This window comes from Rosa chinensis, chromosome 1 (genome assembly GCF_002994745.2).
Source record: "Rosa chinensis cultivar Old Blush chromosome 1, RchiOBHm-V2, whole genome shotgun sequence".
Taxonomy (NCBI): domain Eukaryota; kingdom Viridiplantae; phylum Streptophyta; class Magnoliopsida; order Rosales; family Rosaceae; genus Rosa; species Rosa chinensis.
In genome coordinates this window covers 52,788,749-52,860,395 of record NC_037088.1, presented here as the reverse complement: position 1 = coordinate 52,860,395, position 71,647 = coordinate 52,788,749, and the positions used below count along the sequence as shown (strand labels likewise).

The following is a 71,647-nucleotide window of genomic DNA, read 5'->3' as shown; positions in this document are numbered from 1 at the left end:
GCTGCTCATTGCTATATAAGTTGAGAAGACTCAGAACTCAGAAGAGTACCTATAATTCTATAAATCGAAGACTAGTGGCAGGAAGAGTCGAAGACTGGGGTGGTTCGTTCGACGGCAGTAGGTGGAGGCTAGAGAGGTTGGAATATGAGACTATGAGAGGTAAGAGGCGGAGAAAAGTTAGAAGACTCAGACGAGGTCAATCGATTTGGGTGTTGTATAACTGATTAGGGATTTAGGGCTTACCAATTTACTGCAGTCATGTCTATGCTATTAGTATAGACTTCGGAATATAACCTATAAGTGGAAGCCACGTATACAAGCTCGGGTCCGGGACAGGACCGAATCGGCAAGTATAGTACTGGGACTGAACTGGCAAGTATAGTTCAATTCTCAACTCAAGGACTGGGACCGAACCGGCAAGTTTAGTACTGAGACCGAACCGGACCAAAAACACTACATTTCAGTCTACAACCCGACCGGTCCGGGTCGGTTCTGTTCGGTTTTCCGGGTTTTCGGTCATTTATGCCCAGCCCTAGTTTCCTATCAATTTCGTTTTTAGATCTCCATTTCATAGTCAAAGTCCTTAATTTGTCTTTTGTTGAAATATTTATCTGGTTTGATTATGCACTTTTGCTTGATCATTTTCTTCTTTTATGAGTTTAGTTCGTTTTTCTTTTCAATTTTTTTTAAAAAATAATTCGATCTCAATCTTGTTCATATTATTGTCTATGGTTTTGGTTTACATCCAGCCCATAGTTTGCAAAAGATATTTCCCCAACCAAAGAAGTGAAATTGAACAAAGATAAAAAAAAAAAAAAAAGGTGCGGCTATTGTCACCCTACTATTTTCTTAATTCATCATACAAACATTTGAATTATTGAAAGACTATATTACCTAAGTGCAAAATGACTAATAAGTACACTAATTTTCTAAAATCCAAATATATAAGAAAGACTAAAAACATAACCAATTAATTAAAGTAATTAAATAAGGCTACTTAATTTCTCATTGGATAACATTAATCTTCATTTTCTCTACCAAAATCTGAATTTATTACTTTTTTTTTTGTCCCTCCTTATCTGTTATTGTTATTCAATTCACAAAATAAAATGGTAGTTGTAAATACCAAACCATTAGTATTAACTTCATCAAAATCTTTGCAATACCCTTGTGAACACCAAAATAAAAATTTAAAACACAAAAAAATAAATAAAAAATCACTCTCTTCTTCATTGCTCATAGTTAGGCCTCATCATTTGGTGTAGATACCTCTACTAGTAAGGCTATTTTCTATGTCACCAAGTATAAGCAACACCCTCTTACGGGGGCTTCCAAGCCGTGGTGGGACCCAACCGCGACATGCATCCGTAGCCCGATGTTCAAGCTATGCCACGTTAGTCGGAAGCGGCCAATACCTCGCCGGGAAGCCACCTTCCCGGCCTTGCCAAGTTGCCTCTATAATAGGCCTTTCTACACTAGAATAGTGGTTTTAGCATTCCACATTGGAAAACATGTAAAGGAAGGAGCCTCCCTCCCCTATAAAAGGAGACTCCTTCCCACTTACTCAACATCCCATTACATCTCATGTAATCCGCTTGGGCCGCAAGGCCCAACACACTAGTTAAGTTTTCAAGTGGACGTAGTTTCCTGCTAAGGCGGGAGACGAACCACTATACATCTTGTGTCACACACACACACACACACTCTCTCTCTCTCTCTATCTCTTTCTTTTACGTTAATTAGAGTCTTCAGTTTCTAACATTAATATTGGTGTCGTTTGTGGGAAGCCAACACAAAGGCTTCGTCACCTACCACGAACTTTGACCCGTAAGTGTCGAGTCAACGCTCGTTCAACATCAAATCAGGGTTGGTCAACGACCATTGGGACCGGTCAACGCTCATCATGGCTGGTCAACGCTCATCGGGGCAGGTCAACACCCATATGGGCCGGTCAAGGTTTGGTCAACGCTGATAAGGTTGGTCAACTCCAACTAAAAAAAAAAAACATTTTTTCTTTGGCAACCTATGCTCTGTCAACTTGGCATGTTGCTCTAGTATCAACACTCTATCCTTAGCGGCAATACATACAAATTCCATCATTGGCGGCAACTCACTCAGCGGTAATCCCATCTTTGGCGGACGTAGCGGCAACAAAAAAAAAAAAAAAAAAAATTTGCCCATTTACTCTGGACACCCAGCACCGCTAGGCTTCACTCCGCCAAAGATCTCATTGCACCTAGTGGTATCTTGCTAAGAGTCAATTTCAAGGATAGTCAGCGGAAGGCCAAGCCCACGGCGCTAGCCCATAGTCCGCTAGCCTAGGTATGAATAGAGCATCAACTTTAATCCAATTTGAGTTTCAAATTTCTATACTGTACACCGCCGACTACTTCCTACCCATACTCAACGCTAATAACGGGCTCAACGAGGTCATCAACTCAGCAGCACCGCTAGTAGGCAGTGGGCGTCCGCCAGAGGATTTGTCCGCTAAGAGGACACTGCCACACACACACTCCGCCAACCGCCGAGCTCTGAGTTGCGCACAACCAAGTCTTGGACAGTCAAGTTTCATCTTGTTCATACTGGATGACGGCCGACAAACTCCGCTACAAGACTCGTTACCATCAACCAAACTTGACGTCGTCACCGAACTTGTCGGAGTTGCATCCTCCAATTGAACTTAATTCGTTCGCCACGATCAACTAAAAGCAACAGCAGGCTTCAGCAGCAAATTCCAGCGGCAAACTCTATCTCCAGCGGCAAACTCTATCTTCAACGGCAAAAAGCCTCAGTGGCAATCACTGGTACCAGCGGCTACCTTCAGCGGTAAACACTAGTGCCAACGGTAAATCTTTAGCGGCAAATGCTAGTGCCAGCAGCAAACTTCAGCTGCAAAACCTTCCATCAAACATGATCTTGCTCATCCTTCTTCCAGCACCAAGTCCCTATGACGCAGGACTGGCTTCAGTAGCAGTACAGCGCTCGACGGATGCACACCAAGAAATTTTGGCGGGCAAACCTTCGCCGTCTAAAGGTCCGCTCCGCTGGACAAACCTCAGTCTTCAATCATGGTTTCGAGCTCCAACGGCGGTCAAAGCTTCCAATTCATAAACACATACGCACATAGCCTTCAATGATTGCTGGGTCCTATTTTGGGAAGGCTCTTGGGATGAATTGGAGCTAGAAATCTGCAGAAACAGAATTTACAACCATGCCATAATTACTATGGACACCCACAACTGAATAACCTCACAGCCTTTCTGGGCATCCCAACTATCCAAGAGCAGCTCATCACAGCGACCCTTCTCTTGGACCTATAGCACCTCGAAGAGAAAGCTAAGTCCTCTTCTTTTTCATATGCAGTTGAGTTATATATGTTCTGGAGTCGAACATACACGCTATTGCTACACATTCATACTTTGTGTCCAAAGGATAGCTTGACACCAGCACACACCACGTGCCTTCTTGTCAAATAACATCACTAAATTGTTATTGCCTCATATCAAGAGCATGACGTGTGGCTCATTAGCCATACTACTGACGTTAGCCCACTGATACGTACACTACTAGCAAAATAACAACACACACGGATTTACTGTAGTTAAAAGCCACAGATATCCGTGTGAAATAGAAATACTAACAAAAATATGTGTGAAATGAGCATAATCGGGCCTACAATAATTTATACAATAACAATATCAACGGAAATCCGTGTGCATAAACAATAGTCACAGATATCTATGTAAAAACTAAAACATTTTCACACGGATATCTATGTGAAAATCAATTCACACTGATTTCTGTACATATTATAAATTAGTTTATTTCGAAATCAATAATTTTTTATGTTATGTGAATTATGGAGGGACGGATTTTCGTTACAATAAGTATTTGATACAGATTTCTGTGTGAAATGAGTAACACACAAATATCTGTGTGAAATGTTGACACAGATATCCGTGTGAAAAGAGCATAATTAGGCTCACAGTAATTTATACAATAACAATATCGACGGAAATCCGTATGAATAAACAGCAGTAACAGATGTCTGTGTAAACGGTAAAATATTTTTACAAGGATATCTGTGTGAAGATCAATTCACACTGATTTCTGTAGATATTAGAAATTAGTTTATTTCAAAATAATTAATTTTTTTTGTTATGTGAATTACGGAGGGACAGATTTCCGTTACATGCAATAGGTATTTGATACAGATTTATGTGTGAAATTAGTAATACACACGGATTTCCGTGTGAAAATATTGACACAAATATCTGTGTGAAAAGAACAATTGGCTACAGAATTCCATGAGAAAAAACAACAGTAACAGATGTCTGTGTAAAAACTAACATTTTCACACGGATATCCGTGTGCAAAGAATAATTAGCTACAAAATTCTGTGTGAAAAAGTACATAAGGTTGACCACTTATTTGGTATCGAAATAACGGCGGATTGAGTTAATTTTTTTACACAATACCTATTATTAATACACTATAAATAGATGGGTAATGTCAAATTTATTGATTTTCAATTTTTATTTTTTGGTTCCCACAAATTTCTTATATGTCTACTAATGTGGTATAACTAGTTTATTAGTTGTAATGAAAAGTATACCTTCCATGAGCAGCAATGTGGAGGAAATTGACTTTATCAAAATCAACCGTTGGATGTTGTCATGATTAGAATAAATAGTTATGGACAAAATTTCAGCTATTTTTGTTATCGTTTAGGTCTCGATCTACTAGATCAACCATGAACCCTAAATACCACATAAAACTAATATGCTCATAACCGCTCATTCGCAACTTATTTTTTCGATCTGTCAGCTCTCATACTCTCATGAATATGAGGTATACCAAATAATGTAAAAATGTTGCAAAGTTTATCTCCTCGTAGTTTAACTCCCCTTAGGGAAGTATAGGTGTATATAAGGTTAACCACTTTATTTGATATTGAAATAATGGCGGATTGAGTTAATTTTTTTACACCATACCTATTGATACGCTATAAATAGATGGGTAATGTCAAATTTATCAATTTTCAATTTTTATTTTTTGGATTGCACAAAATTCTTATATGTCTACTAATGTGGTATAACTAGTTTATTAGTTATAATGAAAAGTATACCTTTCATAAGAAACAATGCGTAGGAAATAGACTTTATCAAAATCGACCGTAGGATGTTATCATGATAAGAATAAATGGTTGTGTTCAAAATTTCAGCTATTTTCGTCTTCGTTTGGGTTTCGATCTAGTAGGTCAACCCTAAACCTTAAATACTACATAAAACTAATATGCTCATAACCGCTCACTCGTAATTTTTTTTTTTATCTGTAAACTCTCATGCTCTCATGGGTAGAAGCTATATCAACTAATGTAAAAATTTCAGAAATTTTATCTCCTCAAGGGTCGGCTCGCCTTAGGGAAGTAGAAGCGTTTAAAGGGTTGACCGGTTTTTGATACAGACATCTGTGTGCAATGAGTAACACACCAATATTTGTGTGAAATGTTAACACGGAAATCCGTGTGAAAAGAAACATTAGCTACAAAATTCTGTGTGAAAAACTCTATTAGCTACAGAATTCCGTGACAATAAGTTTTTAGTACAAAATTCTCTGTGAAATGAGCAACACAAGAATATCTGTGTGAAAAGAAAATTTAACTACTAAATTCCGTGTGAAAAAAATAGAATAGAGATAGAATTCCGTGTAAACAATAGTTAACATGACAGTTATATATTACCGAGATAAATACACACGGATATCAGTGATAAATATATATGTATCTCACAAGGATTTTCGTGGTAAATTTTTCCCGCTCACTTTTTTGGAACAAATTCAATTTCCCTCCCCTAGTAGTACCCTAGTAGTACTACACACGGATTTCCGTGAATTACTGAGGTACATACACACGGATATCAGTAGCAAAGGTAAATGCATTTCACACAAATTTCCGTGGAAATTCCGCTTATAACCAGTAAATTGATCCAAATCTGAAGCATATCGATCCATGTCCTTCTCCCCCACCCCTAAAGCGTATCGATGTCCTTCTCCCCCAAATCGATTCAGCCTTATCAGAGGTCTGGAAGCGGTCGTAGGCAACAACAATTTGATATCTCCCCCAATTTCGAAGCGGTGTCTCCGCCCATTACTCCCTATCTCTATCATTCAATTCAATCTCAGTCCATCGCAGCCACTTGTGTGACCTGATTCGAATCGAGCGCTATAATTTTGAAGTTCCACTCACGGTAAAGGAGCTTTAGTGAATCAAGTTTGTGGCGTCGAGTTGATTGTGGGGTTTGCGACTTCTGGGTAAGTGAGCAAACCAAGTGGGGTTTGCGCCATTTCGATTGTGAATTAAGAGCTCATATAGGACTTTATCGTTTTGGCTTTCAAAGTGAGTTCATTGCTGAATGTTATATAAGGAGGTCCTATATGTCGGGTTTCACTGGGAGTGCTGGAACTGCTGTCGTCACAAAGGCCATGTTTGGTTGACTGGAAAGGAAAGGAATCACTTTCCTTTCCTTTGGGAAAGCGTTTCCCGAGGGGGGGGGGGAGGGAACCAAATTCCTCCACTTTTTCCTTTCCTTTGGGAAAGTGTTTCCCTTCCTTGGCTGTCCCCAAACGCAGGAAAAGAAAGTATTTCCTTTCCCAATGCCCACTTTCCGGGAAACAAACATGGCCAAAGGATAAAGCAGCTCTTTGGCCTATGAATACTCGTATTACTTGTGTAAGGACTGTGACTGCAGAACTCTTGATCATAGGTACGTCCTATGAATGAATGTTACTATAACTTGCATGCCTAAATTTGTTGGATAATTACTGTTAGACATATAGGACAAGGGAATTTTGTCATAATCTAATAGCTAAACTTTTATTTGAATTATCATTTGGCTTAAATGTTCAATACATTTTTTGGTGTCTATTTGCAGTTCCACACTAATTGTTACAGGGGTTTGAATCTCTAAGCAGATCTATCTCTCCAACTCTCAATTCCTCTCTAGGTATATTCAATTCTCAAAACCCTCATCTTCCATATATACGTTCAATTCACTTCATGCCACTCTCTATTTCCCTAAGCGTATGAAATGCATCTCAGTTTTGTTTTCTGAACCTAAAAAAATCACAAGCTTCACTTTAAAATCCATGATTGTAGTATGTGCTGGGTTGGTTTTGTCTTAGGTTCGTCTGGGAAGAAGCATTAGATTGGTGATAAAGTTATTTGAGTTTCTATTTGCATCTTAGATTTCATTTGCTGTTTGTGATTGAGAGTTTCAAGCTCTGCTTTGTGTTTGGGATTAATGGTCTTTATCTCTCTAGAGCCTGGCCTAGAGATAATCAACACCTTGTACAATGTTAACTACATTTTTGTTTGTTTTCTGTAGTCAGGTTTGTCAAGATGTTTACTTCAAGGAAGAAGATTCATAAGGATAAGGATGCCGAGCCAATTGAGTTTGATGAGTCGGTTGCATAACTAAGCTATATTGCTTTCCTTACCATTGGATGCTGGACCTGTGATAGCCAGTGAAAGATTGGAAATTGATGATCAAATTAAGGTATTAACAATGCTTTTGTGGCATTAATGCTTATATGAAACTTATGGGTGCAAAAGTTTTAGATTTTATACGTGAAGATTCCCATCTAATCTTTCTTTTCCAAAGTACAAATCTACCACATGAATACCTCATTTGCTTGGAAGATTTCTAAGGCTGCCTCACCAGACGCCAAATTATATGTTGACATGTCTACATTTACATTGTACAATCGCTGTTCTGCTTCATAGTTTAGTTGATCTATCCAAGTCCAATCAATATTTCCAGTTATTGATCTGTTGCTTCAGTTACAAATCATTTAACTAACCTGCTTCTTATTATGCAGGATCCAAGCAGATGACATCTTTTTTTCGAAAGGGTGCATTAGTATTCCCCTGTGGAGGGTCCACATCACTTGAGGTGCTACTGCATTTGACAGAAATCTGATACTGTCTAGTATTACTGCTGGGATAGGATCATGGCATACGGTAGTGCCTTATGTTGTTTTCTGAACCATATCTACTGCTGGGATAGGACCAAATGACACAGCTTGCATCAGTCCACGCACAATACAGTAGACCTGTGATACCAACCTCAGCCATCAATGATGGGTATCGACCCGAAATGCCTCAAACTGTTCCAGATTCGCTGCTGAACTGAAATGGTTGGTTTCACTTACCATTAGCTGGTTTGATGGTTATGTTTGTCTACTTTGAGTTAGTCCTCAAAGCATTTTGATGGAAATTATTCTTGGACAAGGATTATGTTGTTAAAGGGGGGAAATCTTAGTGATATTCCACCTTCAATAACAATGTATGCTAGAAAGCAGCCTTTTTTTTTTGTAATCCAAGAATTCACTTTGGTATGAAATGTATTTTGCTAGGAATGTAAATAACATCTTGCTATGAATGCAAAGTTTAATATTTTCGATTGAGTTGTGGATTTGTTCACTTTATTGTAAATATTTGAAGTATATTTATTGTAGATAAATAAAATTATTATTATGTTCAGGTTGCAAGTTAATTAGCAGAAATAATTTTTTTTAAATGCTGTCAATCTTACACACTGAAATCAGTGCGAGTTAGAGCATAGGGATTACCTACGGAAATCCGTGTCAATAGGTTATAGGTTTTGACACAGAAATCAGTATGAATTGTATTTCACACAGAAATCAGTGTAAAATACAGTTTACATATTTGGCACAGAAATCCGTGTGAAATAGAGTTGTTCACACGGATTCCCATCCATTCCGGTAATTTATATTTATGGAATTATAGTGGGGCCCATTTAACCTTTTCACACGGACAACATAATCCGTGTGAGATGAGCATTACCCCCCCTCCAAACCGCACGGTAACACCAATCTGTGTGTGTACTGTGTGTAAAAGCTATCACACACTGAAATCCGTGTGAGAAAGTCTTATTACTCACAGATTAAAATCTGTGGGTAATTGTTGTTTTTCTAGTAGTGGTATATGCATGTCTAATATACAAAGGTCTTTACATTCATTTCCCCCAGGCCATTACATCTAAGGCACTAGAATACACTTGCCAGGTTCAATTTAATGTGACACACGTGAACAATGTAATACACTTGTTTGCTTATGTACACTTACGGCATAAGGCTAGCCAATTTAAATGTGATCTATATGCATGGGCTACTACAGCACACATATACTTAATTGATAGGTCTATGCTTCATAGCACTTCAGTTATTTACTTCCCCCAAACACATTCATACTTGCAATTAAGCATCAATAGCTTTGTTACACGTATATGTCTCATAGTCATGCACTTTCTTAAGACTCCTCATATCATGCAAAGCTCAGTATGCCATGTCCAGAGTTAATTAATTCTTACTTTTGGCCTCACATAAGTCAAGCGAAATACAAATTTACACTCGCTCATGCTTGTGAGACTTGAGCATCTAGGTCTTAGTTAATGTCATGAAGTCATTACATGCTATACTTCAACACATTTACATGAAATCTCCACTACATACATGTAGTCAGCAAAATCATATGATTAAGTTACTAATCATTTACTTTATCTTATCTTAAGGAGACATAATCACCGATCACCTCTCCCATTAGAGAAATCATCATCCTTCTACTAAGGAACTTCACCGGAGCAATGGAGCTTCATGTTTGGACAACTCCAACATGATTTGGGTACTTACAATGATTCCAATTCAAACCCACTCCAATCAGCATCAGATAAGTAAAATGCTATATCTCAATACACACTCATACAATTAGAGCTATTGACATGCCTTTACATGGTTTTACTACTTCTAAGCATGCCTATAATATATCACAATTGGTATGCATGCATTTACATGCTACTATGAGTTTAGGCATGAAGCTTGTGACACTTATGACTTAATTAAACATGCTCGGATAAACACTTGCAACGGTTACGACTAGCTTGGGTATCGAGCATGGCCACGACTTGCTTGGGCCACGCCCCGCATGGTCGCACAACGCCTATCCGCTCAACTACTCCCAACTTACTCGAACACAACCTAAATCGCTCAAACACATCTAACATGCTTTAGTTAAGCTCTAGGTTCACAATGCTTCATAGCTTTCACCGGAAGCTACTCCCAAAAATTTTATATGGAGACCCATCACACTTGCCACTATCTATTGTGCATGTTACATGGTCATAAGATCCATATATTATTACTTGCTATACCTATTTGTCATTGTTCATACAATTACAAACTTTACATATACTCTATATGTAAGCATATGGTCTAGCCTCCGGGCACCATACTTTGTCAAAATCTCCCTACGGGAAAGAGATCTAAACGGGTCTAGACTCCACGAGTCTATGGTCTACGACCAACCGCCATGCGGTAAGACAACGCCTCATAATAACAATGACAGCTACGCGGTGTTGTAGTCAAGATTTTCTCCTCGGGGAAAGAGTAAAGGGACCGGTTAACCCGTGATGCTTGGGTATCAAAGATTAGGCTCGCTACCTAACACCCACTGCTTATATGCAGTTCCCGTCATCAAACAATTTTCCGACCCCACGGAGGTCTATAGCCAGGAGTTGGGACTCCTTGGAAAGCCTAGCAGGGGCCCACCCAAAAAGGCATAAGCGCTCGCTCCGACCAATTCTAGATGGACGACGTACTCGCACTAATTATGCTCGCAATACGGCACAAAGCTACGCTTTGGTATCAACCCCGCAAGAAAACCCTCCTTGGCGGGGGACTTCGCGGACTTGTACATATAGCCCAGCATAATTAGCAACATTTACGCCTCAGGGCGTCACATTCGAGCTTTCCGCTCACGAGCTCTAACGCTCATGGCTCAGCGGCACCGTCGAGTTTTAACGCTCACGCCTTCGCGGCACCCCTGAGCTTCCAGCTCATGAGCTCTAATGCTCATACCTTCGCTGCAACCTCGAGATTCCGCTCACGCCTTAGCGGTAACCCCGAGCTTCCTCTCACGCCTTCGCGGCACCCTCGAGCTTACGCTTATGCCTTCACGCCACCCCCTAGCTTTCACGCTCTTGCCTTCCTGACAATCCCGAGATTGACACTCATGTCTCCTCGACATGGTACACATTAATGGAACATTAAATTCTTCTACCATTTGTCATTTGCAACAAATCGAATTCTTTTCGCGTTCCATTAATACGAGCGACAACCAAACAAACACAAGCGTGCGCGTATTCATCTTTCATGAATTACAAACGCTTGACTCCATGGCACTCATGCAACTTGCACCGAGCATAACCTCGTCAACTCGGCTCATTTGTTTTCTTGCGAAACACCATGGGCATCATATGCAATTCATATGCTTATTCATGATATGGTCACACAACCATACGCGTTCTCGAGTTTATACACTATAATCGATCGTACATGGCGCCATTCACATGTATACATCAATATGTATCATGCACCTCGTACATTCATATATGCTAATGCATATCAATGCAACTCACATACGTTGCTCAATACAACAAGCATTCTTCATATGCGTGTTTTTGTCTTTGTTGTGCAGGTTAACGAGTCCATTCTTGCTTAAAAGAGTTCGGGGACTTGTAGGGGGTCCATGCCGCCCAGTTGCTTATGCTTCATGACTTCATGATTATAACTCCCTAACCAAGAAGCTCCTCTTACTTGGGGACTTCGGGGACTTGTAGATACCTCTACTAGTAAGGCTATTTTCTATGTCACCAAGTATAAACAACACCCTCTTAGGGGGGCCCACAAGCCATGGTAGGACCCAACCGCGACATGCATCCCGTAGCCTGATGTTCAAGCTACGCCACGGTAGTCGGAAGCGGCCAATACCTCGCCGGGAAGTCACCTTCCCGGCCTTGCCAAGTTGCCTCCATAATAGGCCTTTCTACACTAGAATAGTGGTTTTAGCATCCCACATTGGAAAACATGTAAAGGAAGGAGCCTCCCTCCCCTATAAAAGGAGACTCCTTCCCACTTACTCAACATCCCATTACATCTCATGTAATCCTCTTGGGTTGCAAGGCCCAACACACTAGTTAAGCTTTCAAGTGGACGTAGTTTCCCGCTAAGACAGAAGACGAACCACTATACATCTCGTGTCACACACATACACTCTCTCTCTCTCGCTCTCTCTCACTCTCTCTTTCTTTTACGTTAATTAGAGCCTTCGGTTTCTAACATTAACATTTAGCCTGCGGATCAAATGGGCCGATGGAGGCCTGCAAGCCCGATGGGTAAAAGCCCGGCCCAGCCTGCATAAAAGTCCAGCCCGGTGGGTAGAGGACCAGACTTGGTTTAGGGGTTTCAAACCCAGCTCGGCCCTCTAAAGGCCCACAAAAGCCCGCCAAGCCTGTAAATTAATATATTATATAAAGTTATAAATATATTAATATATAGGCTAAATATTGATTACTACCCTGTAGTTTGGCTCCAAAATCAATTCAGTCCATAAATTTCTAATTTCATCAAGAACACCCCTGCATTTTCAATTTTGATCTAATAGGTCCAATCTGTTAGTCTTCCGTTAATTGAGTCATTTAATTTGTTGATGTGGTTCATATATGACCTATGTTTTTTGATGTGGTGAGGTGGCATGCATAGTCAGATTAAGAGTGGGTCCCACTATTACAAATTTATGAAATAAAAATGGGGGAGGATTCAGTGCACCGACGTGCACTTGCACCGACATAAATGGATGGTTAGATTATATTAAATACACACTTAGGTTATTAATAAAATTATTAATTATAAATATCAAGGGTTGAGATTATCTTATAAGTGTTAGATCATTTGCACCGTCGGTGCATAGAATAATTTCCAAATAAGAAGTTTTTCAACAAATAATCCGACTATAACTAGAACCCACAGTAGGAGATTAACGGATTGGATCTATTAGATCAAAATTGAAAGTTCAGGGGTGTTTTTGATGAAATTAGAAGTCCATGGACTGAATTGATTTTAGACCTAAACTATAGGGTAGTAATCAATATTTAGCCTGTCACAACCCAACATTGAGTCATGACTAAAGTGGTGGTTAAAAACTGAAATCAGAGTAAAGCATTTTGTTTTTTTGTTTTTTTTTTAAGTAAGAACAATTATGTGAACAGAAAAGAAACAAAAACAAACTGGAAGTTTTTAAACTCTAACTGAAAAGCATGTTTAAAATCCTTCACTGATCGAGACTTTTAACAAAGTTCTTCTCGTAAAGCCTTTCTAAAATCTGAGCGAAAAGTAATTCCTTTTATAAGCTCAAAAGAGCAACTTGCTTTCAAAGTTTTCCACTCCAAAAGAATGCTCCAAGTTAACACTTCAGTCATTTACAACATATGTACATTGCAAAAACAAAAAGAATAATATTCTGGAATGATGAACATCCAGTACCAGGGAGCAATCATTTAAACAAGGAAAGCAAGGTCCAGCACACACTTCACAAGCAAAACAAAGCTCCAAACATTGTCTGCTCAAGACAATTCTGGTATCTCACTAACAGTCATGGACTCCTTTCCTGAAAACCACAACAAGAATATAGGGAATGAGCTTCACAAGCTCAGTAGGTACGACAAAAGATTAGTATAGCAGAGATTCTAATTTAGAATGCACTTAGAAAGTGAGAAGCAAATGGAATTAAACATTAAAAGTTGCTGCTGAAAATCTTTGGAATGAAAACAATGATACAATTGATATAAGTTATGACACAAGGCTCACCTTTATAACAAAGACACAAATCAGCTTAACTCAATTCAATAAACAACTGAACCAGAAGAAAAGAGTAAACATAAAGGCAAAACTTTCCTGATAAACATTCAAATATATTGGAAAAGTAAAACTTGTCTTAAATCCAACTAAAAAGTCAACAAGACCATAAAGCCTTTTTACTTTAGTTACGATGTTCAAAACTCAGAAACCATTTTTTTTCTCTTTCCTTGGCTGTAGCTTTCAGCAACAATGGTTTGAAACTCTTAACTCAAATCCCAACGAAATCCTTGAAAATCCATCTTTTTCCGGTTAGAGCCCATTGCTCGCATTAAGGCCACCGAGCACACCCCATACAAGCAGATCCTGATCAGATTTTGGGTCTTTCACCCTAAGGAGGCACAATCCCTACTTAATTTTTCTCGGGCCTAACCAAATCAAACAATTTAAAACCAAATCTGGTCTTTCTAGGAAATATTTTGTTTCTCCAAATGAAACTGAACAATCAAAGGAATTCCGATAAGAACTTAAAATCTCATTTCTTTTCCAAACTTCCAAAGAGTTCTGCTAAGTGCTAAGATCATGTTTATAACTTAACCCTAAGATAAAATGAGAGAATAGTCAAAGAATGGAACTTTGTTTCTGAGTAATCTCATAAATGGAAAGTAGTCTCAAAACTTAATAGCAAGGCTGCACGTGATGTAGATAACAATACGTGATTTTGAATAAAGCCACCAGTAAATCACTTTGACTCAAAATGAACTAGCTAAAATAATAATCCAATACTTAGACGTAAGTAAAAACAGAATCAGGTTTTCTTTGAAAAAAAAAAGTATATCAAGGAGTTCATTAGGAACACCATTGAAGGATGATCGCATGGTAAAACATAGGCTCAAGAACAGCTGTAAAAAGGTTCTTTTAAAATCGTAAATCCAACTAGTTTGAGGCATATTGGTAGCGAAGTAGGCTTTTGATATGGAAAGGATGCACGAATTCTTTGTACAGTTTTGAAAGAAAGTAAAATACAGTTCCTGTGCAAAACTGAACACGTTTTCTTTTCCAAACGAAATGAAAAAAACTTGAATTCAGTCTAATACATCAATCTTTGAGAAAATCCCTTGCTTGTTGTAAATATAATTGAAATAACAAATCCCTTTTTCAGACAATACTCTCAGTTACAAGAGAAGGTGGTTAAGCATAAAAGTATAGACAAAACTCTAAAGGGAAATTTCTGTTTGGATTAATCAGATTATAAGTATATGGAAATTCAAAGTGCCTTTGTGTGAAAATTAGTAAAGAAGGAGTTGATTCAGAAACTTAGTAAACAAACATTTGTTAACAATCAACTTTTAATAGGTACTCTTGGACCTGCAGCAACTATATGTATCAATCCTTAGCTGCATAGCATTATAAGAAGAGAACAACACCATAATATAGTTCTTGTGTGAACTTTGAAGAATTCGAGCAATTATAGCACAAAAGCTAGTTCCATGTTGACGTCCAAAAGCCAAGAATGTAGATAAAAAAAAGGAAAAGCACAACTGCTCCTTCATTCAAATCAGTGACTATTCAACATGAGAAAATTGGGAGAGAGAGAGAGAGAGAGAGAGAGAGAGAGAGAGAGAGAGAGAGAGAGAGAGACATGTTTCCAAATATCATTGTCAAAACTTTTGCTCAAAGCCTATTTCAGATAAAACTAAAAGAACAGGGGTAATGATCATTAATTCATGCCAAAACAAAAAATCAAAGCTGCATGAAGGGAAAGCATTCCCTATCAAACAAGATTTTCGCTTACAAATCAATTTATACCCAAAACAATAATCTCATAACAATTCGTAAATAAAACATTCTAAAGCAATCACACTCACTACGTACACACCAGATTAGAAACTAAGCTTTAAGAAAGTTTTGTCTTCCCTACCTCAAGACTTAGTTCAGCAGCTAACAAAACCACAATCCACTGCTACAAGTGGCAACCCAAAATCAAATGCTAACACCCACCCTATAATCAGCAATTCCAACCACCTAAACCAAATTTTCGACAAAATTATACCCAAATTCAAAGAAAGGCTGAAACAGAATGAATGGGTTTTAGAAGATAGAAAATTTGACTTACTGGAGATAGCTGCAAGTAACTAAGGAATTTCAATTAGAGGTCAGTGGGTTCACCGCAATCTCTTTGAAGCTATTGCAAAAGTGCAGATTTGTTTTGACCTTTGGGTGAGTGAATGGATGTCTATCTTTGAGGTACAAGGCAAAAGAAGCGGTGGAAGAAGTAGGAATGACGTTATGGTTGAGGAAAAAGAAAAGCATAGGAATAACGAGTGAATAGCACATGGTGTTTATCTAGATTATGACTAGATACGTCTATACCCAAACAGATATATTTTTTTAAAAACAAAATAAATTAAATAACCACCTACTAAGACCTAACAAAAAAACAAAAACCAATCTCAAAACTATAACTGGTAGTCCATAATCTAATCAAAGCCAAATCCTAGTCAAAGAGCGAAACACACAAAAGAGAAGGACGAAAGAAACAATTCGATAACATATCCTATTTAAAATTTAGGTCGTCACATAGCCCTATATATATATATATATATATATATATATATATATACAGATCCTATCCAGAGCGGAGCTCCGCTTTGAAAATTTACGTGTGAAGTTCGAGTTTTGGGTCACTTTTCGGTCGCATATCCACATCTCGACCGTTCAGTTTTTAGGTACCAGTGTATAGATCGTCTCTGCAAATTTTCAACCAAAATGATGATCGTTAAGGCATTGATAATTGCCTTAAAGCTAGTACGGTTCAGGTTGACAGATTCAGTCCATCCATTGGTTTAAGCGAGTTAGATACCTTAACGATCATCAATTTGGCTGAAAATTTGCAGAGATGATCTATACACCAGTACCTAAAAACTGAACGGTCGAGATGTGGATATGAGACCGAAAAGTGACCCAAAACTCGAACTTCACACGTTAATTTCAAAGCGGAGCTCCGCTCTGGATAGGATCTGTATATATATATATATATATATATGGAGGCCGGTTATTTGCTTCTTATATATAATACACCTACTTATCAATGTATATATTATATTACCCCATGCTGGATTGAGTTGCTGACATGCATGGACATGATCTTGTTGGCTAATTAAACAATGGAGACCGGTTATACATTATTGATCGTAAGGTTGCACGTATATATATGATTTTCATATTAGTATGGTCGTATATATATGGGAGCTGAAATTTGCACTCCCATTTTTACATTCTGCACTCCCTTTGCTTTTTCTAATGCTTTTCATCAATTCACAATATTTATATTCCAAAACTACCACCCCTCTCTCTCCATCCACAAAATCATTCTGCATCTATGGCCCTGCACAGATATGAAAATATCATGGATGGAATCTTTGATCAACAACCTGCACAACACTTTAATTTGATCATTTCCTCCCCAACTGGTCATACAAGAAAGATGGTGATATAACTCCATCCAAAATGAATTAAACCACTGCATTGAAATCCAACCCTAAATTATCCTCACACCATTAAATTAGAAGAATCAATCTGTTCAATAACATATATATATATATATATATATATATATATATATATCTCCAATTTCTTTGAATTACAATGGAATTCTCTATAAACAAGGTGAATTATCTTTTTCTCTATAAACAAAGAAACGAAAATGGATAGGTAGTCTCCCAATCTCTCTAGCGCCAACCCTTGATCTTCGAAATGCAAGCCCCGATCACCGCCGACGCCAGAACATGAAATGAATGGAGAGGATGTGCCAAGCCTTGGAATCAGAGATGTTGAGGCAGTGAGGCCGGGTTGAGTCGAGTGGGCTAGTTGCCCTTCAAACTCATGGCATATGGCAGACTGCAATTGGGTATGATCCCTATGCACCCACCAAAGTGGAAAGTAGAACTCTTCTCAGTTGAATTTGCCAAACTCTGATCCAGATGATGAGAATCCATATGCTATCATCCAGGGCCTCCTTGCCCTTGCCCATATAACCGGGTCCAATGCAGATGAGGCTCGTGGGGCGTGCAAAAGGTGTGGCCGTATTGGGCATCTCAGCTTCAAGTGCGGGAATTTTCTAAGTGTTAAGGAAGACAAGGAGAAAGACATAGAAGCTATTCAGGCTAATATTGCTTTCTGAGTTACGTCAGTTGAGGGGGAAGTTGGGTAAGAGGATTGGGAAAATTGTGGTTGAGACTGACAGTGAGGAGGAAGATGAAGACAGTGAGACTTCGGATTCAAACTATAGTTCAGAATTGAAGCGGTGATGGCTGAGTCAAGTGGGCTAGCAGGAGGGAGAGAGTTCTAGTTTCTGGCAGTGAAAGGAAGAGGATAGGACAAATAAGTATAAGGGTGATTTTGTAAAAGCAGCACAAGGGGAGTGCAGAATGTAAAAGTGGGAGTGTAAATTTCAGCTCGCTATATATTACTATCCATTTCCTACCGTGCAACAACAATTTAACATTCTTGCTACTGCATAGCAAAACAATTCTTTATCAATTTTTCTTTATTAAACTTTGAGAATAGCAATAACATACAATTACAGTCCTCTGTGAATACAGAGTAAGCTACTAATACATTCTTGAAAGAACAAAAAAATAAAAATAAAAGTGAATAAGAAAAAATAGTATCTTTAAAGATTTCTTGGCAAATAAAGCCCCGCCTGGCCCAGAAAAAATGAGGGTTACCTGGCCCTGCGCGAAAAATCCGCAAGGCCCGCTTTATATGGACGGGTTTGGATCTTGCGATTTATAATAAAGTCCGGCTGGGGCCGGCCAGTTATTATTGAAAAATGTAGCTAGTAAGGCTCGACCTGGTCCAAGCCCGCTATGATGGGCCCGGCCCGACCCGTTGACAAGGTCTATTCATAGTTGTTAACTTACTAATCTTTTGACATGATTGAAATAGACGAACATTGAAACTGAAAGAGAAAGAAAAAAAAAAGGACGTAAATCAGATTATGATTTTAAACTTTTATTTTTTATAGTAAAATGAGGTCAGTCCTTTATTGAAATTGAAAGCTTACAACGAAACGATGCTAAAAAGCATTAAGAAAGAAAGAAACAGTACGAAAGAAAAAAGATGCCAACATTGCATCAGAAATACAATAATTGAAAATGCAAGAGCAACTATGTTGAAACGCATTGCTGATTTTACACTACGAATTGCAGCCGTGTAGTGATTGAGTAGTTGGTGGTTTGACTACCCATGCAACTCCAACACACAAATTGACAAAATTCAATTTGGCACAGGAATGAGGGCACTCTCCCACCTAAAGATCGAAGCCGGTCAATGGTGTCAGAACATGGCCATGTTGGCAGACGATCTTTCACGAACAGGTGCCATAAATTTGGGTTTCGGATCCATTCTAGCATTTGACCAACAGCCCAACAAAGATGGTGAGTCACAGTCCAAATCCAAAACCCACATGGATCCCAGATTCGGATCCTGTTGCAGATTCCACCTGGATCCCAGATCCTGATCCAGATGCACAGCTGGCTCCGGGTTAGAAACAACCGACTCCCATTCGATTCCCATCACCAGGAACATCGCCGGCTCAATCCCACATTGATCGCTCCCCCACGATGTAGAGACCAAGATGAACAGTGAACCACTAGACCTGTCAGCCAGTCACGGTGAACAACAGCCAGAACACCACCACTGTAACATGCATCCCCCCCCCAACAACATCCTCCTTCACCGGATCTATGTCAGCAGCCATCTGCACCGACAATCCACAACATCTCCATTGCCCAGACTTCGGAAGCCAGGAATTGACAATCGCTACTAAAGTCCTCTGCCCGAGCAATTAAAACAAACACCCCACCACCGCCACTACAGAAAGCGACGAGAATAGAGAGAAATAGGCTGAAATCCTTGAGAGACTCCATGAAGATGGAGTAGGTACAGGAGCGGTGAACCCGAAGGAATGCCGAAATCCAAACCCTAGCAGAGCTAGGTCATAACGGTTTAGGATTTTGGTAATGTAACTAAATCATTATGATTTTAAACTTTAATTTATTTTAATTTTATTATTGGTATAAATTAAATGAGAGATTTTCGTTAAATTTTTTTTTTTAATTGAATATGTCATATAAGGATATTTGTGGAAAAAGAAATGAGATAGGTAAGTAGATTTAATACTGAAATTAAAATGTAGGGTGTAATGAGCAAGTTCAGTGAACAAAGAAAATAATAGGGTGACAACAGCCGCACCCTACAAAAAAATGGGAATGGATTTCAGATTGGATGCTAGAGATATAGAAAGAGATAAAGAAAGATTTATCGAACGAAGATTAAAAATGGAAATGGATTTCATAATGGATGCTGGAGAAATAGAAAGAGCTAAAGAAAGATTTGAGAGAAAGGGAAGATAAGTGTGGAGAAGTTTGACCTAGATGAATCCAGAAAGAAAAAAACCACAACCCAGTTTCTTAAAAAATGAAAAATTAATTAAGAAAAAAGAAATGCAAAATACATTAAACATCCTACAAAGTCAAAGTGAAATATAGAAACAAAAAAAATGTGAGAATTTTTTTTTTTTTTAACCAAACATTAATTTCATTCAACTCAAGCCAGAATGACATGGATACATACCTTCCCTTGCCATACTAAGGACAAGTTTAGGATGTGGTATACTAGCACCACTCATTAGACAACCAGTGCTCACTTATTCAAAAGCGAGCTTAATTAAGAACTATGAAAGCTTAACACATAGTAATTAGGCATAGAAAGAAAATAACAAAAACTAAATTTTCTCCTTGCACTTAACAGTTGGGCTAGGAGGTTTGGAAAGATAAGCAAAACAAGTCTCTTGCGCATCCTCAATCTTCTTGGACTTTAGGGGATTTTTATTCCTTGACCCCAGAGGCCTTCCTCTTTTCTTCTTTGTCTCTGAGCTCTTTGGCAACACATCTTTAGGGACCAGAATAATGTTTCCAGGCGCTTCAATCATACCTAGGGATCTGGCAGAGAACTTATGTCACGCCCCTGATTTTATACACAATAAATCGATATATAACCCCATAATTATATATGCGTGAAATGTTCAGCCATCAATACAAAATACTTAGAAACTTATTCCCTTTTAATGCAAGTACATATTGATGCCCTGAACCCACAAATTCTATATTGACTCGCCCCATAGAGTCACACAACACATGAGTTTACGAATTAAATTGTCAACAACAAAATAAAACGTAAATGCTCCTCAGAGTAACTATACAACGGAAGTCCTTATCAACGGTAAAGTCACAAAGATGGCTTCCTACCGTAAAGCTGCAAAGCGCCACCTCAGCTTCAGCCACGATTTCTCTGACCTGCAGGATTAACCCCTACACCATTCCATTGAATAGTGCACCGGGTTTCCACACAACAAAACCCGGTAAGCTTATGAAGCTCGTATGAGTAACTCAAAACCAATTACACGAATTTACGGGATAAAAGCCCGCACAACTCATGTCAACACGAGGAAAACCTTTCGACTCGAGGATAAGGAAAACATACCATGCTTCCCAAAACAATACTCTTCCCCAAAAAGGAAAACACAGAAGCCACACCGTGACAAAATCATATAAATCGTTAACATCACAATTCAAATCTGATTAATTGATCCAACCTGGATAAAACACACACGCACATCAATCATACCTATCGTTAACCTAACAAATAGCATATGATTCTTAGTCCAACCTGGACAAAATACATACCCAGGAGTCATAAGTAACCTACTTAGATCCATGAGGTACCATGGCAGACATACTAGCGCTCTAGCTTATCGTAACCACTCGCCCGGCTAACTGCGTGATTCCTTATTTCTTACCTTGGTCATTATCAGCGACCTGTCACCATCTGTGACATATGATCTTCAGACCCCATCCAATCTCGAAATCAACCATTGGTCACCATCTGCGACCTATCACCATCTGTGACATATGATCTTCAGACCCCATCTGGTCTCAGATCAACCATTAGTCACCATCTGTGACATATATAATATAATTCACAAGTCCTCCCAGGACAATTAAAAGAAAGAATCCCCGAAACTCTCTTTTAAAGAAACACGTACTCATGAGCATCAGATAGCTCCCCACTAACCCCATGATGTACCAACAACAAATCAGTCCAACCTAGACACACAACACATCAACACAGATTCACCACGAAGCCACTAATACATGAATACGTATGTATATATATATGTACACACATAGTCATTCACTCAGAAATGCAACCAATACATGAATACATATGTATATATATATACCCCATAATATATATATGTACACACATACTCATTCACTCAGAAATGCAACCAATACATGAATACATATGTATATATATATACCCCATAATATATATATGTACACACATACTCATTCACTCAGAAATGCAACCATACATCTATGGTAACTAGACTCATAACACAGATAAATCATTGGTTACCATCTGCAACCTATCACCGTCTGTGACTCTTGGTTTTCATACCCCGTCTGGTCTTAGAACCAACAGTTGGTCACCATCTGCGACCCATGCTTTTCAAACCCCATCTGGTCTCAAGTCAACGTTAAGTAAGTCACATCTGACCTAAAAGCGTTACGACCATCTAGTTCCGGCTTTCCCCATCCCTGCTCACCATCTGTGACCCTTGGTACAAAGACCAATACATTTAAAATGAGTCACGCTTGACTCCAAAATGTAACATCAACTCAATGCTTTTCAAACAATAGAAAACATCTTTTTCCACAATATTGTTTCTATGAAAAGTCCAATTCAACAATAATATGAACCCATCATGCATATTATTCATCACACATCATCCACAAGAATATATATATATTTCACGTAAATATATATATACGTAGTCATTCGCTCAGGAATGCCTACTAATACCAACTATAGTTTGCAGTTAAATAATTAACGCCAAAACAATAATGGTAATTCCGTTCATAATGAACCTTGTGAGATTACTCACCTCGAAACTCCCGCTGCGTCTTCAATACAGAACAAGACAGCCAATCCACAAAATAGCCGTCCGAGGAGTACTACGTCACGTACCTAAGGAATTACAGCTCTCATTCAGTCAACGAATCACAAGGGATAACGTTCGAAACCCTAAATCGAACCAAAATTCCCAAGGTGACGCCAAATGAGGCGAAACCACATCCGAGACCTCCCAAAGTCCTCGGAATACGTCCACGATCGATGTGACCAAACCACAAGTCGATCGGACGCTCAAATCCTCAAGGATCGAATAAATCGATCGGTATGAAACTGCAAAAATCATAACAATTCCATACGAACTCCAAAATTTGCATATTATATATCGAAACGCTCGTATCAACGAGTAGAACATATATAATACCAAAACCAATTCCTTAAGTGGCCGGAACACCGCCGGAACGCCACCACAGACGGTGGTGCACCGCCGCCGGCCAAAAACACATTATTTCACAAAACTCCCAACATCAAAAAGCTTCATCTAAGCATGCTTGTGAATTCTCATAACTGGATCGAAGTCAGAAAACAAGCCTAAGGGATCGAAAACTACCTCACAAGCCGTGAACAGTGATCCAATCCGAGTTGATCGAAGTTTCACGTGAATCGATCCAAACAACCACCAAGGATCGATCGGCGATGCAGTTCTGAGCTCAACCAAGAAAACTGGAAGCCTTGCCGACGTCGGAATAAGGATCGCCGGCCGGGTCCGATTTCTTCAATCTGGGTCGACTTGCAGCGCCGCCGTGGATGAGAATCGTCGATAGAGACCACCACAGAGACGACCGGAGCAAGGAGGCGAATCGTTCTGGGTTGGTTTCACCGGAAGAGGTCGCCGGAGCTGCGAGTTCCGACCGGGTCGGAATGCCGGGTTTGGGTCGGGTCAGTCGAAGAATTTCGACTCTGAGGGCGCGGACGAGAGAGAAGAGAGAGAGGAAAATTATTTCCGGAAACGGAAATGAGGAAATGAATATATTTTTTTCTGATTTTTCCTATAAATACCAAAATGGAAACTTCTTTCCATAGTCATAACTTCCTCATACGAACTCCGATTTCCGCGTTCCACATATCCACGAACTCGTATCGACGCGCTCTACAACTTTCGTGAAGGAAGTTTTTAGAGAATCTCAACGTATCAAAAGTCAACCTTGAAACCCCCCTAATTCCACACTTTACGAATAAAAATTCGTCCAAAACACTTCCGCTCCGTCCACGAGCCACGAAAACGTCCGATACCCACAATTTAAATTCCGGAAAATCCTCGGAAAGTAAATACGAATTTCTGGGGCATCACATTCTACCCCCCTTAAAGAAATTTCGTCCCGAAATTTAAACGTACCACTCCCACAGTACGTATAAATCATCCCCACATCCAATTCTCATTCCTCAACAACCTGTTCTCACCTCGCTGTACAATATCCTAGCTCAATAATGGATACAGGTACCCTACCTAATATCACAACACTAGGAATCTTTACCACACCGCTCGGTGGCAACCCAATCATTTCATGGATCTCATCCTCGTACACTATCCAACAAAGACTCTGTGACTGCAGCACTACACACAGATCACACAAGAGTCCAGAATCCTGTTATCACAACAGTATCTGCATCATATCATCAATAATGCAAACCTTGCATTACAAGAATTGAAAATGAAACCTTCATTTCAACTCACCTCGAACCTATGCATCACAACTTAATAAGTGTCTACCCAACCTGGGAACACAAAATCAAGCTAAGGTCTGGCCCCACCTGACCCGCACACACATCATCACCTGTCATTGTAATTACAATCAAAGTGGTATAGACCTTCTACTACCACAACAATGAAGGATGCATCACATCACATGCCACACTCAAAAGTCTAGCTATAGACAACAGACAAAACTCAACACAACACAACACATGGAAAGAAGTACACAACTATCACACATTATTCTAGCACACAAGCAGAATTAGATAAGGTACTTTCTTATCCGCACACACATCAGCTTGAGGAAACCATGCAACCATGATTCCATCTAGCACTCCATAACCTTTCCATCTAAAGGAAAACATAAATCACCGCTGTGACAATGTTCTATTTGCTAACTTAACCATCAAGAAGCAAATCAAGTCTCATCTAGACAATAAAGGAAGAATACTCTCGGAATTCTCCTATAATTACATACTTATGAGTCTCCAGCAACCTCGACCGTTACTCCCATAAACTATCCTGGCAGACAGACAAGAACTCTGACTGACATCGTAACCATTCGTCCGGCCAAGGACGTGATTACCTATTTCCTGCCTTGATCACCGTCTGCGATCAGTCACCGTCTATGACTCAATATATCACCATCTGTGATCAGTCACCATCTGTGATTCAATATATCACCATCTGTGATCAGTCACCTTCTGTGACTCAATATATATCACCATCTGTGATCAGTCACCTTCTGTGACTCAATATATATCACCATCTGTGATCAGTCACCATCTGTGACTCAATATATATCACCATCTGTGATCAGTCACCATCTGTGACTCAATATCGATCACCATCTGTGATCAGTCACCATCTGTGACTCAATATCGATCACCATCTGTGATCAGTCACCGTCTGTGACTCAATATCGATCACCATCTGTGATCAGTCACCATCTGTGACTCAATATATCACCATCTGTGATCAGTCACCGTCTGTGACTCAATATCGATCACCATCTGTGATCAGTCACCATCTGTGACTCAATATATCACCATCTGTGATCAGTCACCATCTGTGATTCAATATCGATCACCATCTGTGATCAGTCACCATCTGTGACTCAATATCGATCACCATCTGTGATCAGTCACCATCTGTGACTCAATATCGATCACCATCTGTGATCAGTCACCGTCTGTGACTCAATATCGATCACCATCTGTGATCAGTCACCATCTGTGACTCAATATATCACCATCTGTGATCAGTCACCATCTGTGACTCAATATCGATCACCATCTGTGATCAGTCACCATCTGTGACTCAATATCGATCACCATCTGTGATCAGTCACCATCTGTGACTCAATATATCACCATCTGTGATCAGTCACCTCAACCTAGACACGATATACACATAGCTCACACCTACGGCCATCAATTCCATAATCTTCCATATCGTGCCTACATAAGTCAACTGGTGACTACAGCCTCATGTTTAGATTCTCAACTAGCGTTCCATTACACAAATTAAGCCAACAATCAATCAAATCAAGAAGAAAACAAGGCGATCACAATTTAAAACAAGCAAAACAATTCATAGTAACCCCTGCATATAATTTAGTTCAGGAGGTCACATTAAGTCAAACAACATGACTACAACAATCTAATAACTAAGCTCGCACGAAAGGATACAGTTTTCCCCGAAAACAATCCTTATCACCCCACCAGAGTTCAATCCAGAGGTTCCCATTCCTCCAATGACTGCAACTCAAAGAACCAACACCTAGGTTCACAACTTCACTAACAGAGCAAACCAATGCTCTGACGATTCTACATTCTAACCCACAACCAACACTCCTACATACCCAATGATTATATCAATACTGAAGAGCATCAGATGGGGATCCGCTGCAGACGGGCCATCACTCGGATAGTACTGATTATCACCAAATATGTACCTTACGCTCTGATACCAAACTGTCACGCCCCTGATTTTATACACAATAAATCGATATATAACCCCATAATTATATATGCGTGAAATGTTCAGCCATCAATACAAAATACTTAGAAACTTATTCCCTTTTAATGCAAGTACATATTGATGCCCTGAACCCACAAATTCTATATTGACTCGCCCCATAGAGTCACACAACACATGAGTTTACGAATTAAATTGTCAACAACAAAATAAAACGTAAATGCTCCTCAGAGTAACTATACAACGGAAGTCCTTATCAACGGTAAAGTCACAAAGATGGCTTCCTACCGTAAAGCTGCAAAGCGCCACCTCAGCTTCAGCCACGATTTCTCTGACCTGCAGGATTAACCCCTACACCATTCCATTGAATAGTGCACCGGGTTTCCACACAACAAAACCCGGTAAGCTTATGAAGCTCGTATGAGTAACTCAAAACCAATTACACGAATTTACGGGATAAAAGCCCGCACAACTCATGTCAACACGAGGAAAACCTTTCGACTCGAGGATAAGGAAAACATACCATGCTTCCCAAAACAATACTCTTCCCCAAAAAGGAAAACACAGAAGCCACACCGTGACAAAATCATATAAATCGTTAACATCACAATTCAAATCTGATTAATTGATCCAACCTGGATAAAACACACACGCACATCAATCATACCTATCGTTAACCTAACAAATAGCATATGATTCTTAGTCCAACCTGGACAAAATACATACCCAGGAGTCATAAGTAACCTACTTAGATCCATGAGGTACCATGGCAGACATACTAGCGCTCTAGCTTATCGTAACCACTCGCCCGGCTAACTGCGTGATTCCTTATTTCTTACCTTGGTCATTATCAGCGACCTGTCACCATCTGTGACATATGATCTTCAGACCCCATCCAATCTCGAAATCAACCATTGGTCACCATCTGCGACCTATCACCATCTGTGACATATGATCTTCAGACCCCATCTGGTCTCAGATCAACCATTAGTCACCATCTGTGACATATATAATATAATTCACAAGTCCTCCCAGGACAATTAAAAGAAAGAATCCCCGAAACTCTCTTTTAAAGAAACACGTACTCATGAGCATCAGATAGCTCCCCACTAACCCCATGATGTACCAACAACAAATCAGTCCAACCTAGACACACAACACATCAACACAGATTCACCACGAAGCCACTAATACATGAATACGTATGTATATATATATGTACACACATAGTCATTCACTCAGAAATGCAACCAATACATGAATACATATGTATATATATATACCCCATAATATATATATGTACACACATACTCATTCACTCAGAAATGCAACCAATACATGAATACATATGTATATATATATACCCCATAATATATATATGTACACACATACTCATTCACTCAGAAATACAACCATACATCTATGGTAACTAGACTCATAACACAGATAAATCATTGGTTACCATCTGCAACCTATCACCGTCTGTGACTCTTGGTTTTCATACCCCGTCTGGTCTTAGAACCAACAGTTGGTCACCATCTGCGACCCATGCTTTTCAAACCCCATCTGGTCTCAAGTCAACGTTAAGTAAGTCACATCTGACCTAAAAGCGTTACGACCATCTAGTTCCGGCTTTCCCCATCCCTGCTCACCATCTGTGACCCTTGGTACAAAGACCAATACATTTAAAATGAGTCACGCTTGACTCCAAAATGTAACATCAACTCAATGCTTTTCAAACAATAGAAAACATCTTTTCCACAATATTGTTTCTATGAAAAGTCCAATTCAACAATAATATGAACCCATCATGCATATTATTCATCACACATCATCCACAAGAATATATATATATTTCACGTAAATATATATATACGTAGTCATTCGCTCAGGAATGCCTACTAATACCAACTATAGTTTGCAGTTAAATAATTAACGCCAAAACAATAATGGTAATTCCGTTCATAATGAACCTTGTGAGATTACTCACCTCGAAACTCCCGCTGCGTCTTCAATACAGAACAAGACAGCCAATCCACAAAATAGCCGTCCGAGGAGTACTACGTCACGTACCTAAGGAATTACAGCTCTCATTCAGTCAACGAATCACAAGGGATAACGTTCGAAACCCTAAATCGAACCAAAATTCCCAAGGTGACGCCAAATGAGGCGAAACCACATCCGAGACCTCCCAAAGTCCTCGGAATACGTCCACGATCGATGTGACCAAACCACAAGTCGATCGGACGCTCAAATCCTCAAGGATCGAATAAATCGATCGGTATGAAACTGCAAAAATCATAACAATTCCATACGAACTCCAAAATTTGCATATTATATATCGAAACGCTCGTATCAACGAGTAGAACATATATAATACCAAAACCAATTCCTTAAGTGGCCGGAACACCCCCGGAACGCCACCACAGACGGTGGTGCACCGCCGCCGGCCAAAAACACATTATTTCACAAAACTCCCAACATCAAAAAGCTTCATCTAAGCATGCTTGTGAATTCTCATAACTGGATCGAAGTCAGAAAACAAGCCTAAGGGATCGAAAACTACCTCACAAGCCGTGAACAGTGATCCAATCCGAGTTGATCGAAGTTTCACGTGAATCGATCCAAACAACCACCAAGGATCGATCGGCGATGCAGTTCTGAGCTCAACCAAGAAAACTGGAAGCCTTGCCGACGTCGGAATAAGGATCGCCGGCCGGGTCCGATTTCTTCAATCTGGGTCGACTTGCAGCGCCGCCGTGGATGAGAATCGTCGATAGAGACCACCACAGAGACGACCGGAGCAAGGAGGCGAATCGTTCTGGGTTGGTTTCACCGGAAGAGGTCGCCGGAGCTGCGAGTTCCGACCGGGTCGGAATGCCGGGTTTGGGTCGGGTCAGTCGAAGAATTTCGACTCTGAGGGCGCGGACGAGAGAGAAGAGAGAGAGGAAAATTATTTCCGGAAACGGAAATGAGGAAATGAATATATTTTTTTCTGATTTTTCCTATAAATACCAAAATGGAAACTTCTTTCCATAGTCATAACTTCCTCATACGAACTCCGATTTCCGCGTTCCACATATCCACGAACTCGTATCGACGCGCTCTACAACTTTCGTGAAGGAAGTTTTTAGAGAATCTCAACGTATCAAAAGTCAACCTTGAAACCCCCCTAATTCCACACTTTACGAATAAAAATTCGTCCAAAACACTTCCGCTCCGTCCACGAGCCACGAAAACGTCCGATACCCACAATTTAAATTCCGGAAAATCCTCGGAAAGTAAATACGAATTTCTGGGGCATCACATTACTTGTGAACATTGGCATTTTTTGCTTTTTTGCCTAAACATCAGGGAGAAGCGGTTTGAATAACTCTGGCAACATAATCTTGAGCTTTTGGGGAGATTTAGCAGGAGAGGGGGGTAGCTAACGCTTGTCACCCCTATGCTCTTTGTTTCCTTCTTCAATCGGTGCAGATGTACCTGTGTCTTTAGAAGCTTTCGGGCTTTTAGACTTACTAGCCGCTTCAGATAGCTCGTTCTCAAGCTCCATGCAATCACTTGGGGCATGAGACATAGGTTCTGGTATCCCCGTGTCCGGAGCTGCAATCACTTGTGAGCATTTATTAGAAGGAGACATGGAAAAAATAGATTTAGTTATTCAATGTAATAAATATCAAGTTTAAAGTGGTAGTAGAATCCACATGTCATTTATTGAGCGAGGAAGGTTGAAAGGAAACGATAGAAGGAGAACATAGCTAGCATTCCTCTAACATTATTATTCTCAAAATTAATGTTTTACATCTCCACCCCCTTAAGTTTCAAATCATGGTTCTGCTCCTGTTTCTCTATGTTTTTTTGTTGTTGAAAGTGTTATTTTGCAGGACAAAAAGATCGTTTGCTTAAACATAAAGCAAATGTTCTATATTTGATAATTTCCCTATATATAGCTTGTCTAGCTTTATGCACATTTCTCGATCATTATATAACACAAGTTTTACAAGCCGAACAACTACATTTATATCCAAACTTACGCACCAAGAAAAAGCACTAGTCTCTCTCTCTCTCTCTCTCTAAAATGGGGATGTTGGGTTTTTATCTTCGACTTGATTGTCTCTTCGTGTTATCATTCTTGGTGTGTTCTACTCCTCGAGAGGACCATATCAGGTGTTCATCATCAAACAACACAAACTGCACCATCGAAAACGCCTACGGCATTTTCCCCGATCGAACAGCCTGCAAAGCCAGAGGTGTAGCCTACCCTACTACAGAGGAAGAGCTCGTTTCAACAGTGGCCTATGGAACCAAGTACAAAATCCCAATGAAGGCGGCAACTCGTTACGCCCACAGCATTCCCAAGCTGGCCTGTCCGCGCGGCGAAGAAGGATTGATCATCAGCACCAAGAACCTCAACCGCGTGGTGCAGATCAACGTCGAAGAGCTGACGATGACGGTGGAGAGTGGCGCGACGCTTCGGCAGGTGATCAGTGAGGCGGCCAAGGTTGGCTTGGCCTTGCCGTACGCACCGTACTGGTGGGGGCTAACTATTGGTGGGTTGGTAGGAACTGGTGCGCATGGAAGCACATTATGGGGTAAGGGAAGCTCGGTTCATGATTATGTGGTGGGACTTAGGCTTGTGAGTCCAGGAGGGCCTGAAGATGGTCATGTCAAGGTGAGAAGTTTCGGTGAAGGTGATAAAGATATTAATGCAGCTAAGGTTTCACTTGGAGTCTTGGGAGTAATATCACAGGTAATCGAGTACTTATTCTTTTTCATTTGTTTTGCTGTTTGGGCACTAATGCATAATTAGAAAGAATTGTTTGTATATATGTGCTCAAGGTACCCAATATATTGGCACACTTCACCATAAGAAAATAATGTACGTATGAGAGCGATGCATTTTCATTGCTACATGTTTTTTAAATTTTAAAATAAAAATTAGGCGATATTAGTACCTTAATAGCAGTCTTCGCACGAGGCGATTACTCTCTCTGTAAAGGAGAAGGGACCACTACACCCATAATGCCTTTCCATTGCTACATTTTACGTGTGGTAGCATTCTATAACTTTATATATATATATAACAGAGGATTAGGCGATATCAACTTCTCGTTAATTTTTTTTCTTCTATAACTTAAAAGTTTATCTATAGAAAATTACAACTAAAAATCTCATATTTTACCCATATGAATAATGAAAAGAAAATATTGTACCTGTATGACTAGGCCGGGCATTGATTTCTAAGGTGAAATGCAGAAGTTTATCTTCTTCTTTATTTATTTATTTATTTATTTTTTCGACTGATTAACGCTGACAAACACTTTGGCAGGTTACTCTAAACCTACAACCCATGTTCAAGAGGTCCATCACGTATTTGAGCAAGAACGATTCTGACTTGGGAGATCAAGTGCTTAAGTTTGGCAAACAGCATGAGTTTGCGGACATACTATGGTATCCTAGCCAGCACAAGGCAGTTTATCGAGTAGATGATCGTGTCTCCTCAAACACATCCGGAAATGGTTTATACGATTTCCTTCCTTTTCGAGCAACAACTTCACTTGCACTGGAACTTATAAGAACGGCAGGTAGTTTTTTAAGTACAGTGATCAGTTGAAGCTAAAGCAACAACAATTAAGTTCAAATTTTAGGCTGGTGAAGATGTTCGTGTCGTGTTGTCAAATAATCTATTGAGAAATGATCTCTTGGCAAATATAATTCAGTTCATACGTTGTGTGACTTGTGTCATCCGACAGTTTATGTTGCTAAAACTGTGATGATGGTTTCACGTATTAGTTAGTGGTTTTAATTTTTAAATCATAATATAACAAGGTAACATATTAGACTAGTCGATCTCATGGATAGAAAATATTTGCCAATGATGCTGATATCTGCATCATGCCATCATGACAAGTAACATTTTTCATAATCCCATGCCATCTTCTTTCTCTTTCAAATTCTGTTCTTATATTGTAACAGAGGAGAACCAAGAATCCAAAAGTGATGCTGATGGGAAATGCTCTGGTGCAAAGTTGGTCACATCTGGGCTCCTATCCAGTGCTTATGGTTTGACAAACAATGGTATGCGCATGCACATTTGATCTTCTTTCTTGTATAGCTATTTAAAGTGCTTTTCTTTCATGTTCTTGCCTAATCATTTTGAACTTCAGTTCTATTTTTTTTTTCTTTTTTTTTTTCCACCATATAATATATTACTGATTTTTGGGATCATTCAATTCGATTAACAGGTATGATCTTTACTGGATATCCTGTGATTGGATATCAGAACCGGCTTCAAGCATCTGGAACTTGCCTTGATAATCTTCAAGATTCAAGAATCACGGCATGCGCATGGGACTCAAGGATCAAGGGAGAGTTTTTTCATCAAACAACCTTCAGCATCAGCTTGTCCGTGGCCAAAAGCTTCATTCAAGACGTGCAGAAGCTAGTTGAGATTGAACCCAAATCCCTCTGTGGAGTAGAAATCTACAATGGAATCCTAATGCGCTATGTCACCGCATCAACTGCTTACCTTGGCAAACAAGAAGATGCAATTGACTTCGACATCACTTATTACCGGAGCAAGGACCCCATGACGCCTAGGCTCCATGAAGGCATACTTGAAGAAATAGAGCAATTGGCACTGTTTAAGTACCGGGCACTGCCGCATTGGGGAAAGAATAGGAACATAGCCTTTGCTGGAGTGATGAAGAAGTACAAAAATGGTAAGGAATTCTTGAGGGTTAAGGAAGTATATGACCCAATGGGGCTATTCTCTAGTGAATGGAGTGACCAGGTCCTTGGAATTAAGGGTGAGGTGAACTTAGTCATGGAGGGCTGTGCGCTAGAAGGGCTGTGCATTTGCTCAGAGGACATTCATTGTGCCCCAAGCAAGGGCTATTTCTGTAGACCTGGCAAAGTGTTTAGGGATGCAAGGGTTTGCACACCTTGATTAATTTGACTGATTATGTACCATGTACAAGTACTGGTTTAGTGATACCAGTACTCAAATTTTACTCAAATTCCCTGTGTTAAGAGTTTTTCACTGATTTGTTTGGACTATTGAGCCTGGGCTTTCTCTTGAATTTTTCATCTCTCTAGTGTGGACAGCTTGGTTAGTGTGGTGGTTAGATCGTTTTGGTCTTTCATGGTTTTGGTCTATTATGTTTATCCACTTAGTTAAATACTATTTTAAAAAAATATATATATAGTTATTTTATTGTATATAATGATTTTTAACTCGTTTTTTACTATTCAATTCAAATCTACGGACAATTAAGCACAATTAAATAAGTAATTAATTTCATAAGTGAACGAGACTGTTCCAGAAGTTATAGGTCTTAAATAAATCCCGTTTCTGTTATAAAGTAGAGAAAAGATGAAGAGAGAATAGTTTGGAGAGAAGTAGAAGTGTTATCATTCAGTCTCATTAGCCTCCTTTATATATGAAAGCTTCAAGATAAGCTTGAGAGAAAACCAGAGAAAAGAGAATAAATGGAAACTAGGCTTGTATATTATGAAGTAAGTAGTTACAGAGAGGTTAGGTTTTGTATTTATAGTAAGCTAGCTGACCAACTTAATTAGCACGCTAACTATGCTAATTGACAAATCTATCTAACTAATCCATGTAACCATCAGCTATATGGCATGTGTCAGAATAACACACGTGAGGGAAAATACACTTGAAGAGCATGAAGTAACAGAATTGATAAACCGGTATATATGTTAACACCCCTCCTCAGCTTGATGGGAGGGACCGAGCATCAAGCTGGAACACAGATAGTTGTGTTGTGGAGAGCAGAGGCCCTTGGTAAAGAGATCAGCAAGCTGGTCATGAGAGCAAACGAACCGAAGACGGATGGAGCCATCACGAACCTTGTCCCGTGTAAATGGACGTCAACTTCAATATGTTTGAGCTTGGAATTATGGACAGGGTTTGTGGCAAGCGCCAAAGCGGAGATGTTGTCACAATGAAGCGTTGGAGGAGAGGCACAAGAGAGATGCAAGTCAGCAAGTAGAAGTTTGAGCCACTGCAACTCAGATGTGGTGTCCGCCATGCTACGATACTCGGCCTCAGTGGAAGACCGGGAAACAGCGGTTTGCTTCTTGCTGCACTATGAAACTGGAGAACCATTTAGTAAGATAACAAAGCCAGTGGTGGATTTGCGATCGTTAGGATCCCCAGCCCAATCCGCATCACTATAGGCTTGGAGGGAGAAATTGTGATCAGAAAAGACATGAAGGGAGAGATTGGTAAGAGAGGAACCCCTCCAGAAGGTGATGCCATAATCGGAGGTGCCTTTGACATATTTGAGGATACGTAGAGCAGCCTGAAAATGATGATCAGTTGGGCAATGCAGAAATTGGCACACAGAGTTCACACTATAGGCAATGTCTGGCCTGGTGAAGGTAAGATACTGCAAACATCCGACAAGACTCCGGAATTGAGCTGCGTCACTGGGAGAGAGAGACGTGCCACTATCCCTTAGAAGTTTGAGACCAGATTGGCATGGAGTGATGTGGGAATGACAAGTATCCAAACCGGCTTTGTGAATAAGATCTGTCGCATACTTGTGTTGGGATACAAAAAGACCATGGGATAGATATTTGATTTCCAATCCCAGAAAATAATGAAGTGGACCTAAGTCCTTCATGTCGAACTCATGCTGTAACGACGTTTTAATGGCCATGGCTCTTGATACCATGAAAGCTTCAAGATAAGCTTGAGAGAAAACCAGAGAAAAGAGAATAAATGGAAACTAGGCTTGTATATTATGAAGTAAGTAGTTACAGAGAGGTTAGGTTTTGTATTTATAGTAAGCTAGCTGACCAACTTAATTAGCACGCTAACTATGCTAATTGACAAATCTATCTAACTAATCCATGTAACCATCAGCTATATGGCATGTGTCAGAATAACACACGTGAGGGAAAATACACTTGAAGAGCATGAAGTAACAGAATTGATAAACCGGTATATATGTTAACACCCCTCCTCAGCTTGATGGGAGGGACCGAGCATCAAGCTGGAACACAGATAGTTGTGTTGTGGAGAGCAGAGGCCCTTGGTAAAGAGATCAGCAAGCTGGTCATGAGAGCAAACGAACCGAAGACGGATGGAGCCATCACGAACCTTGTCCCGTGTAAAATGGACGTCAACTTCAATATGTTTGAGCTTGGAATTATGGACAGGGTTTGTGGCAAGCGCCAAAGCGGAGATGTTGTCACAATGAAGCGTTGGAGGAGAGGCACAAGAGAGATGCAAGTCAGCAAGTAGAAGTTTGAGCCACTGCAACTCAGATGTGGTGTCCGCCATGCTACGATACTCGGCCTCAGTGGAAGACCGGGAAACAGCGGTTTGCTTCTTGCTGCACTATGAAACTGGAGAACCATTTAGTAAGATAACAAAGCCAGTGGTGGATTTGCGATCGTTAGGATCCCCAGCCCAATCCGCATCACTATAGGCTTGGAGGGAGAAATTGTGATCAGAAAAGACATGAAGGGAGAGATTGGTAAGAGAGGAACCCCTCCAGAAGGTGATGCCATAATCGGAGGTGCCTTTGACATATTTGAGGATACGTAGAGCAGCCTGAAAATGATGATCAGTTGGGCAATGCAGAAATTGGCACACAGAGTTCACACTATAGGCAATGTCTGGCCTGGTGAAGGTAAGATACTGCAAACATCCGACAAGACTCCGGAATTGAGCTGCGTCACTGGGAGAGAGAGACGTGCCACTATCCCTTAGAAGTTTGAGACCAGATTGGCATGGAGTGATGTGGGAATGACAAGTATCCAAACCGGCTTTGTGAATAAGATCTGTCGCATACTTGTGTTGGGATACAAAAAGACCATGGGATAGATATTTGATTTCCAATCCCAGAAAATAATGAAGTGGACCTAAGTCCTTCATGTCGAACTCATGCTGTAACGACGTTTTAATGGCCATGGCTCTTGATACCATGAAAGCTTCAAGATAAGCTTGAGAGAAAACCAGAGAAAAGAGAATAAATGGAAACTAGGCTTGTATATTATGAAGTAAGTAGTTACAGAGAGGTTAGGTTTTGTATTTATAGTAAGCTAGCTGACCAACTTAATTAGCACGCTAACTATGCTAATTGACAAATCTATCTAACTAATCCATGTAACCATCAGCTATATGGCATGTGTCAGAATAACACACGTGAGGGAAAATACACTTGAAGAGCATGAAGTAACAGAATTGATAAACCGGTATATATGTTAACACCCCTCCTCAGCTTGATGGGAGGGACCGAGCATCAAGCTGGAACACAGATAGTTGTGTTGTGGAGAGCAGAGGCCCTTGGTAAAGAGATCAGCAAGCTGGTCATGAGAGCAAACGAACCGAAGACGGATGGAGCCATCACGAACCTTGTCCCGTGTAAAATGGACGTCAACTTCAATATGTTTGAGCTTGGAATTATGGACAGGGTTTGTGGCAAGCGCCAAAGCGGAGATGTTGTCACAATGAAGCGTTGGAGGAGAGGCACAAGAGAGATGCAAGTCAGCAAGTAGAAGTTTGAGCCACTGCAACTCAGATGTGGTGTCCGCCATGCTACGATACTCGGCCTCAGTGGAAGACCGGGAAACAGCGGTTTGCTTCTTGCTGCACTATGAAACTGGAGAACCATTTAGTAAGATAACAAAGCCAGTGGTGGATTTGCGATCGTTAGGATCCCCAGCCCAATCCGCATCACTATAGGCTTGGAGGGAGAAATTGTGATCAGAAAAGACATGAAGGGAGAGATTGGTAAGAGAGGAACCCCTCCAGAAGGTGATGCCATAATCGGAGGTGCCTTTGACATATTTGAGGATACGTAGAGCAGCCTGAAAATGATGATCAGTTGGGCAATGCAGAAATTGGCACACAGAGTTCACACTATAGGCAATGTCTGGCCTGGTGAAGGTAAGATACTGCAAACATCCGACAAGACTCCGGAATTGAGCTGCGTCACTGGGAGAGAGAGACGTGCCACTATCCCTTAGAAGTTTGAGACCAGATTGGCATGGAGTGATGTGGGAATGACAAGTATCCAAACCGGCTTTGTGAATAAGATCTGTCGCATACTTGTGTTGGGATACAAAAAGACCATGGGATAGATATTTGATTTCCAATCCCAGAAAATAATGAAGTGGACCTAAGTCCTTCATGTCGAACTCATGCTGTAACGACGTTTTAATGGCCATGGCTCTTGATACCATGAAAGCTTCAAGATAAGCTTGAGAGAAAACCAGAGAAAAGAGAATAAATGGAAACTAGGCTTGTATATTATGAAGTAAGTAGTTACAGAGAGGTTAGGTTTTGTATTTATAGTAAGCTAGCTGACCAACTTAATTAGCACGCTAACTATGCTAATTGACAAATCTATCTAACTAATCCATGTAACCATCAGCTATATGGCATGTGTCAGAATAACACACGTGAGGGAAAATACACTTGAAGAGCATGAAGTAACAGAATTGATAAACCGGTATATATGTTAACACCCCTCCTCAGCTTGATGGGAGGGACCGAGCATCAAGCTGGAACACAGATAGTTGTGTTGTGGAGAGCAGAGGCCCTTGGTAAAGAGATCAGCAAGCTGGTCATGAGAGCAAACGAACCGAAGACGGATGGAGCCATCACGAACCTTGTCCCGTGTAAAATGGACGTCAACTTCAATATGTTTGAGCTTGGAATTATGGACAGGGTTTGTGGCAAGCGCCAAAGCGGAGATGTTGTCACAATGAAGCGTTGGAGGAGAGGCACAAGAGAGATGCAAGTCAGCAAGTAGAAGTTTGAGCCACTGCAACTCAGATGTGGTGTCCGCCATGCTACGATACTCGGCCTCAGTGGAAGACCGGGAAACAGCGGTTTGCTTCTTGCTGCACTATGAAACTGGAGAACCATTTAGTAAGATAACAAAGCCAGTGGTGGATTTGCGATCGTTAGGATCCCCAGCCCAATCCGCATCACTATAGGCTTGGAGGGAGAAATTGTGATCAGAAAAGACATGAAGGGAGAGATTGGTAAGAGAGGAACCCCTCCAGAAGGTGATGCCATAATCGGAGGTGCCTTTGACATATTTGAGGATACGTAGAGCAGCCTGAAAATGATGATCAGTTGGGCAATGCAGAAATTGGCACACAGAGTTCACACTATAGGCAATGTCTGGCCTGGTGAAGGTAAGATACTGCAAACATCCGACAAGACTCCGGAATTGAGCTGCGTCACTGGGAGAGAGAGACGTGCCACTATCCCTTAGAAGTTTGAGACCAGATTGGCATGGAGTGATGTGGGAATGACAAGTATCCAAACCGGCTTTGTGAATAAGATCTGTCGCATACTTGTGTTGGGATACAAAAAGACCATGGGATAGATATTTGATTTCCAATCCCAGAAAATAATGAAGTGGACCTAAGTCCTTCATGTCGAACTCATGCTGTAACGACGTTTTAATGGCCATGGCTCTTGATACCATGAAAGCTTCAAGATAAGCTTGAGAGAAAACCAGAGAAAAGAGAATAAATGGAAACTAGGCTTGTATATTATGAAGTAAGTAGTTACAGAGAGGTTAGGTTTTGTATTTATAGTAAGCTAGCTGACCAACTTAATTAGCACGCTAACTATGCTAATTGACAAATCTATCTAACTAATCCATGTAACCATCAGCTATATGGCATGTGTCAGAATAACACACGTGAGGGAAAATACACTTGAAGAGCATGAAGTAACAGAATTGATAAACCGGTATATATGTTAACACCCCTCCTCAGCTTGATGGGAGGGACCGAGCATCAAGCTGGAACACAGATAGTTGTGTTGTGGAGAGCAGAGGCCCTTGGTAAAGAGATCAGCAAGCTGGTCATGAGAGCAAACGAACCGAAGACGGATGGAGCCATCACGAACCTTGTCCCGTGTAAAATGGACGTCAACTTCAATATGTTTGAGCTTGGAATTATGGACAGGGTTTGTGGCAAGCGCCAAAGCGGAGATGTTGTCACAATGAAGCGTTGGAGGAGAGGCACAAGAGAGATGCAAGTCAGCAAGTAGAAGTTTGAGCCACTGCAACTCAGATGTGGTGTCCGCCATGCTACGATACTCGGCCTCAGTGGAAGACCGGGAAACAGCGGTTTGCTTCTTGCTGCACTATGAAACTGGAGAACCATTTAGTAAGATAACAAAGCCAGTGGTGGATTTGCGATCGTTAGGATCCCCAGCCCAATCCGCATCACTATAGGCTTGGAGGGAGAAATTGTGATCAGAAAAGACATGAAGGGAGAGATTGGTAAGAGAGGAACCCCTCCTGAAGGTGATGCCATAATCGGAGGTGCCTTTGACATATTTGAGGATACGTAGAGCAGCCTGAAAATGATGATCAGTTGGGCAATGCAGAAATTGGCACACAGAGTTCACACTATAGGCAATGTCTGGCCTGGTGAAGGTAAGATACTGCAAACATCCGACAAGACTCCGGAATTGAGCTGCGTCACTGGGAGAGAGAGACGTGCCACTATCCCTTAGAAGTTTGAGACCAGATTGGCATGGAGTGATGTGGGAATGACAAGTATCCAAACCGGCTTTGTGAATAAGATCTGTCGCATACTTGTGTTGGGATACAAAAAGACCATGGGATAGATATTTGATTTCCAATCCCAGAAAATAATGAAGTGGACCTAAGTCCTTCATGTCGAACTCATGCTGTAACGACGTTTTAATGGCCATGGCTCTTGATACCATGAAAGCTTCAAGATAAGCTTGAGAGAAAACCAGAGAAAAGAGAATAAATGGAAACTAGGCTTGTATATTATGAAGTAAGTAGTTACAGAGAGGTTAGGTTTTGTATTTATAGTAAGCTAGCTGACCAACTTAATTAGCACGCTAACTATGCTAATTGACAAATCTATCTAACTAATCCATGTAACCATCAGCTATATGGCATGTGTCAGAATAACACACGTGAGGGAAAATACACTTGAAGAGCATGAAGTAACAGAATTGATAAACCGGTATATATGTTAACACCCCTCCTCAGCTTGATGGGAGGGACCGAGCATCAAGCTGGAACACAGATAGTTGTGTTGTGGAGAGCAGAGGCCCTTGGTAAAGAGATCAGCAAGCTGGTCATGAGAGCAAACGAACCGAAGACGGATGGAGCCATCACGAACCTTGTCCCGTGTAAAATGGACGTCAACTTCAATATGTTTGAGCTTGGAATTATGGACAGGGTTTGTGGCAAGCGCCAAAGCGGAGATGTTGTCACAATGAAGCGTTGGAGGAGAGGCACAAGAGAGATGCAAGTCAGCAAGTAGAAGTTTGAGCCACTGCAACTCAGATGTGGTGTCCGCCATGCTACGATACTCGGCCTCAGTGGAAGACCGGGAAACAGCGGTTTGCTTCTTGCTGCACTATGAAACTGGAGAACCATTTAGTAAGATAACAAAGCCAGTGGTGGATTTGCGATCGTTAGGATCCCCAGCCCAATCCGCATCACTATAGGCTTGGAGGGAGAAATTGTGATCAGAAAAGACATGAAGGGAGAGATTGGTAAGAGAGGAACCCCTCCTGAAGGTGATGCCATAATCGGAGGTGCCTTTGACATATTTGAGGATACGTAGAGCAGCCTGAAAATGATGATCAGTTGGGCAATGCAGAAATTGGCACACAGAGTTCACACTATAGGCAATGTCTGGCCTGGTGAAGGTAAGATACTGCAAACATCCGACAAGACTCCGGAATTGAGCTGCGTCACTGGGAGAGAGAGACGTGCCACTATCCCTTAGAAGTTTGAGACCAGATTGGCATGGAGTGATGTGGGAATGACAAGTATCCAAACCGGCTTTGTGAATAAGATCTGTCGCATACTTGTGTTGGGATACAAAAAGACCATGGGATAGATATTTGATTTCCAATCCCAGAAAATAATGAAGTGGACCTAAGTCCTTCATGTCGAACTCATGCTGTAACGACGTTTTAATGGCCATGGCTCTTGATACCATGAAAGCTTCAAGATAAGCTTGAGAGAAAACCAGAGAAAAGAGAATAAATGGAAACTAGGCTTGTATATTATGAAGTAAGTAGTTACAGAGAGGTTAGGTTTTGTATTTATAGTAAGCTAGCTGACCAACTTAATTAGCACGCTAACTATGCTAATTGACAAATCTATCTAACTAATCCATGTAACCATCAGCTATATGGCACGTGTCAGAATAACACACGTGAGGGAAACTACACTTGAAGAGCATGAAGTAACAGAATTGATAAACCGGTATATATGTTAACAATATAGAGGTAGAGTTTTCATCAAAGTACATAACTAATAAGTATTTATATAGATATACACATAGATAATAATATTTACGACAGTTTCAACATTGATACTATTTGTTTCATGTTTTTATGACGCGACGATCGTCAAACTCGAAATGATTTCGAAAATCTGTTCGTTGTTTTCCATCGAAAGTTATTATATTGGCATGTGCGTTAATTCCAATTTAAGAATATGACGTGGCACATTTTTATTGGCCAGAAAGAATCAGGCTCACAAGATTCACATGTAAGGGCACACAGAGGAGAAATACACAGGTTTCTTTTCCCAATTAGGGGCATTCACGAAAAGTAAAACCCCCATTTGGGGTTCGCCGGATAACAGAAAAAAAAAGAACACAACCTTGAAGCCTCCTCCTCCTCCTGTTCCAGAGTACGCGAAAACAGAGACAACCCAAAAACCAAATCTCTCTGCTTCCATAACTGGTACGCAAAAGTCTCACTCTTTTCTTTGCTCTGTTTACGCCTTACTTGCCTATCCCCAATATGTTCCTGATTCGCTTCTGAGCATTTTCATGACCCCAAATTATCTCAAACTGGGTTTTGCTCTGAAGCCCTGTGCCAAATTGATTTGATTTCTCTCTTCTAATTGGTTCATGGGATTGATTGGTTTTTGGGTATTTTAGTCTGGAGGTTGAGGCAAGTGGTTGGTGGTAAACTGTGTTAGGTTTTTGTATCTGGGAGTGGTTAATTTATGGTGTTCTTCTTCTATTTCATTGGAGTGAAATTTGCTCAACCCTTTGAAGTTAAGTGGGTGGTCAGCCAGAGGAGGGTTGGCCGCCCTAATTACTATTATCTAATGAGGTCAAAAGAAAATATTGTGTTTCATTGGAATCTAATTAGGTTAGATTGTAGGGGAAGCTAATTTCGAAACAGAAAATCAGGCCCGACTTGGTTTTAAGTTACTGTGACACTCATGGGTTATGGTACACTGATTTTGGGTTTGAACCCAGTCTGGTAGCTGGAGCCAGGAGATTGATAAGGAATTTTGATGAATGGATTGATGTATGGTCGGTACTCGGGTTGGCGGTCCCTAATGTTGTTTTTCAGCAACCATGGGACATCAAGAAATGATTGAAGTCTCCTTTGGCATTGATTTGGTTCTTGCTTAGAATTATTCGGTGTTTTCACTCTTGAAGTTTTCTGAGTGCTGAGGTGCTGAATTTTATTTCTTTTAGTTTTTCGCTGCTGTATGTGTATGCTTGTTATGTTAACTGTCATGGAGTCGGTGCAATCCATAGTTGTCCGATCCTGCAGCTTATTCAGTTGACAATTCGGTTAGTTATTGGGTCATAAAAGTTGCTATGTGAACCAGACATGGCTGAAGGAGCGGAAGTTGATGAGCGGGTGGATCTAGATGAGGACAATTACATGGAAGAGATGGATGATGATGTAGAGGAACAAGCAGATGAAGATGGAGCTGGTGGAGGCAGTGATGAAAATGTGGAGGAACATGCTGAAGAAGCAGAGGAAGATCCTACAACCGGGGCTAGCGAGAAAGAGCATTCTCCAGAACCATATGGAAGCGAAAACGGTGGTGAGTTGGTGGAAGATGAAGAGAAACCTTCTGCTTCTCTCAGTCAGGAGGAGAAAGAGAAGCATGCTCAACTGCTTGCCCTTCCTCCTTATGGGTCTGAAGTTTTCATTGGTGGCCTTCCTAAAGATGCCTCAGAAGAAGAGTTGAGGGAGCTAGGCAGTGAAATAGGCGAAATTCTTGAGGTCAGAATTGTGACTTTTTGTATGCTTTAGCCTTCTTTTTGGATTGACCTGGGTGCTGCTTGGAATGAGAATTTGATTTTTCATTCATTTTGCAGATAAGATTAATGCAAGACAGGGAAACTGGTGAGAGCAAAGGTTATGCATTCATAGGATTCAAGTCTAAAGAGGTTGCACAAACGGCTATTGAAGAATTACATAATAAAGCATTTAAGGTAATGATAGTGCTTCATAATTTCACCTCCTCTTTAAGATAGGTCCAGCTTGGTTGCCATTTATAATGTGTTTCATCTCTGCAGGGTAAGACTTTAAGATGTTCACTTTCTGAAACAAAACATAGACTGTTCATTGGTAATGTTCCAAAAATCTGGACCGAGGATGAGTTTCGAAAAGTTATTGAAGAGGTTGGTCCTGGAGTTGAGCACATTGAGCTGATAAAGGTTAGATTTTGAGTCCATCTATTTTACTTTTAAGTGGGTTAATAGTGGCAAGATGTAATATATTTACTGAAATTTTCTTTTATTAATTGCAGGATCCTCAAAATCCAAGTAGAAATCGCGGTTTTGCTTTTGTTTTGTATTACAACAATGCCTGCGCTGATTATTCAAGACAAAAAATGTCAAATTCAAGTTTTAAGCTGGAGGGAAATACCCCAACTGTGACCTGGGCTGATCCAAAAAGTACATCTGATCATTCTGCTGCTGCTCAGGTATATTCAGCTGGAAATGATAGGTTATTCAGGCTTAATCAATTGCTTACGGATTCTTTTTTGTTTTTTTTAAGAAAAAGAAGGGAATAAAGAAAAGGTTTTAAGGAAGCTATGAGATTATGAGATAGCTTGTCTCAAACATTTAAGCTATTGGGAAGTTGCAAGGTGGCATTTAATATAGGAATCTTGTGCAACACATCCTTGCCTTCCGAATTTCTAAATCACTCATAGGATTCTCATTTAAGTTCAACACTTGGCTTTTATAGATCAATACCAGCACTCTTTCTCTATTAAACATGTGATAACTGTTGACTAAGTTTTGTTATATTGGTAACTAACAATGGGGACTTACTCTTTTTTGTGGGGAGAGTGGGGTGGACTGTAATAGTTTGTTCTTTTTTGTGAAATTTTTGTCTTCATGTAAATTATATTCACATTGTTTTTCACTGTGGTGTGGATTTTTTTTTTAGAAATTAAAGGATAGAATGTCAAAATGGGCTGTTTCCTGTTTGCTTTATATATTAATGAATCTATGTATATGTTCTACTTACATTTTGTAGTTGTTAAATTCATTTGAATCTTTGTTTATTTCAATTCTCTTCTAAAGTTTATTGGTGTATGTAGTGTAAGGCTTGGTATCAACTTTACTGTTGATGCTACATTTATTTATCTATTAAAACTTTCAGATCATGTTTTCATTACAGAGCCTGCTTTGCTACTCGTGATTTGCTTACTTATAAGCTCATATACTATTCTCAGGTGAAGGCTCTTTATGTGAAAAACATTCCTGAGAACACTAGCACTGAAACGCTGAAGGAAATATTCCAGCGCCATGGTGAAGTGATAAAAGTAGTTATGCCACCTGGCAAAGGTGGTCAAGGCAAACGGGATTTTGGATTTGTACACTATGCTGAAAGGTCAAGTGCTCTGAAGGCTGTTAAAGATAGTGAGAAATATGAAATTGATGGTATGTTTTACCCACCTCCACTTGGGCTTGTTGGGAATTTAAGATCAAGATACGCATCTTGTTTACATGTTATTTCTACTTGTTTATATTTTGTAGAAATGACATATGCATATGCACATGCATACATATATGTAGCTGATGCTAAGTTGAGCACATACAATTGCCGGTTAATTCACTGAGCCAATTTTGGAAACCCTCGATTATGACTTGAAATATGCCTCAAAGTCAAGTAGATAAAAAGACAATTTTTGTGAAGATTCTTCTCTTTTGGCAAAATATAGGGGTTGTAGCCTGTTTTCTGACAGCAATTTTGTCGTACAACTATTATATATCCAAATATAACCCAGAGCTATATGTTCTTTCATTATGTAGGATGTGGTGCTATACTAATTATGTATAGACATCAAATAAGGATCCATTCTACTGTATTCTTTTCATCATTGTGGTCTACAAATATCAAATTTTGTAAATAGTTAAGCGTGTTCTTACTATTGCATGTTTGTTTAGTTGATTTTTGTAGAAAATATGGGGAACTTGTTCAGTAGACACTGGTCTTGTGTTCTTTATTTCTTTGTTCAGTTCATAGCGTCTCCAATAACTATATCAAGGGATTTGTTTGCAGGCCATCCACTAGAGGTTGTTCTTGCGAAGCCTCAGACTGATAAAAAAGCCCCATCAGATTATCCCTACAATGCTGGGCCTCACACAAATCATGCTTCACACCCAGGGTATGGTGGGTTTGCTGGAAATCCATACGGCTCTGCAGGCGCTGGATTTGGTGTTGCCCCACCATTTCAGCAGGTAGATCACTGAAATTTATATTGGTTCTCCATCTCTTGGTTCTCTCGTCCTCTTGTCTCTATTGGTCCTCAGTTGAGTTTCTTCTAACGCATTCCATACATGAACAGCCAATGATATATGGTAGAGGGCCAATGCCATCAGGAATGCAGATGGTGCCAATGGTTCTACCAGATGGTCGAATAGGCTATGTTCTGTAAGTTGCCATTTTGTCCTCTAAAAGTAAATCTAAACAAAATGTAAAGATTTATTGAAAAATGTCTCATAGAAGTTAATATTTTGCAGTCAGCAGCCTGGGGTACAGATGCCACCTCCTCGGCCTCGAAGAGGGGATCGAAACAATGGTCCGAGTGGACAACCAGGGAGAGGAGGTGGTAGCAGCGATGAAGGCAATCGTGGCAGGAGATACCGGCCTTATTAGTTTCAACAGATGAGGCTCCTTTTCTGGGTTGGGTAAAAGTAAAACGAGGACCTGTTGTGATTGATTGGTATGACATGTTACTTCAAACAAAATAACAGAACCCCTCTCCCTTGTTGCTTTTTTTTTCTATGGTAAAGACGGGGCGAAAGAAAAAGGCGGCTAGGATTAGGAAAGATGAGTTATTCCTTCATGTTGGTGTCTCAAAGCTTTAGATGTTTGGCCAAAAGGAAAATGCTTGAGAAATTGAGATTCTAGGAATTGTCTCTTGTGCATTAACTTATCTATTTGTACTGCATTTTGTTTGGCATTTTAATGACACCTACAAGAAATGGAATTTGACCTGTTGCTAGTGCATTTCGTAGAACTAGCCGGGACTCCAGGTTTGAATATCATAGTCTCGACTTTTGAGCGACCTTTGAGGCTTTTTCGACTGTAAGAAAGAACCCGTGAAATGGTTTGCAAAATGATAGATTCTAGTTCTTTTCCTAAAACTCTTTTTCATTTGGATTTGTAATCTTGTCGCTATAGAACCCTTTTTAATGATTGTCCAAGGGAGATTCTAATCTCCCTTCCCCAATTGAGTGACATTCTTAGCCAATTCCCCAACCTAAACCCTCACCAAGTAAACTACAATGTCCGTTTCATATCGTAATCATCATAAAACATAACTCGAGGAATGGGCCATCCATGTGTGCAATTTGGTTGGGGAGATAGATTCTTTATCATAAGAAACCAATGACAACAGTCTCGTAGTATCCATTTCATGTAGTGTCAACTATACTACTTACAGTTCACAATTCAAACCCTGCCCTTCACTTCACTAGAAACCCCCCTACTTTGTTTCTTCTGTAAATGGCAGATCAAAGAAGTCAAGTAAGTAAGCTTTTCAATTCAATTATCAAATTGAAGTTCAAAGATAGGAGGCTGTCATAAACTAATATGTAAAGAAGTCCAGATTCACCTCCAAACACAACAAAATGTTTAATCCAGAGGACAACAAATTTAATACACCAAAGAAAGTCAAGGCTGCCCAACAAGAAGGCAAACAATGAATAAGGAAAGAAAATAATCTTGACAAATGAACTGTCTTCAATCACCTATCCCAAAATTTTTTTTTTCTTTCTTTTTCCCATTAAACTTGAAGCTAGTGCAGTGTTCCTATTGATTGTGACATAAATCTTCTATTTGTAAGCGGAAGATCCTTGTTTGTGAGCAAAATAGCAATTATTGCAACTTCTAGTCTTGTACCAAGCAGGAAGAAGTGTCATGTTGACAAATGAACAAATATTTAATCAACTGTCCCCAAATAACCTTACAAAGGAAAGAAAAAATCTCATAAAACGTAAACATGATAGAATCTGCGATTGATCGTGACAAAGTCTTCTATTTATAAGTAGGAGTTTCTATTCACGAGACGACAAATATTGCAACTTATTATAACCAAACAGAATGAAGTGCCATCAAAGCCAGAATATAACCTAGTAATTACAACATTGATCAAATAAATGTGTTATACACATTTATTTCTGCGAAAGTTACTGAAAGGTTCAAATGGTCTTGGAAGAAAGCTCCTGAAGACGCATTTCCAACTCATCCAATCTTCTTCCCCAATCACTCTTCAAACACAAGGGCCTCACTTTGCTATAGTCCACTTCATCCTCCTCCTCTTCCCTGTGCCTGCCCACAGACGATAACCCCTCCGCACTCGTCTTCGTTTTCTTCTTCCGAGTCTCTTTTCGTTTTTTGGCAGCTGCTTTCTGCATAGCGAAAAGCACTTCTGACCCGCTTATCTGGCGACTGCTGTCCTCTTGTTTCTGCTTCTGCTGTTTTGTGACGGCGGTAATATTGGTGGGTTTGGGGTTGGGTTTGGGTTTTGTAAGAAATGAACGGCCTAAGCCTCCCAAGTCTTGGCCTGGTTGTGGCTGAGACTTGGCGGAGACGACGGTGAGGGGAAGAGGGATGAGAGGGTGGAGTGGTGTTGGCGGGGACAGGTAGTGGGATGACCACATGGTGGTGGTGTGTGGTTTAGGTTTTCGGGTTGCTCCGGCCACATACACAAAGGGAGAAGTTTGGGTTATCTTCTCCAAGTTCTCTGTCGGATTTGCCCTTCTGGGTTGTCAACGGGTCGAATCCACGGTTTGGCCCGAGGGTTCAGGTCGGTTTAGCTTTGAATAGTGGGTCGGGTCGGGTCAAATAATTTCTTTTCCTGTTTCCATACTTAAATTTTAGGGGTAATTCCCGCATACCCAAAAATCCTTGGTATTTTTCCCAACTGCCCAACACTTTGGTATTTCACTATTGACAACAGACAAAGACTAACATGGATAGTTTTAACAAACAAATGCCCTCTGTATCCTATGTTGACCTTAGATTCTTCTACCGTTCTATTCAGTCAAAAGGAAACAATAAAAAACATTAAAACGAAAACAAGACTAGCCTTCAACATGCCACATTTCGCCTAACGACTTCCTGTCTAAACGGCTACTCACAGGGCGGAATCACTGCTGCTTGTCCTAATTTTTCTGTTTTAAAACTGATTCTTTTGGCTGAACAGTAAAGCTTTAGAACTTTAGCTTTCCATGGGATGCATGTATGCATTCGAATATTCAAACTTTGACATAGTAAACTATGCATGATAAATATGAGTACAAAATGTAAAGATAATGACATAAACATTTTATAAATTAAAGAAGTGGGTGAACATCCATCTGAATTTATTTATTCAAATATACATATAAAACTTTAAACAATCAGAGCCTCATTCTCAGGTAAACAGCAAAAGCTGTTTAGCTATCCATAAGAATGAGAACAGTTACTTACTTGTATTGGAAGCACACTACTTCACACCTAAACAGGAAAGGAAGCACACTGCTATTCTATTTTTTTTTTGAGAGGTTTTTCTGATCTAATTTTCGAATGCCTTCTAAGAGAAGCTGAAGCTCCTTATATAGGGAGCGGAACTCAAACTAGAATTCAAAATACAAAAATGTACAGGACAACTCCGTGACTTCTGCTTTTCGTAGTGCTCCTGCTGGTGGAGGTCGGTCAGGGAAAAGCAAAAGGAAAAAGTGAAATGTTTTTCACTTAACCTTTTCTTTTTGAAAAGGAAAAAGCAAAAGTAGCTTTAGAAAAGTCTAAAGTTCTACAGTTGCTATTTTGGTGCTGATTCTTCACCTGTAGCTTCACATGTTCTCGTCCGTTTCAGAATGGTGGCCAAAGACAAAGGAGTTGTTGTCTGTCTGGGCCATGCGAGCTGTTGTTGCATTATCCTCGACGTCTGTATCAACATACATCTTGTAGTGGTTGTCATTTTCAAGCTTTTCCACCCAACGCATGCATGCCATTGTCGAGTCTATCTCTTTTCTGGTTAGAGATAGGAATATATCGCTGCTGACTACGTCAGGATGATCGTAAGCAGTGATAATTGTCTTTTCTCCTGCTGCCAGGAATGTGTTGTTGATGTCTTCAGAGATGATCTTTTTGATGTAGTCAAGAGCCATGGCCTTCATCCAGGGAATGCTAGAATTCGGTTGGCCGTTGTATGCTACACAGGCTGGTTGAAGATATCTTCTTTGAATAATTCTCACATAATGATATGGGGGAATATATTCAACTTCACCATCTGTTTTCTGGATCCATTCAGGAGGTGTGGATCTGAACTTCAGACGAAGCATACAGTTGTCTTTTCTGATGTTCTTGACCGTGTTGACAATAATAGGCGGCAAGCCTCTTAGATCATCATTAGTTTTAGTCCATAAATTATGGACAAAACCATTTTCAACAAGCCATAGCTTGTGTTCTTGAGGATGTTCACTCTGAACATTTACCAGGTATCTTCCAACATATGGTCCTGAGACAATAAAGAGGGTTGGAGGAACTAGGTTTTCAGGATTGTGCCTTCCTATCAGATTATGGAATTCATACCAGTCTGATTCATTGAGTGCTATGATAGGGACCCTAGCACTTTCTGGACTTTCAAGGAAGGATAGTTTTTCTTTCCTTACAGCACTCTGCTGTGTATGAAGCTCTTCACTTTGTGGTCTACCATTCTCGTAGAGTTCTTCAGCTAATGCAAACAGAGCTGGGAACATTAATCCACTGCTTCTTTCTTGAAAGGCAAATAAGAGATTGTCCAGGATTGCCTTCTGGTGATACGCTAGTCTCCTGCCAGTTCTGAACACAGGAGTATCAAAAGTTCTTAATTCGTAATTAAAAACATTTATAACTCCACTAGGAGTTGGTCTGCTTTTTGGCAAAGCAGCAGCCGTCAACGGTCTTGATGTGCCTTTACCGTCTGCCGTTTGAGACGGGCTAGCCAATCCTTTACCCTGGGATTGATCAGTTGAGGCCAAGCCTTTTGAGCTTAGCAGAAACCTTTTAAGGATTTTCTCCTTGGTTTCTTTTGGATCTTCTTCAGATTCCTGTTCTTTCCCAGTCCTTCTGCTTCTGGGATTACGACCTTCGTCGTCTTCTCTTTGGCTGAACATTGCCAGTTCTCTGGTCAATGCGTCTGGAAGATAGTTCTTGTTTCCTGCAATTAATTCAACAGTATAATCATATTGGTTAAGAAACAATTGCCAGTTGGCTAATCTTCCTCTATCAGCAGCTTTGTCAAGTTTAAAATTTTTAAAATTCTTTACTCTAGCACAATCGGTGCGGACAGTAAAGGTTTTTCCCAGATAAGCTGGAGAATTTAAAATTGTTTTCTTGACAGCTAAAATCTCTTTTTCCCCTGTGGGATAATTCAGTTCTGCAGGGCTGAACTTGCCACTACAAAATTTGCAGATCTTTTCAATGTTAGTTCCAGGCGCTCTCGCCAGAACAACACCGGACCAGTAATTATCACTCGCATCTGTCTGGAGGATAATTTCATCATTCTCTTCTGGTTGTTGAAGAGGAGGGAGGTTCTTGCAGAGGTCTTTTATCTGCTTCACGATCTTTTCATCATCTTCTGTGAAGTTCCATTTTCTTTTGGAACTTGTCTTGGGAGATAACATTGCTGTTAACCCTGAGATTCTAGGGATGAAATCTCTCCCATAATTTATGACACCAAGGAATCTCTCTAGACTCTTAGCATCAGGAATTTTGTCTGGGAACTTCCAGATCTTTTCAAGGATGTGAGGTTGGAGCTTTATGACTCCATTCTTGATGTTTATTCCTAGGAAATCAACTTCATCGAGGATAAAGAAGATTTTCTTCTCTCCTAGGATAATTCCATGCTGGACTATCAGCTTTGCTACCTCGTGGAGGTGCTTCATGTGTTCTTCTCTGTTTTTGGAGAAGACCAGGATGTCATCTATGTAGACGACGCAGAACTCCGCTACATGCTTGAAGATGTTGTCCATCTTTCTTTGAAAGATTGAGGGAGCTTGCTTGAGACCAAAAGGCATTACTAGCCACTCGTAATGACCTTGTGGTGTTCCAAATGCAGTGAGAGGTACACTCTCAGGATGCATCTTGACCTGCCAGAAACCCGACTTTGCATCGAATTTCGAAAAGACTTTAGCTCCTCTGAGCTGGTTGATCAGGACTCTGACTTGAGCGATCTGATATCCGTCTTTGACAGTCTTCTTATTGACATCTCTATAGTCAATAACCATTCTAGCTTTTCCTCTTAGATTCTCTGCATGATTTCTCACGTAGAATGCTGGAGCATGATGAGGGCTAGTGGAAGGTTGAATTAATCTCTTTTTCAGGAGATCTTCAATATCACTTCTGAATTCTTTTTGATCTTCCTCTTTGTACTGAGGAATAGCTTTGACATGGCAGATAGCGTTCATGTCATGCAATCTTAATTCACAGACCACTGGGTCTTTTTCCCAAAACTTCTGAGGATTTGTATCCACATTCTGCTCGAGTAGTTTCTTGATTTTGTCAAGAGTGGGAGTTTGTTGAGACTCAAGCTTGTTCTGAAAGTGCTTGAGGTTGTGCTCGTGGATGAAACTAGCTTCTTCATCTTCACTAGCTTCTTCTTCTTCTTCTGAAGATTCTTCAACAAGCAGTTCTTTTTGTTGTTTGATTTGGAGTATGGGTTGAAATTTGGGTTTGTAGGGGGTAAGATCACCACTATTCTGTTGCGATCTCTGATACTGAGTAGTAAAACCGGGACCGGTCACACTGAATGCATGTGGGAGGCGGTCAGCCCAGAACACCCGTTCTCCTTTTCTGAAGCCTATCGCTTCTTCATCCTGAATGAATCTTTGTTGGAGAATAAAATCATTGCCCAACAAGAAATCAGATCCTTGGCCTTCAGATTGCCAAACATTCTGGATGATAAATGTTCCTCCACCAATGGTGATATGAACATTTTTTGCTACTTTCTTCATGGTGAGATGGCTTCCATCAAATGTAACACCAGTAGCTGACTTTTTCTTGTCTTCGTTCCAGAGTTCTTCTGGAATTGCAAATCTCTTTGCAACAGTAAAACCTGATCCATTATCTACAAAAGCATGTAGATGATATTTCCTGTGATCAGGGAACTTGAGTCCGATCTCTATGTAGTTGCTGTATCTACTTGTAGAGACGACTTTCGATTGGTGAAGCTCATTTTCTTGAGCTTGTTCCGTTGGAATGAATGGTTTACATTCTTCTGGAACATTTTCCTGAGTGGGTGATTTGTCATCATCATCCCAATCTGTAGGAGTTATCTCTTTGCTGTCTGGATTACTGAACCAGGGGGGAGGATCATATCTGACTTTGTAATCAAACTTGCCGGAAGGTTGGCCAAGTAGATCCCATGTATCAGTATCTGCAGCTATCTCTTGTCTTTCTAAGAGATGAACATTTTCTGGTATTTCAACCAGTTCAATATCTTCATCGATTGTTTCTTCACCGATGATTTCTTCCTTTATTTCTGAGGAAGATGGTTGTTCCATAGTCGTTTCTTGGACTACAGTTGTTGCAACATTCTTTGTTTGTTCCATGGTTTCCTGGAACAGAGTTTCAACTTCTTTCGCTTTTTTCTCAGCGAAATACTCTTCATATTCTTGCTCAACCCATTGGCTGACAAGACCATTCTTGGTTTTTCTTCTTGCTTCAGCTATGAAGCATTCTTTGTGATACGTCTTTTTAGACTCTTCACAGAACATAGGGAGACCATTCTTCTCGTGACATAAACAGTAGTCACAGACGAATGAACCAGGGTTCACCTGATAAGAAGACATGAAGGATTCTGTCTTGCTTTCTTCCCAGTTTTTGACTTTCAACACGTTCATTTGTCTGGATTCGAAGTACTCTACTTCAGAATCTATCTCAGACTCTTCTGATGAACTTTCTTCTTCTTCAGACCAGGCAGAATAGACTGACCTGTCGTCATCTTCATCATCAGAATAGGCTATTTCGTAGCCTTTCATGTTTGCTACCTCTACTATTTGCTCATATTCTTCAAAGAGAGCTTTAGTAGATCTCTTACCCTTTTCCGGGCATTCATTGGCATAGTGCCCTTCAGCTTTACACAACCAACATCTGCAAGCTTTCTTGCTAGGTTGTTTATGCTGCTGAGTATTCTTCTTTTTCTTGAAGAATTTCTTTTTGGATCTTCATCCTGTTGCTTCTTGTAATTGGAGCTCTTCTTGAATCTCCAATTCTTTCTCTGATTACTCTTTTTGAATTTTTTAGAGTAATATTTTTCTTTTTTCTTCTTTCTGTGGAATTTGGATTCATGACATCCCCAGTTTGTGGGCATATCCAGTATTCCGTAACAGAAATTTTCAACTCCTTTGAGTTGCTTCTTAGCCATCTTAGCTCTAAGGTTGGCTTTGCATTGCTCCTTCAGTAGTTGCCGGATTCTGTCGGCAATTCCTCCAACTGAAAATCTTTCAATTGGTTTTTCAGCTATGCTTTCTCTCACAGCTGTTCTCCATGGTTCAGGGAGCTTTCTGTGCAACAGATTAACTAGATCAGTATTCTCTAGTTCACCAATTGTACAGTAATATTCCTGAAATTCATTCAGGTATTCTTCGAAATATCTCATGTCACAGATCTTGAGAGCATAGATATTCGACTTTGCCGTTTCTTTGGCTTTCTCACTCAGATTTGAGAGATCTCCACAGAATTGATCGTACAGGGGTACTGCAAAATCATACGGAGACTTTGAATTTTTTATCTCTTCAAGCCAGTCTCTTCCTCTGGTAGTTTCCTTGAAAGATAGGTAGTACTTTTTTGCTACTCCGGTGAGAGTAGTTTCATAGTACACCTGCAAATCTGGTGCTTCAAATTTTCCAAGGGTCAGTGCAGAAGCCATCATCAGGCTATCTACCCATTGGTCAATAGTTTTTCTTTTGTCTAGACTCTTGTCTAGATTCAGCCAGATGCCATAGTTCGTGATCGGAACTCTTGGCAGATTGTCCTCGGGGACGAATCTTTGAGAATTTCTTTCTCCTTTTTTACCCGTGGGGGCTTTCTGGACTGGGAGTTTCATTTCCCTTGTTTCTTTTTTTATGAAAGTTCTGGAGCTTCCTCCTTCTTCCATTTCAACATCTTGGTAAGGAAAGACTTTTCTAGTCCTTCTGTATTTGAATTCCTTCATTTCCTCGATTAGTTTTTCTAATCGTTCAGGACTTTCACAATTCTCAGCTTCTTTGTAAAGATCATAGAGCTTCTCAGCTCTGAGCATATGGACTGGTCTGCATAGATCAGCTTCCAGATCTTCTTCTGATATTGGTTCTTCAATAGTGGGTTTTGTACCACTGACACCGGCTTCTCTGGTGCTGTAGCTTCTTCTCAGAAGATTGTTGTTTATCCTGATGTTTTCAGGACAGACATCACTTTTCCTGTGATCTTCAAAGTTGAGGCTGATTTCTCCAGTGCGTCTACTCTCGTAGATCTTTGCTTTTGCTCTTTCCGGCAGCTTTTTTGGACCGGACAGTTTCCATTCAAGAGGAAAAGTTACTTCATTCCAAGCAACCTTGTGAATCTGCTGTGAATGGTTCTTCTGGTTGGTGAGGAATCCAGTAGTGAGACCAGGGATGTTGGAGATCCTTGTCTTTGGTTCCACTGTGGTACTCATCAGTTTATAGTATACTCTGTATACTATTGCCAATTCTTGCATTTCTTCTTTCATTGAGATCCCGTCTGTCTTGACTCTCAGTCTGAGGCAGTGGGCTGCATCTTTCAAGCTGGTTGAAAAGTTGGGGAAGCAGTTGAAATATGCTACCTGGTTGCATAATGATGCTTCTAAAGTCCCAAACAGACTAGCTTGGAAGTCTGTCAGTCTGTTGTCTTGCAGGACACATAGGACTGAACAGTTGATGCCTTCTCTCGCCAATAGTTTTATGCCGACTTGGACTGCTCCAATGTGCATAAATTGGTATTGCTTTGCTTGTGCTCTGGCAACTTCAGCAGGGGTGATCATCAAGAGATCTGTTTCTCCTGTTGTTGAGGGGGTTGTGAATTCAAGTATTTTGAAATGATGGCTGTCCATCAGGTCAAATGTTCCCCGTCGGTAGATCTGTTTGAAATCTAGCTTTGGAATTGAGGAGTTTTTTACCTCATGCTCGATTTCATTGTATTCAAATTCTTCAGAATTTAGGAGTTGAACTCCTTTCTTTTTTCCAAAGATGCTTAACATCTTCATTTCTCTTTTTTCTGTATTCTCCGGATTTTCATCCCGGATACTAGTTTGACTAGTAGATGGTTCCAGAAAAATCATGTTAGGAACACGATTTGAGTCTGGTTTCTCTAATGGTTTGAACCCATTAGTCTTCTTTTTTACTGTAGGCAATTTCTTGTCCTTCAGTATAGATTCCAGCGTTTTTTGCTGTTCTTTGATTTTTCTACTGACACTTGTCAGTCTTTCTTTTTCCGTTTTTGGAAGATCTTTGATATAATCCAGTTTGTTTTCCAATCTTTCTAATTGGTGGATTATAGCAGGTATTGTTTCTAGTGTCGACTGACATCTAGATATTTCTAGTAACATCTTCTGATATTTCTCATCAGAAGCTTTTAGTAGAGAATTTATTTTCTCTAGTAACAATTCTGACATTGTCCCCATTAAGGAGGGGTTCTCCTTTGAGCCTTTTACAAGCTCTGATACCAGTGATGTGCGGATCTAACCAATGCTCAAATAATCTAGTGGTTTTTGTTCTTCTTCCAGAACATCTAAGAGATTATAGATTCTAGTCTGTAGTCTATAGATAATATCCCAGTAATTGGGAGATTCTCTATCAAGGCTGTCCCGATAGGTTTTTAATTTTCTCAGTTTTTCTCTCTCTTTCTGCAGTTCTTTAGTAGTATGTTTGCATATAGCAACAAGCTCAAGTCTGTCTACAATTGAAATTATGAATAGTAAATTGTTCTGTTTACCTTTCGAATTAGAGGATGACTGTCAGCTTCATACATATATTCAAATGAAACAAACTCTGATGGGCCCACCACGTTTCTAAAACGACATATATAAATTTATGAAAGAGACATATGCAGATGCAGACTCTAACAAACCAAAACAACAAAGGGGTACTAATGGTAGGGATTTTGAAAAGACGGGTAGGTAGGAAAGAAAGTGAGAAAAAGTTGTGTAAAAGGGAACAAAAATAATACACTGGGGTGTATGAGAAGTATTTTCCCAAATTTGGGGTGTATGAGCATTAACCCTAAATTTTAGTTGAAATTTTTGTTAAAAATAGAGAAATCACATTAATTGCATTTATAAAATTATCTTTTTAAATAAAGGGTTTTTGTCCATTTACCCCATTTTTAGGGATTTTTTTCCCACTTACTCCATTAAGTTTTTTTAATTCCCTCTTATCCAATATACTCTAAGGGACTCTTCCCTAATACCCCATTAAGATTTTTTTTTTGTTTTTAATTTTTTTTAATACCATTTTACCCCTCACCCCTTTGTTACTTAGAGAGAGAGAGAAACCATATGAGACTTCGCCGGAACCCGTCACCGGCTGCCGGAATCCGGTCACCGGCCGCCGGATTCCGGTCAACTTTCGCCGGATTCCGGCCAACTTTCCCCTAATAGACGTCTATTGCCCTCCAATAGACGTCTATCAGCCATGTATTGCCCCTAAATAGACGTTTATTGCCCCCCAATAGACGTCTATCAGCCATGTATTGCCCCCCAATAGGCGTCTATTGCCTCCCAATACAATAAACGTCTATTGCCCCCCAATAGACGTTTCGATTATTGAAATGGGAACTAATCTTCCTATAATTAGACAAATAAAGCTTTGATTGAAGAAAAAAAAAGAGGAGATTACATCAATTTAAAACGTGTATTGCCCCCCAATAGATGTGTATTGACCCCCAATAGACATTTAACAAACGTCTATTGCCCTCCAATAGTCTTTTTCTTCTTTTTTTTTCTTTCCTTCTATTCTTTTGCCCTCATTTTATCTAAAAAAAGAAGAAACAGAGTATGTATGCCCACAATTTCACAAAAGCAAAAGAGATGACCAATTAACTTCAAATTTCTTAGCCCTCAGCAACCTTTTCATGCTCCATTTTTTTTTTTTTGGGACAATAGAACCATTACAACAGAAGAAGAAACAGAGTATGTTTTCCTCCTAAAAAAAAAAAAAAAATCCTGCGCTTTTGAAACAGAGAGAAGCAAGATGCCCGAACCCGAAACAATTCGAAACCTTACTGCTGGAATCGAAACGCTCAGTTCATGGTTCAGACGCCGGTGATTCCTACGCCTAGTTCATGTGTTCACCGTTCCAGGTAGACCTGCTAGACTCAAGGACATGGTTTAGACGCTGATGAAGTCTCCGGTGGGGCGGAGGCCGGCACGATCGCGATCTGGGGAGGAAGTCAGGAACTGAGGCCGCGCCATGAACTTCTTGAGCAAAATCTTAGATGCAGATTTGGAGGTGACGTAGATGCAAATCGTCGTCCAAGGCAGATCGAGGAAGAAGAGAGAGAGAGAGATTGATGATGAGAGAAGAGGGCCGAGGCGGAAGAAAAGCAGATCGAGGATCAACTAACCGAGATTTGCCGGAAGCCGGCTGAGGCAGCAGTTCTGCAGAGAGAGAGAGATAGAGGAGAGAGAAAGAGAGAGGACGAGAGGGAGACGGCGAGGGAGATAGAGTGGGATGTAGTTTTCAATTTTATGGAGGCCAAAATCGTCATTTAGCTATTAAATGGGGTTAGTGGGAACAAAATTCTCTTGATGGTGTAAGTGGACTACTTTTAAGTCATTTTGGTGCTATCGGTCAAGGTCCCTTAAATAAAATTTTTACATAGACTAAACCAACTTATAATAAACTTATTTACAATATAATATCTTTAAATATTATACATATATAATAGAATTATGATATTTAATATGAATAAGTAATTAAGCATTAGGTTGCTAAACTAAAATTTTCATCTATATGACTATATGTAATTATAAATGTGCTGTAAATTAATAATATGAATGTATTTAACATTTTTTTAATGGCTGAACTCAGTGGGAGGCTGGGCTATCATGCATTTTCACTAATAATTAGAAAAATACAACTAGGGAGGGGGGGAAGGGACGTAATAGCAAAATCCCGTGAATAAAAATGAACAAGTTGTTAAAGGAAAAGCACATTATGTGCATTCGTCAAAGAAACATACGAAGAGGGAATCAAAAATTTGCAATCACATCACAATCAACATTTACTATTATTATTGTAATTGATGTTAATCGATGTTTCCATTGTAATTTCATCCCTATATAAAGGGGCTATGGAATGAAATGAGTAAACCAATTCCAATCCATTTTTACTTTTACACAAGTGCAATTGTTTCTACCTATTTTTGGAAAATTGGCCTGTAAACCCTTCGCCAATAGATTTGAAAAATATTGTGCTTTTATTGATGGTATATCAATAAAATTTCATTTTATGAGGTTTTAACTATAGGTGAAGAAATTTGAATGGAAAGAAATAGTGGCGCTAATTATTTCTCAGAATAATTAATGCAGAGATTTTATTGAGTTTGAAGGCATTGAAGACAATATTGCAGAATTAAAAACAAATCAAGCATAATGGCATCATAATTTCGATGATTAAGACCGAAATATTCATTTAATTTTATTGTTCTTTCCTTCTTAAAGCTTACCGGTGCGCCGTTTACTTGGCATGGAGGAGGTGTCCAGTGTAGGCTAGATAGAGCAGTTGGGTCGCCAGCTTGGGTTGATGTCTTTGCAGCTTCTAGGGTTACTAACTTCGCTCCAATTCATGGTGACCATGTTCCGGTGTTGTTGAGTGTTTGCCAAACGGTAGGGGTGACAAGACGTCTTCTACGACGGTTTCACTTCGAGAGTTTCTGGGTTCAGCATGTTAGTTGCAAGCAGGTTATAGAGGAGGGCTGGGCTACTCCGATAATTGGTTCTCCTATGTTCCAAGTCTCTAAGAAGATAATGCATACCAGGTTAATTTGCACTCAATCAGTGGCAGCGGTCTACTTTTGATGATCGTAAAAGGGAGATTGAGTCACTGAGAGGGCGCCTAGAAGGGATTCTGAGCCTCCCACACTCTAATCAATCCCATCAAGAAGGTTTGACGCTGTCATCCAAGTTGGATAGCCTACTGCTTGAGGAACATAATTACTGGAAGCAAAGAGCTAAAGTCACTTGGCTAACAGAGGGAGACCGTAACACGAAATATTTCCATCGAAAGGACATGAGTAAGGCATATGACAGGATGGAATGGGTTTTTTTGGAGGTGGTTTTGTTACGGCTTGGGTTTGCTGAGAGTTGGGTCCATATCATCATGCAGTGTGTTACTACAGTCATGTATTCTTTTTTTATTAATGGGAAACCTTGCGGTTATCTATCTCCTTCCAGGGGTCTTAGGCAAGGGGACCCACTATCTCCATACCTGTTCCTGCTTTGTGCGGAGGTGTTTTCGAGGTGTTTAGAGCGTAAAGTGGAGATGGGATTGCTACATGGTATTAAAATTTGCCCTGCAGCACCAACCATTCATCATTTACTTTTTGCCGATGACAGTTTATTATTTGGTAGAGCTCATCCGGAAGAATTCATGCATATTCAGTCTGTTCTATCAGAGTATGAATCAGCGTCATGTCAACAGGTTAATTAGTCTAAGAGTAGTATAATGTTCAGCAAAAGGGATAAGCCCACTCTACAGGGGCAATTAGCGGATTCCTTGGGTGTTAAGATTGTCCCTAAGCACGAGGAGTATCTAGGCCTTCCAACATTCTTGGGGCGGAATAAAACTGAACCGTTTTCTTTTATTAAAGAAAGACTCGGTAAGAAGCTGGAAGGCTGGCAAGGTAAGCTGCAGAGTACTGCCGGAAAGGACTTGTTGATTAGAGTAGTGGCTCAATCTTTGCCAACTTACTCTATGAACTGTTTCTTATTGCCTTAATACTTTTGTGATTCCCTTCATCAGATGTGTGCACGATTTTGGTGGGAAAGTCAAGCTAAGAATAAGAAAATCCATTGGCTATCCTGGTCTAAACTTTTTCAACCTAAGGAGATTGGGGGAATGGGGTTTAGGGATCTACATGCTCATAATTTGGCTCTTCTTGCGAAACAGGGATGGCGGTTGATTTGCAATCCCACCTCTCTCCTTGCACAGTTATATAGTGTTGGGTACTTCCATCATGCAGATATCTGGTGCAGTTATTTGACTTCTTCTCCTTCTTCTTGTTGGCGAGGGATTTTTCTGCTCTAAGCTTGCTCAAGAAGGCATACGATGGCAGGTTGGTGATGGTGCAAAAATTAGAGTTTGGGACGACCCATGGATTCCCAGGCCAGTGTCTTTTAGACCTTTTTTTGGTAGTAATGTTGGCCCAGTTTGGGTTAAGGAGTTAATTTTTCCCAGACAGTCTTGGGATTCTGAGTTGGTAAGAGCTAGCTTTGATAAAGAGGATGAAGATGTGATTTTAGCTATTCCTTTGAGTCACCGTAGTGTTTCTGACAGATTAGTTTGGCATTATGACTCTAAAGGTGAGTTTACAACTAGGAGTGCCTATTTACTTGCCTTCAATCAATTGCATGAGTCTTCCTCCACCTCGGAGGCAGGTAACTTGACTAGTTTCTGGAAGAAGATATGGTTGGCCAATGTTCCTGGTAAAATTAAGGTTCTGTTTTGGAAAGTATGTTATTTTATTTTACCCACAAGCTCTCAACTTCGGCTTCGTAGAGTTTCGATAGCGGATGGGTGTTTCTTTTGCAATGCGGAGGAGGAAACGATTCTGTATGTGTGTTGGGAGTGCCATTTTGTGAAGGAGCTACTGGGTTTGTTTCCAGTTTTAGGGGTTGTACGGCAGCTCCATCTACCTGTGCAAGGTACAGTGGTGGATTGGTTGTCTACGTGTGACTTGATGCATAAACTCTCGCAAGCGTACGAATCGTTGTCAAGTAAGGGAAGTATTAAAACCTTGATTATCGTACCTCGGGGATTAGGTGTTGGACCTAACCGAGGTAATTGGCGCTGGAGTGACTCAAAAGCATACAATGAAAAAGTAAAAATAAAAATAAAATAAAGTAAAATAAAATATTCACAAGGCACCAAGCCTCGACAATGCTCGGCTTAGCTCACACTAAGCCTAATCAAAGCCACTAACTTGTAGCCCAAATGAGTTATGCACAATGGAAGGTAGAATTTTGTTTGGGAGTTTTGAATTGGGAATTAACTAAATTAAATGCAAATGAAAATAAAAGCAAACAACTAATTATCAAGCAAGAAATTAAACTTCGGATTTCAAATTAATGGGAACATGAAAGTGTCGGGTGATTCACACTAACTATCTTGCAAATATCGATATCAATTTCACAAATGCATGCATTTCCTATATGTGTCAAGTCCCGTATCTAGTACCGGTCAAGGCTACTAAACCAATTATCTTTTCGGTGTATCGATTATGCCGGTTAGGGCCACAATCAACTCTCTAATTTAGGCATTACGCCGGTTAAGGCCGCAATATCTAAAATTAGAGGCCTAGAGTGCAAGATAATAGAGACCCAAGCAAGCTTAGCTACAATTAAACTAGCTAATGGTTACCACACTTAAATCCTAGATGCAACAAGACCAATAAGTTGTCAATTGTTCAATCTATTCATCACAATTGCCCACAACATAATTTCAAAGGATGACAAAGCCTAGAAACATGCTTCTAAGGACCAAAACATTCGGATTTAAAGCATACACAATGAAAATTGCATTTATTAAAATTAAAGCATCAATATTTATACAAGATGAGTTAGGGCTTCACAACCCTAACTCCCAAAATTAAACTACTCACAACCCATACAAGAATCCATCAGCAAAAGTATATAAAAATTATGAAATAGATAATAAGGAAAAGAGGGGAGAGTTAGCTTGGTCACTTCTAGCTATGAGCTAGTGTGAATCAAGCAATTTCTTCACCCAACTACCCAAATTAAGGTGTAGTACTCTTGATGATGATTCCCTTGAGGCCTTGAGTGTCCAATCTCAAAAGATTGGAATTAACAAATGAAGAAGGGAAGAGGAGAGAGTGTGAGGTGATGGGTGAGAGAAAATGGTAAGAGATTTTAAAAATGGAGGAGAGAGAGAGATGGAATTATGGTGGTGTGCGGCTGCTGTGCGTTGAGAGGAAGGGGATCTGGGGTTTTTGGGGTGTGTGGCCGTTCTGTGATTCAGGTGAGAGAGAGAATATATGAAGGGTTTTAATTGTGGCTTGGTCTACTCGGCTGGCTGGTAAAGAATGGGAAAGAAGATAAAAATTTGATGAGGTGGCAGCATGGGATAGGAGATAGGAAAAAAAAAAAGTAATAATATAGAAAGAAGTGCAGCACGTGGGAAAGAAAGAAAATGCTGCTTATGATATTGCTGACGTCAGCACAGTCCAGAGATTTATTTATTTTTTTTCTTTCTTTTGTTTTCTTTTGTTTTCTTTCTCCTTTCTTCTTTTCTTCATCTTTCTTTCTTTTCCCCATTTTTTTCTTTCTTCTCTTCTTCCTCAATGCACTTCCACACATTATCAGAGATGGTTTGATTCCGCTCCATTTATGGTGTTGACTACGGTTGACCCGCGTTGACTTTTTCGTCCTTTTGTCGGAAACTCCAATTTGCTCCAATTTTGCACCATTTTCTCTCGTTTCCGCAATTCAGCTTATTTTCTACAAAGTAAATAAAAATGGATTAATTATATATTAATTAACATGAGGATTAGCTTAATTCTAGTGTTTTAGATATAATTACACGCATATAAATGCGTATAATCACACCCCCACACTTGAACTTTGCTTGTCCCCAAGCAAACTAAATGTAAATTAATTGCCAAAAATCTATTAACTCAAACACAAATGCTCAAACATAAAGAAAGTGTGATATTAGCCTTTCCAACCATAATCCTTGGAGAACTAATTATGTACATGACCATGAAGTAGATGTAAGCACAACATAAGATTTTTGAATTTGTGAGGCAATTAAGAAGCACATGTGAAAAATGCTTAAGTATATGCATGTGTTAACCATGTGTCAAATCAATCCATCACAATCAAATAGGCACATAGAAGACTTGATATAACCCACTAAACTCACATAGATCCACTAAATATTACCGCTCAAGTGTTTAGGGGCTATATGTATTTCACTCAAAAGCAATTTCACAACATGCGCCGCCATATGCTTGCTCTTCGATCTCATCTCCGCTAGGTAACCCACAACATTCAAGATTAAGAGGTCTTTCATTTGGTTGTAATGGGGCTAAGGGCAAGTGGCTATAAGAAATGAAGGATAAGGAAATACAAAGTCCATAGAAGCTTGTGAAACAACTCTCTCTTGTAGAGATATATGACTTTTGTTTTCGAATTCTAACTCACTTACTCTAAACCCAATGTACAACCCACACTACACTATTCTATAAACAAAAATAATACTATCTATTTTTTTTTTTTTACACTTTTTCTTTTCTTTTCTCTTTCTTTCTCCCTTTTTTTTTTCAACTTTCTTTTTATTTTCACAACTTCTTCTTCTTTTTTTTTTTTTTTTTTTGAGAACTTTGTTTTCTAAACAAAACACTCACCCCCACACTTATTCTTTTGTAACCTCACACTTTTGACTTTTCTTTTCTTTTGAAGCACTCAAACATAAAGTCATTCTCTCGAATCGCTTCACCAACTACCATGGAAGGGTAGGATAAAAGTGTTTAGACTAGGTAGGGATTTGTGGTGGTAATGAACAAAAAGGCTAAAATATATACATAGGCTCAAAGTGGCAATCTAGTGGTAAATATCTTTGGGCACATGCTTCTTTGGCCATGGTGGTATATAGTCCTAATGCCTCCATCCTTTCTATCATGTCGCAAGCTAAAAGTAGCCTCTAGAGGTCTCAAGCAAGTTCTAGATACGCATTGTCATGAAATTGTACACACATGAAAGAATAAGTGAATGAACGATCCATACACTATAGATATAGGCCCAAAAGCTCACAAATAAAGGCATGCAAGTCAACCAAATCATCTATATGCTTCTCTAATTATGATGAACCAACCTAACCATAGGCTATGTGCACACATATAGTCAAGCATAGATCACATATACACTTAATCACAAAACAAATTCATAGTCCTAGATCATGCTCAATCTATCCACAATCATAACAAGTTAAGTCCATGGCTCGTTATTGGGGTTGGAAAAGGCATTAACCACTAAAATATAATTACATAAAGCTAATCTAATTTTTTTTTTTAGTTGCCCGAGCCCTCACCCCCACACTTAAAACCAACATTATCCTCAATGTTGTAAAGTGAGCTTGAAAGCTAAAATCCCTGTAGGATTTAGGCATGAGAGTGAAGTCCAGGCGAAGGCACAAAAATTGAGCTATGAAAATAAAAATCTAAATGCGGAGAAAAGTTACAGAAAACCCCCTTTGTAGACACTCAATTGCTCACGACCTTCGGAGAAGACCAATATGAGACACCACTTCAAGGCACAAGGCCTTGATTTCCTTAACATATGCTCCATAATCGCTCTAGGTGCTCATGAAAAGATCAACTCCATTGAGAAATGTGTAGTGTCCAAGAGCAATGCATCACAAATAGGCCATCAAAGAATAAGGATAAGGTCGTCCATTAAGCACATGACCTTGACCACCTCCCAAATAACTCACAGCTGCCCATAGATTATCCTCCAAAGATGAAATGAAGTGCGAAGAAGTCCAACCAACCCGAGTGAACAAAACTAGTGAGTGCAGAAAACTATCAGCAATGACCTTTTTGTCTTTTAATGCCCATATCTCAAAATCAGAAAGTGATAAGTAGGTGAGGCTACTTAAAATGGAAAGTAGACTCATAGATCTTTCTATCCATATAAAGTTAGCCACCCATCTCCAACTGAAATGAAGATTAAAGCTAGTCAAACTTGCCAATCTGTCATAAAGTTTTCTGCTGACCCTCAGTCACCAAAACTGTAATATCTGAAGCTCCAGAGGTGCAAAGAGGGTGAGACCAACTGGATACGAAAGTAGACTCATGAATATATCTGAAGGTAAAATTTCACTAAAGTATCATATCTGAATCAAACATCGTTGGCCTCCAAACTCACTGATCTGTTCTGCAGTTTCTGCTGTGCCCTGTTTCTGGCCCCTGTTACTTGGAACTCTATATCTGAAGCTAAGAAGGTTGAAATTAAAAAATGTTTCTGCTGTATATAGAAGACATATGAAGACACATCTCTGAAAAATTTTAGCTCCAAATAACTTGATATGTAAAGGGTGTAGCTTCCCAAAGTCACTCTACAGTAGCTGTCTCTGTTCTGAGCTTCATGTATTGACCATTAAATAGCTAGAGTTCCAGTGACTGAGAGGGATTGAAATTTCGGAACATGACAATAGACATATAGGAGAATATCTCCAGAAAATTTCAGCTCAAAGTACTAAGTAATTCAGAAGCTATCGCCATCCAAAGTCAACCGAACTTTCAAGACAGAAACTGCACACTACTACATTCTTGCTTTCTTCACACTTCCAACTCCGAACACCTCCCATCCTCCCAAAAAGATGGCTAAATAGCCTTATTGATGCAAAATAAACAAGAAAATTTCAAAACTACCTAGGGTTGCCTCCCTAGAAGCGCTTGTTTTTAAAGACCCCAAGCCGGTCTATAGAACTTGGTCTCTTCAAGGTGGCTCTTTCTTTCCACCACCACCCACACAAGCCTTAGTCGAGCTAGAATCTCCACAAGATGGTGCAAGAAATTTGAGGTTCACCGGAGTGTTCCACTCAAGATACCCTTTCTTCTTCTTCTTTTTCAACCCACAAATCTCCTCTATTGTCTTGATTTGATTCTTTTGCTCCTCACTCAATGCGAGATCCTCATTCACATTTATCTCATCAAGAGTAGAAATTGCAAACACTTGGCAAGGAGAGGAAGAATTAGAAACCAATGGCTCTTGGTTGTGGTGTGGGACTTGGTTCAATGGGCCAAAAATTCTATCTCTCTTTGCTTCATTGCCCTTGACCAAGTTAATAGAAAGCACACTTTTTACCACCTCCGGAGGATAAATGGGTTCAAGACTCTTGAGTAATACTTTTTCGCCCAACACCTTCATTTTGATAGTGCCCTTTTTGAACATTAATTTTGATTCCCGCGGTCGCCATAAAAGGTCTACCAAGAATGATAGGTATGTCCTTGTCACAATTAGGCTCATCATCCATATCTAATACCACCAAATCCGTCGGTAAGTAGAACTTGTCAACTTTGATCAATACATCTTCAACAACACCCATGGCTCTAATGATGCTCCGGTCCGCATCATGTAAGATGGAGCATTTACAATGCTAGGACATGAATAATGGCTCAATGGAATCTCCTCCTCATCTTGTGGTCCTTGATGCTCGTCACCCATATCTACTACTCGAATAGGAGACCTAGAAGGTGCTTGTGAGCGATGTCTTGGTCTCCTAACTCTCCTTGTTGGTCTTCCTCTAGGTAGTCTTTGCAAAGCACGACCACTTCTCAAATTGATAGGTAGTAGAGTGTCGCTCATATACCTACAAAGGACCAATAAGAAATCGAGTATCTCAATAACCAAAATATAAGCAAGATAAGCACCAATTCAACCCACAAAAAATTGACGAATAATTAGAGGGGTGAAGAGAGAATTAAACACAAGTAGTACTAAATTTGACTAAACTAACCGAAGAAATGAAAATAAAATAAAATAAAATAAAACAAAATAAAATAAAATAAAATAAAATAAAATAAAATAAAATAAAATAAAATAAAATAAAATAAATAACAACTAAACAAAGAAACAAGAGATAAAGATAAAGATAAAAATAAAAATAAAAGTATGCTAAAAGTGACCCTAAATGCCAATTACCAAGGGATTAAGATCCGAAGACCCTAATCCCCGGCAACGGCGCCATTGACTTAATGCATAAACTCTCGCAAGCGTACGAATCGTTGTCAAGTAAGGGAAGTATTAAAACCTTGATTATCGTACCTCGGGGATTAGGTGTTGGACCTAACCGAGGTAATTGGCGCTGGAGTGACTCAAAAGCATACAATGAAAAAGTAAAAATAAAAATAAAATAAAGTAAAATAAAATATTCACAAGGCACCAAGCCTCGACAATGCTCGGCTTAGCTCACACTAAGCCTAATCAAAGCCACTAACTTGTAGCCCAAATGAGTTATGCACAATGGAAGGTAGAATTTTGTTTGGGAGTTTTGAATTGGGAATTAACTAAATTAAATGCAAATGAAAATAAAAGCAAACAACTAATTATCAAGCAAGAAATTAAACTTCGGATTTCAAATTAATGGGAACATGAAAGTGTCGGGTGATTCACACTAACTATCTTGCAAATATCGATATCAATTTCACAAATGCATGCATTTCCTATATGTGTCAAGTCCCGTATCTAGTACCGGTCAAGGCTACTAAACCAATTATCTTTTCGGTGTATCGATTATGCCGGTTAGGGCCACAATCAACTCTCTAATTTAGGCATTACGCCGGTTAAGGCCGCAATATCTAAAATTAGAGGCCTAGAGTGCAAGATAATAGAGACCCAAGCAAGCTTAGCTACAATTAAACTAGCTAATGGTTACCACACTTAAATCCTAGATGCAACAAGACCAATAAGTTGTCAATTGTTCAATCTATTCATCACAATTGCCCACAACATAATTTCAAAGGATGACAAAGCCTAGAAACATGCTTCTAAGGACCAAAACATTCGGATTTAAAGCATACACAATGAAAATTGCATTTATTAAAATTAAAGCATCAATATTTATACAAGATGAGTTAAGGCTTCACAACCCTAACTCCCAAAATTAAACTACTCACAACCCATACAAGAATCCATCAGCAAAAGTATATAAAAATTATGAAATAGATAATAAGGAAAAGAGGGGAGAGTTAGCTTGGTCACTTCTAGCTATGAGCTAGTGTGAATCAAGCAATTTCTTCACCCAACTACCCAAATTAAGGTGTAGTACTCTTGATGATGATTCCCTTGAGGCCTTGAGTGTCCAATCTCAAAAGATTGGAATTAACAAATGAAGAAGGGAAGAGGAGAGAGTGTGAGGTGATGGGTGAGAGAAAATGGTAAGAGATTTTAGAAATGGAGGAGAGAGAGAGATGGAATTATGGTGGTGTGCGGCTGCTGTGCGTTGAGAGGAAGGGGATCTGGGGTTTTTGGGGTGTGTGGCCGTTCTGTGATTCAGGTGAGAGAGAGAATATATGAAGGGTTTTAATTGTGGCTTGGTCTACTTGGCTGGCTGGTAAAGAATGGGAAAGAAGATAAAAATTTGATGAGGTGGCAGCATGGGATAGGAGATAGGAAAAAAAAAAAGTAATAATAAAAATAGAAAGAAGTGCAGCACGTGGGAAAGAAAGAAAATGCTGCTTATGATATTGCTGACGTCAGCACAGTCCAGAGATTTATTTTTTTTTTTTGGGTTAATGCTCATACACCCCAAATTTGGGAAAATACTTCTCATACACCCCAGTGTATTATTTTTGTTCCCTTTTACACAACTTTTTCTCACTTTCTTTCCTACCTACCCGTCTTTTCAAAATCCCTACCATTAGTACCCCTTTGTGGTTTTGGTCTGTTAGAGTCTGCATCTGCATATGTCTCTTTCATAAATTTATATATATGTTGTTTTAGAAACGTGGTGGGCCCATCAGAGTTTGTTTCATTTGAATATATGTATGAAGCTGACAGTCATCCTCTAATTCGAAAGGTAAACAGTACAATTTACTATTCATAATTTCAATAGTAGACAGACTTGAGCTTGTTGCTATATGCAAACATACTACTAAAGAACTGCAGAAAGAGAGAGAAAAACTGAGAAAATTAAAAACCTATCGGGACAGCCTTGATAGAGAATCTCCCAATTACTGGGATATTATTTATAGACTTCAGACTAGAATCTATAAAATAGAAGAAGAGATAGAAAATCTCCTATATGTTCTGGAAGAGGAACAAAAACCTCTGAATTATTTGAGCATTGGTTAGATCCGCACCTCACTGGTATCAGAGCTTGTAAAAGGCTCAAAGGAGAACCCCTCCTTAATGGGGACAATGTCAGAATTGTTACTAGAGAAAATAAATTCTCTACTAAAAGCTTCTGATGAGAAATATCAGAAGATGTTACTAGAAATATCTAGATGTCAGTCGACACTAGAAATAATACCTGCTATAATCCACCAATTAGAAAGATTGGAAAACAAACTGGATTATATCAAAGATCTTCCAAAAACGGAAGAAGAAAGACTGACAAGTGTCAGTAGAAAAATCAAAGAACAGCAAAAAACGCTGGAATCTATACTGAAGGACAAGAAATTGCCTACAGTAAAAAAGAAGACTAATGGGTTCAAACCATTAGAGAAACCAGACTCAAATCGTGTTCCTAACATGATTTTTCTGGAACCATCTACTAGTCATACTAGTATCCGGTATGAAAATCCGGAGAATACAGAAAAAGAGAAATGAAGATGTTAAGCATCTTTGGAAAAAAGAAAGGAGTTCAACTCCTAAATTCTGAAGAATTTGAATACAATGAAATCGAGCATGAGGTAAAAAACTCCTCAATTCCAAAGCTAGATTTCAAACAGATCTACCGACGGGGAACATTTGACCTGATGGACAGCCATCATTTCAAGATACTTGAATTCACAACCCCCTCAACAACAGGAGAAACAGATCTCTTGATGATCACCCCTGCTGAAGTTGCCAGAGCACAAGCAAAGCAATACCAATTTATGCACATTGGAGCAGTCCAAGTCGGCATAAAACTATTGGCAAGAGAAGGCATCAACTGTTCAGTCCTATGTGTCCTACAAGACAACAGATTGACAGACTTCCAAGCTAGTCTGTTGGGAACTCTAGAAGCATCACTATGCAACCAAGTAGCATATTTCAACTGCTTCCCCAACTTTTCAACCAGCTTGAAAGATGCAGCCCACTGCCTCAGACTGAGAGTCAAGACAGACGGGATCTCAATGAAAGAAGAAATGCAAGAATTGGCAATAGTATACAGAGTGTACTATAAACTGATGAGCACCACAGTGGAACCAAAGACAAGGATCTCCAACATCCCTGGTCTCACTACTGGATTCCTCACCAGCCAGAAAAACCATTCACAGCAGATTCATAAGGTTGCTTGGAATGAAGTAACTTTTCCTCTTGAATGGAAACTGTCCGGTCCAAAAAAGCTGCCGGAACGAGCAAAAGCAAAGATCTACGAGAGTAGACGCACTGGAGAAATCAGCCTCAACTTTGAAGATCACAGGAAAAGTGATGTCTGTCCTGAAAACATCAGGATAAACAGCAGTCTTCTGAGAAGAAGCTACAGCACCAGAGAAGCCGGTGTCAGTGGTACAAAACCCACTGTTGAAGAACCAATATCAGAAGAAGATCTGGAAGCTGATCTATGCAGACCAGTCCATATGCTCAGAGCTGAGAAGCTCTATGATCTTTACAAAGAAGCTGAGAATTGTGAAAGTCCTGAACGATTAGAAAAACTAATCGAGGAAATGAAAGAATTCAAATGCAGAAAGACAAGAAAAGTCTTTCCTTACCAAGATGTTGAAATGGAAGAAGGAGGAAGCTCCAGAACTTTCATAAAAAAAGAAACAAGGGAAATGAAACTCCCAGTTCAGAAAGCCCCCACGGGTAAAAAAGGAGAAAGAAATTCTCAAAGATTCGTCCCCGAGGACAATCTGCCAAGAGTTCCGATCACGAACTATGGCATCTGGTTGAATCTAGACAAGAGTCTAGACAAAAGAAAAACCATTGACCAATGGGTAGATAGCCTGATGATGGCTTCTGCACTGACCCTTGGAAAATTTGAAGCACCAGATTTGCAGGTGTACTATGAAACTACTCTCACTGGAGT

At 39.8% G+C, this 71,647-nt stretch overlaps 4 protein-coding genes and 2 long non-coding RNA genes across 7 annotated transcripts; 3 read left to right on the top strand and 3 right to left on the bottom strand.

The window, feature by feature from the left end:
• Window positions 1-6,683: 6,683 nt before the first annotated feature.
• On the top strand, window positions 6,684-8,466 carry LOC112181632. Its single transcript, XR_002929013.2, has 4 exons — window positions 6,684-6,764; window positions 6,933-7,004; window positions 7,386-7,556; window positions 7,879-8,466. It is a non-coding gene; the product is annotated as an uncharacterized LOC112181632 (long non-coding RNA).
• Window positions 8,467-13,238: 4,772 nt separating this feature from the next.
• Window positions 13,239-15,997, bottom strand: LOC121052840. Its single transcript, XR_005810139.1, has 2 exons — window positions 15,827-15,997; window positions 13,239-13,522 (listed from the first exon to the last, which is right to left on the bottom strand). It is a non-coding gene; the product is annotated as an uncharacterized LOC121052840 (long non-coding RNA).
• A 14,474-nt stretch (window positions 15,998-30,471) lies between these two features.
• LOC112181889 (probable L-gulonolactone oxidase 6) lies at window positions 30,472-33,483 on the top strand. Its single transcript, XM_024320292.2, has 4 exons — window positions 30,472-31,175; window positions 31,755-32,010; window positions 32,402-32,503; window positions 32,671-33,483. Exons 1-4 carry the CDS (start codon window positions 30,504-30,506, stop codon window positions 33,372-33,374), a joined length of 1,734 nt encoding a protein of 577 aa, XP_024176060.1. The 5' UTR covers window positions 30,472-30,503; the 3' UTR covers window positions 33,375-33,483.
• A 7,348-nt stretch (window positions 33,484-40,831) lies between these two features.
• On the bottom strand, window positions 40,832-41,407 carry LOC112169547 (uncharacterized mitochondrial protein AtMg00810-like). Its single transcript, XM_024306588.1, has one exon. It carries the CDS (start codon window positions 41,405-41,407, stop codon window positions 40,832-40,834), a length of 576 nt encoding a protein of 191 aa, XP_024162356.1.
• Window positions 41,408-42,017: 610 nt separating this feature from the next.
• LOC112182132 (heterogeneous nuclear ribonucleoprotein Q) lies at window positions 42,018-46,750 on the top strand. Of its 2 annotated transcripts, none has more exons than XM_024320574.2 (9): window positions 42,018-42,176; window positions 43,066-43,469; window positions 43,565-43,681; window positions 43,766-43,906; window positions 43,999-44,175; window positions 44,935-45,142; window positions 45,765-45,943; window positions 46,051-46,136; window positions 46,226-46,750. In XM_024320574.2, exons 2-9 carry the CDS (start codon window positions 43,068-43,070, stop codon window positions 46,359-46,361), a joined length of 1,446 nt encoding a protein of 481 aa, XP_024176342.1. In that variant the 5' UTR covers window positions 42,018-42,176; window positions 43,066-43,067; the 3' UTR covers window positions 46,362-46,750. The 2 variants fall into 2 exon arrangements, with proteins under 2 accessions (XP_024176342.1, XP_040367331.1); XM_040511397.1 differs by having other exon boundaries at window positions 42,043-42,176; window positions 43,050-43,469.
• A 902-nt stretch (window positions 46,751-47,652) lies between these two features.
• Window positions 47,653-48,449, bottom strand: LOC112179199. Its single transcript, XM_024317538.2, has one exon. It carries the CDS (start codon window positions 48,368-48,370, stop codon window positions 47,909-47,911), a length of 462 nt encoding a protein of 153 aa, XP_024173306.1. The 5' UTR covers window positions 48,371-48,449; the 3' UTR covers window positions 47,653-47,908.
• Between the last annotated feature and the right edge of the window lie 23,198 nt (window positions 48,450-71,647).

Excerpts from the sequence above, each read along its gene's own strand:
- LOC112181889 (XM_024320292.2), top strand. The coding sequence starts at position 30,504 with ATGGGGATGTTGGGTTTTTATCTTCGACTTGATTGTCTCTTCGTGTTA. Across the intron at positions 31,176-31,754 it reads TCTTGGGAGTAATATCACAG|GTTACTCTAAACCTACAACC; the intron begins GTAATCGAGTAC and ends ACACTTTGGCAG. Across the intron at positions 32,504-32,670 it reads TTATGGTTTGACAAACAATG|GTATGATCTTTACTGGATAT; the intron begins GTATGCGCATGC and ends TTCGATTAACAG.
- LOC112169547 (XM_024306588.1), bottom strand. The coding sequence starts at position 41,407 with ATGGCCATTAAAACGTCGTTACAGCATGAGTTCGACATGAAGGACTTA.
- LOC112182132 (XM_024320574.2), top strand. The coding sequence starts at position 43,068 with ATGGCTGAAGGAGCGGAAGTTGATGAGCGGGTGGATCTAGATGAGGAC. Across the intron at positions 43,682-43,765 it reads TACATAATAAAGCATTTAAG|GGTAAGACTTTAAGATGTTC; the intron begins GTAATGATAGTG and ends TCATCTCTGCAG. Across the intron at positions 43,907-43,998 it reads AGCACATTGAGCTGATAAAG|GATCCTCAAAATCCAAGTAG; the intron begins GTTAGATTTTGA and ends TATTAATTGCAG.
- LOC112179199 (XM_024317538.2), bottom strand. The coding sequence starts at position 48,370 with ATGTGGTCATCCCACTACCTGTCCCCGCCAACACCACTCCACCCTCTC.